Genomic DNA, 71,854 nt, shown 5'->3' with positions numbered 1-71,854 from the left:
TCCTCACCTGAACAAGTTCTTCCTACCATGACCCCAAGTGCTGGGGGTGAGGCAGTGCCAGGTCCCTGTGCCAGCCTAAGCTTTCCTACTCGGGGCAGTTCTGAGCCAGACTCTCAAGGTTTCTGGCCCAGCTCTCAGCCCTATCACCTAACACCCTGCTGGCAGAAACAGGTGGGCCATGTATGCTTGGACAGTGTCTGAATGGCTTCACGTTGCAATAGGCTGAAGTTGAGACCAGAATGATCTGCTAAAAGGACAAATGATGCTTTTGAATGGCTTTTCTTTCCCACCACGCTAGTGAGTCCAGGAGGAGATTAGGCTGGGTAGGGGTGTACTGCTCAATTCTGGTGCAAATGATGGGGTATCCCCTTCTCGGCACAACACAAACACTTCTGAATCCCACTCACTCCATGGAGCCACTTCATGCAGCCTGACACCAGGAGTAGACATGTCCTGGGCTCCAGCTCAACCCGACCAGGAGACATCAGGGACAACCCCAGCCTCTCATCCAAGAGCCACGGCTACACAGAGCTTCTTCAGGACACCATGCAGATTTCCATGCAGGGCTACAAATCCCATCATGCCCTGGAAAAGGATGCTTTGATAGTAACTCTCATTGCAACTTAAGCAACCGTCCCATCCAGTGGGAGGATGATCCCAGGGCAGAGATGAGTGCACAGGTTGGCAGGTACTGCATTCAAAACCAGTAAACTGCAGGGACTGGAAAGACAAAGATACCCCCAGTGACAGTGTCATGTCTTGTGAGAGCCTCGTGGTCCAAAACAGCATCCTGCTTGTGGACTTTGTGCTACTCAAAGATCTGAGAGAGAGAGAGATCTGGGGGAGACATTAATGGTAAAAAGTAGCTTGCAAGAGAATCCCTGAACTGTTGTAGCAAAGGCAGCCAACGGTCATCTTGTAATAATGAAGAGCTTGATGCAGATACACTTAGGGGCGCAGGGAAGGAGTTTGCACTTTCAGCTGCTTATGTACTACTAGGTGAAACCCAGTCACATCCGGAAATCCAGGTGGCCAACCTTATGGAGAAATAGCTAGGTTTCATGAGATATTGAAGGGAAAAGAAGTCCTCAAGAAATGACAGAGCTGGATTTGAACCATATTTTATGCAGAAAAGACAAGAGCTGTACAAAGGGGACCAGTCAGAGAAGCAGCACTGCCTTACTCGCATGACGAACTGAATCGTATTGTGAATGAGCAAAGAATTGCTAATCTGGCAAACATTTACCATGTATAGACATATGACTCCGATGCTTAAGTCATTGCTGTTAGTACTAGAGAAGAGGATTAACACATGGTCTGCAACAGGTCTCTCGTGCCGGAAAGGCGTATTTTGAGAAGTGACTGAAAGGAGAATGACCCAAAGAGTATTTGCATCCATTGACACTGTAAAGTCAAGGTGGATTTCCACAGGACAGTGCAGAGTGAATTAGGGGAGTAGTAATTAACTGGAAAAAACAAAACAATCAAATCAGTATACCTAGCCTGTGGAAGATCCTGAAACATTAGGAGGCTAACAGGATGGGAATTACTTTATTTCATCGAGAAAATGAACAGGATGAAGAGACTGGGGCTGAAAGGTGACTAGTAGAATATCACCTCTCTTGTTGAGAGACAGAGACGGGGTAGTAAATGCCAATGTTTCCACAACTGGAGAAGAGCGACTCAGTCGTAGCCACTCCTTGGAAGAGGTAAGGAAAACGTCAGTGCAGCCAGAATCAAGAGGACCACCAATACGAGTGATAACCAGCAGGTTTGGAGAAGGGGGCAAAAATCCTCTAACATTTTCAAGATAATTGCAGGAAGAAACCAAAGACCTCTTTGGCCTGTGCTTAGCTAGAAAAAGCACTTGCACACTTCCCTAAGGAAATCTCTGGAGGACACGGAGGGAAAAGAAAGCCCCAGGAAAGCAAACTGAGCCAGGAGAAGGTCGGTTCCTCAACCCTGCACACAAGACACAACAAGCTCCTCTATTACAGATATTCTGGAAATGAAACCTGGTTTTCACTACGCCCTGCACCAAGCCCAAGTCTTTCTATAATAGCGATGGGTGTGTGACACGCAGGTGCACTATAGGAGGAGGACAAGATGACTTGTGAGAATGGGAGAGTGGGTTTGAACAGCTGTTAGTGAATTTGTAGGCACAGTGAATTGGAGATGGTACGAACAGGCTGAGCAGTCAAAAGGAGATCCTTGGCCAAGAAAGTGCTGACTGTGACACCAGGAGCTCCAGGAATGGGGAAGACTCCAGGGAAAGCGGCTGGATCAGGGAAGGAGGAGATTTCAGCACGAAATGCCAGAGAGGTCCGCTCACTGACAGAGCAGTGCGGGGCGGGGAAGAGGATTCAAACCACCTGCCGAAAGTTCATGAGTACAAGACTGTTGAAAACCAGGGAGAAGACGACAGCAATTCAGAGCTCACCTGGCTGCGGGGAGAGGCAAGAGCCAGAGCTTTACCCAGGGAAATGAGAGCTTGGTAGTTCCTCAGTATCTGGTCCCAGTAAAGCCCCTTGTCTTCCTCTTCCAGCAGCTCCCACTCCTCCCGTGTGAAATACACTGCCACGTCCTCAAACACCTCCTGGAGCTGCAGGCACAAGCGTTACAGCATCAGTGTCTCCTGCCCCAGATGCCCCCAACCCCCACGGCCCTGTCTGCACTCACTCCACTACAAGTATTTGCAGCTTAGCCATGGATGCAGATGTGGACATAGGAGCTCGTGTGTCAGCCTCAGCCCAGCTCAACATGCTTCATTTCCTCGGCCCTTGGAGACAGCCCAAGCAGCACAGTTAGAGGCAGGGAACCAGCTCCAGGGACTCTGACCAGGCCTTCCCGTGCCAGCACCCCTGGCTCTCTGCACTCCGGAGCACGCTCCTGCTAATGCAACTGGGGGTGTCTGCAACTCTGTCACCACAGGCTGCTCACTCTTCAGGCCTCTCCGCTCCCCAAACTCTTGACAGCACCCCTGGCTCCTCCTGGGCTCTGCCCCAGCTGCACTCCCACCCCCACCCCCACCTGGAGCTGGTGCCCTGCTCACCTCCATGCTCTCCCCCTGCTTCGCAGGCCTGCCCTGCCCCTTCTGCAGCTGGCCTGGCCCCGGTGTCAGGGAGCCGCTCTGTCCCCATCTCCGTCTGGAGGGTCTCTGCAGCTCCAGACTTACAGGCCCTTCCTCGAGAGGCTGCCGATCCGCTCTGCTCAGGGTCCCAGCACCTGTGGGTGGGAAGAGAGTGCACAGGTTAGCCCTGGGGTGGTGGCACAGGGAAAACGCTGCTAGTCTCCTGGACTGGCCTGGGATGAAGGCAGCTGGAGGCTCCAGTGTTTGGAAGAGGGGCGAGAAGGGAAACTCATCATCCCACAGCTCTTGCTAACAGACTGCCACAGGCACCAGGCTGGAGATGAGCCCCAAGACCCGTCCCAGCGCTGGTGGTGATCACAGCACCGTGTCAGAGCCGGCAGGGACATCGCTCCTGGGAAAGAAGCTGGAGCGATGCTGGTGCTGTGCATCATCCACATTTTCAGGGGCAAAGAGGGGAAATGCACAGTACGGTCATGTGAAATGCTTCCAGGGGCACCAGGAGAACAATAAACCACCGACCCGTTGGCGCACGGACCCACTGACCTGTTCTCACAGGGATTTGTCCACTGAGGGAGGGGGCCTCTGGAAAGGGGAGACCTTCCGTTGGAAGTCACTGGGGGATCTCACTTCCCCATCACCTGCACCAGCCTCAGCTGACCCGCGACAAGCAGGCCTGCACCAGCCGCTTATTCATTGATATTATTATTAAAACACTGATCATTAGAGCAGCAATTAGATCACTGATGTTACCGTGGCAGCATGACAAGACACAACAGCCATAAAGCATCTTTCTTTGGGGACCTGACCTATACCCAGTAGCCAACAGTAAAAAGAGGGGGCTGGGGGTTACAGATGCTCTTTGGGTGTCGAGCCCATGTTAACCATATACATCAACAACGCTGGCAAGGACCTGTCTCCGAGTTGGGCGAGGGCTTCTCTTTGGCGACACGAGGCAGCTCGTCCTCGGGCCCTGGGGTTTCTCTCTCTCCTGCCTCCGCCAGAGGCCTGTCCCCACGACGGGCCTTTGGCTGCTGCCCAGGAACCACCAGGCTCCGGCAGGGCCCAGTGGGCTGCATCTTGTCTGAGGACACCTCCTTCACCTTCACACGCACGGTGACCTGGGGATGAGATAAATGTGTCACTGGGGAGCTGGATCTGGGAGGGAACAGCCCCCAGACACGTGGAGGTGCAGATGGCACCAAACAAGCGCTCTCACCTGGAGCTTCTCGTCCTCCGCCTGCGCCAGCTGAAACCCCTCCGCCAGGGCCACGGCCTGGGCGCAGGTCTCCACGCGGCACCCGCACACCCAGCTCTGCATCTCCTGGGGCAGGAGGGCCAGGAACTGCTCCAGCACCACCAGCTCTGGGAGCTGCTCCTTGCTGCGGCGCTGCAGCTCCAGCCAGTGCGGGCAGAGCTCCCGCAGGTGGCTGCAAATCCTCCGTGGGCCCTCGGCTTCCCGGAAGTGCAGGCCACGGAAGAGCTGGCGCCAGGGCTCTGGGGTGGGAGCTCATCCCGCGGTGCCAGCTATGGGGTCGCGGAGGGCAGCTCGGCCTCACAAGGGGGCTGCATGGCCTGCATCGCGTCCTGCCCCCAAAGCTCTTGGTGCTGGACCCGCTCCTCCTGCAGCTGCTGTTTTACTGGCTGTGGTGCCGACCACCTCAGGGACTCCTGCCCCCCAGTCCCGGTCAGCACGACATGAGGGACTGCTGCACCCTCAGCCCCTGCCTGCAGATCTACTGCCACGGGCTCCAGCGCAGCAGCCACGTCTCCCCAGGAGGGATCTCACCTAGACGGGGGCCTGGGCTCTCGCTGTCCCTGCACTCATGCACGGCTCCTGTTGGCAGCGTCTGGTGCGCGGGGCACCTGTGGGAAAGGTGACAGCACAAATCAGAGCATGGATCGGAGACCCGGGACTGGGACCCTGCCCCAGCCTGAGGTCTGCCCGGCCCCAACACTGCCGACTGCCCCCACTCCCAGCAGTCTCGGAGCCGTCCTCCCTTCCCCGCAGCCCTAGCACCGGCTCCCAGGACTGGACTAGCTGCAGAAAGGGTGCAAGCCCAGCTCCCTGCCCGTCCCTGCAGGACAGGTGACCACCCGTCCCTAACCAGGCAGGACACTCGCTGTGTGGGGACCTCAAGCCCTGTCCCAGGACGCACAAGCCCAGGGCAGCACGTCTCCCAGACTCACAATTCTAGAGGGGTCGGGGGCCTGCGGGTGGGCAGCGGCCAGGCTGGCAAGGGGGTGCCGCGGGTGAGATTCGGGGCCACCAGGGCACATGCAGGATGCTGGGACACCCGGAGAGCAGCTCCCTGCTGCAGGCAAGTGCACCCGACCTGCCCACGTGGCCGCGGCTTCCCAGGCGGGCAGGGCCTCCTGGCCCTTCCCAGGGTGCTTTGCAGTAGCGAAGGGGCAAGGTCATTCTTCTTCCCTGCCCTCCCCCACAGTCTCCAATGGCAGAGTGGCCCGCTTGTATCACATATGCATATGCAAATCTTGCCCGTGCGATGATTGGAGGAATGGGCAGAGCCCTGTGCCCGCCAGTGCCTGGGTCCCGGCTGGGCCTCCCTGGCTCCCACCTGCCCGCCGTGCAGCGCCGCTGCGATCCTCCCCATGACAGGGCCTTGAGTCTGCCCGCTCCTGCCGGCGGCGCCTCCCGCCGGGACCCTGCAGTCGGCTGGGCTCTGGGGAGCTGGTGCCGGCCACGGGGCACGGCTGCTTGTGGTGGGTGTGCATCCGTCTGCTGGGAGTAGCCCAGGCTCCAGAGGCTGGTCCTGCCGTGGCGTGGCGTGGGTCACTGCTCCCTGCACCAAGAAATCATGATGATACGAGTCCTTCTTGATGTTCACAAAGCCGTCGCTCCTCACAGGACCCATGTCACAGCCTCTCATGCACCCCTGCTTGCACTCAACCATTGTGCCTAGCGAGGAATGAACCCTTGAGAATAACGAGCCGGGTGCAGGAAGGAGCTCATCTGCTCTTTGGTTTTGGGTGGTGCAAAATCTCGCATAGCCTGGATTTTGTCTGCCAAAGGTTTGGTGGTGCCATGCCCTCCTAGGACTCCCAGGTACTTTGATTCCCGTCTTCCTCCTGCACCTTTTCTTGGCTTGGCCGCCAGCCCAAGCTCCCTCGGCTGTTTAAGTCCAGCCATTAACACTCTCAGATGCTGATCCCAAGTTCTGGTGCATCTGACAACATCCTCTATGTATGCCGATGCGTACCTTACACATAAGGCCAAAGCTCGGTTCATCGGTCTTTGGAAGGGGCGGCCGCCCCGTGCAGCCTGAAGGGCATTCTGTGAAATTCATATCAGCCCCAGGGGGTCCCAGAAGCAGTTTTGGCGTGCTCTTTTGTGGCCGTGGGTCATGGCCAGTACTCTTGGGACAGGTCAAGCGTCGTTACGTAGTGGGCCTGTCCTGTCCTTTCTAAAAGCTGGGATGTGGGGAAGGCATCGAAAGTGGCTCCAGCATTTACCCCTCTGAAACCTACACCGAGACGTAAGGGCCCGCCAGGCTTTGCCACACAGCCCAGGATGGGACTGTTAGCCCTCGTCCAAGCATCTTTCGGAGCTCCTGCTGCATGGGGCGTATAAATGGTTGGGGACAGGGCACCATGCTCTCGCACCACTCTTCTAGGCAGGGCGTGGAGCCGGTGCTTCACCCCGCCACCCACCCACATTCCTCTCGAAAGACACCGCGGAAGGCACATATAGCCCGAACCAAGTCTCTCCTCTCTGAGCAGCTGCCAGGCACTCTTCAATTTGTACTCTTTCCTACCCAGGGGTTTCCTTAACGCCCCTGCTTATTTCAGGTCCAGGTTCTGCACTTCCTAGTTCAGCCTCAGCCAACCACCCCTCCGCCTCCTTCCGGCTTTAACAAGTTTGCATGGAAAATCTGCCGCTCCCGTTGATGCCAGGTCGGAAGAGCTCGTGACCCACCAGCTCGGTGCGCTTTCTTATCTCCAAGGGGCCTGCCACTTCGTCAGCAGGTTACCGCCCACACTGGGGAACGGGACTGATATCCTGCGCTCGACCTGGAGCTCTCTCCTCAGCCGCTCCGTCACGAGGGCTCTTTGGTTTCTGTTGGATCTCCCTCAAATTTTCCAGGGCCACCTGCCTCGTGGGCAGCAAACAGGCCCTTAGAGCTTCACAATGAGCCTCAGCTCCTGTTGGGCACGACCGGGGTTCTTCCCACCCTTCCTTAAGACCTGCTCATAGCCCCTGCGCCTGCGGCCATAAACCAGCTGAGAGGGAGACCACGTCATGGATGCCCATGGGGTGGCCCTCCGGGCAAACAAGAACTGGGTGATCAACAAATCCTGCTTTCATGGCTCCTTCTGAGTGCGATTATGGAGCATCCCTTTCAGTGTCCCATGTAACCTCTCTACCAGACCATTTGTCCGGGGGTGGCAGACTCGTGTTGGCAACCATCGGATCCCTAGGACCCGACAGGGGTTCTGCACATGGACACACAAACACACTTTCCCTGCCATAGATTCATAGATTCATAGATGTTAGGGTCAGAAGGGACGTCAATAGATCATCGAGTCCGACCCCCTGCATAAGCAGGAAAGAGTGCTGGGTCTAGATGACCCCAGCTAGATACTCATCTAACCTCCTCTTGAAGACCCCCAGGGTAGGGGACAGCACCACCTCCCTTGGGAGCCCATTCCAGACCTTGGCCACTCGAACTGTGAAGAAGTTCTTCCTAATGTCCAGTCTAAATCTGCTCTCTGCTAGCTTGTGGCCATTGTTTCTTGTAACCCCCGTGGGCGCCTTGGTGAATAAATACTCACCAATTCCCATCCGTGCCACCCAGCAGGTCATTCCCTAGGCTGTAGGTGTGCTGGACATTTTTCCTCCCTAGGTGCAGCACTTTGCATTTCTCCTTGTTGAACTGCATCCTGTTGTTTTCTGCCCACTTGTCCAACCTATCCAGGTCTGCCTGCAGCTGTTCCCTGCCCTCTGGCATGTCCACTTCTCCCCATAGCTTTGTGTCATCCGCAAACTTGGACAGAGTACATTTGACTCCCTCGTCCAAGTCACTGATAAAGACATTAAAGAGTATCGGTCCAAGGACCGAGCCCTGCTGGACCCCACTGCCCACACCCTTCCAGGTCGAGACCGACCCATCCACCACGACTCTCTGGGTGCGACCCTCTAGCCAATTCGCCACCCACCGGACTGTGCAGTCATCCACGTCACAGCCTCTTAACTTGTTCACCAGTATGGGGTGGGATACCGTATCGAAGGCCTTCCTGAAGTCTAAGTATACGACATCCACCCCTCCTCCTGTGTCCAGGCGTTTCGTAACCTGGTCATAAAAAGAGACTAGATTGGTCAGGCACGATCTGCCCGCCACAAACCCATGCTGGTTTCCCCTCAGCATAATTTGCCCTGCCGGGCTCTCGCATATGTGAGCCTTGATAATTTTTTCAAAAACTTTACCAAGGATGGAGGTGAGACTGACCGGCCTATAGTTGCCCAGGGCCTCCTTCCTCCCCTTTTTGAAAATGGGGACCACGGTAGCCCTTTTCCAGTCCTCCGGGACTTGGCCCGTGCACCACGAGCGTTTGAATATTCCCGCCAGTGGCTCTGCAATGATGTCGGCCAGTGCCTTCAGCACCCTCGGATGGAGCCCATCTGGGCCTGCCGACTTAAAGGCATCCAGTTCTTCCAAGTGACTCTGCACCATCTCAGGGTCTACGCATGGCAGTCTGGCGCCTTGCTGCTGCCTCTCTACAACCCCAGTGAGAGACTTGTCGTGCCCCTCGCTTAGGAACACTGAGGCAAAGAACTCATTGAGTTCAGCCTTGTCCCCCCTGTCTGTCACCAATTGTTTCTGCCCATTTAGCAGGGGTCCTATTCCTCCCTGGGCCTTCCTTTTACTCCCTATATATCTAAAAAACAATTTCTTGTTGCCTTTTACTTGGGTTGCCATCCTCAGCTCCATGGTAGCTTTGGCCCGCCTAACTGCCTCCCTACAAGCACGAGCAGAGGAGGTATATTCATCTTTAGTGATCTCACCCTGTTTCCACTTTTTATGTGCTCCCCTTTTGGCCCTTAGGCTGGATTTCCAGGCCCTTTGCCCTGGATTTCTCTGGTCAGCCATGGAAGCCTCCTGGCCCCTTTCCCTCTTTTGCCTCGCTCGGGGATCGTCTTGCTTTGTGCCCGAAGGATCGTTTCCTTAAGGCACAGCCACCCTTCTTGGGCTCCCATCCCATCAAAACTCCTACTCTGCAGTGCGTCCTTGACTAATCGCCTGAGTACATTGAGATCAGCTTTCCTAAAGTCTAGCACTTTCACCCTACTAGTTACCATGAACCAGGGGCGACGTGTAGAGGATTCACACGGGTGCACGTGCACTCCCTAAGCGTGCTGGTGCACCCCTACAAAAAGGCACTGCCGACACTGCCGGCAGCGGCTGTGGGTGGTCACCGATCCTTGGTTGGCGCTTGCCACCTCTCCACCCCCTCCCACCACTGACAGCCACTGCGCTCCTGCCTCTCCTGCTACCGCCGTGCCCCCCAGCCACATGGGGCACGCGTCGTTCATGCCATGAACACAGATGCGTGCATGCACACACGTGAAGACACACATGCAGATGGCCGTGCACTCTATTCATTCTCTGCACGTGCACACAAAGACAAATACACTCAACCGGCCATAAACCCAGACACACGCATGGACACGCAGATGCACACATGCAGGCGTGCAGCTATTATGGGCCGGGCCCAAGCCACAGGCTCTTCACTTCCCCCATAACTATTGTCCATTGCCTCCCCCTCTTCAGGGTCCTCGGGCCTTTCCCTGGGGCCTTGGGGCAGCTGCTCTGCTCCACCTTTCATTACTAGTAAGCCCACAGTCTCAGGCAGTGGCTGGCAGAGGGGGCCAGGCGGGGTCGTGGGTGGGCGGCACTGCCCTCCGCACCAGGTCGGAGCACGGGGTCGTGGCCCGGGGGTGGGCAGGGGATGCGGGGGGTCTCCAGGCACGAGAGAAACCGCAGCCTGGCTGGAGGCTGGTGGGAAACTGAGGCAGGGCCGGGGCGGGGCTGGCGCTCCGCGGGGGGGTGGGACTGAGGCAGGGGCTTTGAAATAATGTGGGATGGGAGCGTGATGCTGAGGGCGCTCTTGAGGACTGGAGGAACGCATTCCCTGAAAGGACGATGATGCCTTTTCAGCTCTCTGCTATTCGTGCTCTGTGCAATCACAGTCACAATTACCCTCTTCTGTGTAAAGGCACTAAAACAAGTCGTTTGACGGGAAATGTGCTAGAGTCGTGTAAAGGAGAGCTCTGGGTGTAAATAACGCCCGTTCAGTCACCCATGGTGTCGTCTATGTTAAAACGAACAGCTGATTCCCTCCTTTCACGTTACATGACTCTCCAGACTGGTACCCGTGGCAGACATAGGACTGGACGCACAGGAACACATAGGATGGCAGCACCGGACTGTACTATGGTGCTGTTGTTCTTGCATGACATGTCATTCCCTGGACTGGCTGTACATGATGCTGTATACTCCTTAATTTCCACTATGATCCTCGTTACCACCCCTTGTACGGATACACCAGATACTTAGAGTTCTTCTTTACTTCAGACAGGCAGGTGGTAAGTCTCACCACATTTTAGTTACAGTACTTTTGTTCTGGCTGTATTATGATATATTTAACATATTTTAGTGATGCTCAATTTTATACATTTGTACAAGTCGACTGAACATTGAAATCCGTTATAGATTAAAATGGAAATTATCCTCCTCAGTCATTCATTTAAGAAATTAGGGAGGTTAGTTTCCTTCCTTTCCTAAGAGCTCACCTTACAGAAATGTTTCTCTGTTTCAGTTTACATGTAGCCTTCATTAAAATGATACCATCAACTGAATAATACTATTTTATATAATTGATATAATTATAATTTTTGCTAAAACTATATGATAAGACTATCTATTCTACCAGGTTGCACAAAATTAAAACAGAACGTAGCATATCCTGACAAAACACAGATAAAATGAAGCACTGGACAACGACTTACGACATGGAAATGCTATTTGATTGTGGCCCTTAGTCTTTGGGCAAGTAACCCAGAGGGCATAGGACAGGCTCTGGGTCTTAGAGCAAAGCCAAATAATGTTCTCTGCAGTAGTTTCGTATTTTCCACTAATGGAGAAATCCATTTTCCTCTTATTTCTTCAAAGAACGAGCAAGACCACAAATAGTGATTGAACATATTCCTAAGACTGAAAAGCAGTCTAGTAACAGCCTCTCAGGGCACATCCTGAGAAGCGCGGCTGTGCGGTCTGTGGCACTGCAAACACATCTGCAGCACCACACGCTGCACACTCAGGTGTCCTTGCTGCAAGGGTGCACTGCCCGTGCGTGAGCTGCTCTGCGCTTTTCACCCCTGCATATCCAGGGGTCAAAAAAAAATGTACAGCAGCACACATGTAGGCAGCACGCGCTGCTGAGAAGCAGAGCTCCAGGACCCCAGATAAGGCCCCAGTCTCCCCTACCCAACCCAGGTCACTTGTCACACGCCAAGCGCACGTGGCACAGGCCTGCCCCAGGGACAAGTAGCTGCTATACTAGATGCATCGCTGCTACTTGTCCCCGGGGATCCAAGTGTCTGCTCTCATCCAGACGCAGCCTCGTTGTTTGTGGCAGTGCTGTGGATGGAGAGGTTTCTAAGCCAGCGTGTTTTATTTATCTCAGAAGAGGAAAGTTCAAGGAAGTCTCACTGCCTGCTTATGAGTCTTTAATTCTTAAAACGGTCTTGTTTTAAATATAGGGAAACATGAGGTTACTGATTTTCAGTACATTTCCTAGGCTGTGTGTCTGGAGGAGAATGTAGATGTTATTTAATCATTTACAAACAAGATGGGTTTCTTGGACAAGGAGAGGCTTCTAAAATGAATTTCTCAAGGTGCCTGGTAGGCCTAGAAGATCTATATTTCTTCCAAAAGTTCAGAGTTCTTAATTGAGTTAAGCTGCTGATATTAATACAGCGTCGTGGGACTGAACCGTGGGCTCAGCATTTTATATATCTGCATTACAGGCTCCTCTTCCGTGGGTGGAGAGAGGAAAGGGCTTCCATGTTTGTGTTCCAGTTTCTGCTTCCTCCGTTCATTTATGAACTACTGACAGGGCTTTTACCAGGTTTTGAGCACCGGGATGTCATGTTGACAATGCTATGTCTGTGTCCAGCAGGCCAGGCAAATGCTCTCTGCACTAATGCTCGTAGTATGGGGTGTAAGCAGGAGGAACTGAGCCTCCTGATCACGAGTAAGAACCCAGACGTAGTAGGGCTCACAGAAACCTGGTGGGACCCTACCCGCGACTGGGCGGAGGCATTCGGGGGTGCACCCTGTATAGAAGAGACAGGACAGAGAGGAAAGGTGGGGGGTTGCACTCTATGTCAAAGAGCACCTCACATCATCAAGGATTAGCTTCGGGTTAGAAGAGGGTCGGGCAGAGACATTATGGGTCAAATTCAAGGCGGATGAGGCGAAAGGGACCTTACGGTGGGTGTCTACTACAGACCACCCAGCCAGGGGGAAGAGCTGGACCAGGACTTCTCCAGTCAGCTTATGGAGGCCGTTAGGTCAAGGGATGTTATTGTCATGGGTGACCTAAACTACCCAGACGTTTGCTGGGAGAAGCAGACAGCTAGGTCTGACCGCTCGCGTAGGTCCCTGGCTGTGTTACAGGACCTTCCCCTTATCCAGGAGGTGCACAGCCTCACTAGGGGGACCGTCTTGCTGGACCTGGTCCTGGCCACAGGGGATGACCTGGTGAGGGGACTGCAGGTCCTTGACCACCTGGACAACAGTGATCATCACCTCCTGGATTTCATTATCCAACACAGGGCGTCTAGGGCTCACACCAAGGCTAAAGCCCTTGACTTCAGAAGGGCCAACTTCAATGAGCTTCGGAGACTAGTAGGGGAGGCACTGAGGGCCCAGAAGGTGGAGGAGATGGGAGTCCACGAGGGATGGTCGTACCTTAAGGGGGCGATCCAGGCCCAAAGGGTAACAGTCCCTGAGAGAAGCAAGGGGGTAAGAGCGCTCAGAAACCCCCTTGGCTCAGCAAGGGCATTCAGCAATGCCTGAGGACTAAAAGGGGGGCGCACAACCAGTGCAAGGGAGGAGCTGTCACCAAAGAGGAGTACTCCTCTGCAGCCCGGGAGTGCAGGAGGGCTACTAGGAAGGCCAAGGCAGAGATGGCGCTCAGGCTAGCGTCCAGGATAAAGAACAACAAAAAGTCCTTTTTCAGGTACGTTGGGAGCAAGAAGAGGGCACAAGGCAATGTAGGGTCCCTGCAAGACGCAAATGGTAATCTTGTGGCCACGCCAGACAAGAAAGCTGATATTTTTAACAGTTTCTTTGCCTCTGTTTTCCTGAACAGGGACCGGGACATCCCACCTACCAGAGATAGGGACAATCTTGGGGATATCTCTATCAGGCCTTCAGTCAGCGCAGATGTAGTTAGGGGTCTTCTGGAAGGGCTAGACATTTTTAAATCTGCAGGTCCAGATGCCCTCCACCCAGGGGTGTTGAGGGAGCTGGCAGGGGCCATCACGGAGCCCTTGGCCCGCCTGTATGAGCATTCGTGGTCATCTGGCCAGGTGCCAGGGGATTGGAAACTGGCTCATGTAGTCCCTATTTTCAAGAAGGGGAGGAAGGAGGACCCAAGTAACTATAGGCCCGTAAGCCTCACCTCGGCGCTTGGGAAGATCTTGGAGAGGATCATCAAGGAGCACATTGGTGGGGGGCTGCAGGGGAGATCATGCTCAGGGGCAATCAGCATGGGTTCACCAAAGGCAGGTCCTGCCAGACCAACCTGATTGCCTTTTATGACCAAGTCACTAAATCCTTGGATGATGGTGTTGCTGTGCATGTAGTCTTTCTAGACTTCAGAAGGCCTTTGACACTGCCTCTCACCCCATCCTCATCAATAAATTAAGTGACTATGGCATTGATGCCTACACAGTTGGATGGGTAAAAAAATTGGCTGATGGGGTGCACCCAGAGAGTAGTGGTGGACAGGTTGAACTCAACCTGGAGAGATGAGAGCAGTGGGGTACCCCAGGGCTCGGTCCTCAGGCCCGCACTGTTTAACATCTTCATCAGCGACTTGAATGAGGGGTGGAAAGCACGCTGCCCAAGTTTGCTGATGACACTAAGATGAGGGGCGAGGTGGATACACATGAAGGGAGAGAGAGGCTGCAACTAGATTTAGACAGACTACAAAAGTGGGCAGATGAGAATAGGATGGGGTTCAACGTAGACAAATGCAGGGTGCTGCACCTTGGGAGAAGGCATCCACAGCATACATACAGGCCAGGGAGTTCCCTTCTTGAAAGCACAGAGGGAGAAAGGGATCTTGGAGTCATTACTGACTCCAAGATGAACATGAGCCGCCAATGCCAGACCACAGCCAGCAAGGCCAGCCATACCTTGTCATCCATCCAAAGGTGCATCTCAAGCCAGTCCAGAGAGGCGATCCTCCCCCTCTATGCAACTTTGGTCAGCCCGCAGTCATAGTACTGCATCCAGTACTGGGCGCCGCACTTCAAGAGGGATGTGGCCAGCCTGGAGAGGGTTCAGAGGAGCGCCACCAGCTTGGTGAGAGGTCAGCAGGACAGGCCCTATGAGGAGACTGAGGGACCTGAGCCTGTTCAGCCTCAGCAAGAGGAGGCTGAGGGGGGCCTGGTGGATGCCTACAAGCTCATCAGGGGGGATCAACAGCAAACAGGTAGAGCTCTTTTCTCCCCAGCACCACCTGGGGTGATGAGGAACAATGATAAGAAGCTGATGGAGAATAGGTTTAGGTTGGAGATCAGAAGGCAATGTTTTACAGCTAAGGTGGCCAAAATCTGGAACCAACTTCCCAGGGAAGTGGTCCTCGCCCCTACCTTGGGCAAATTCAAGAGGAGGTTGGACGATCACCTCTTCTGGGGTCTTGTGAACCCAGCATCCATTCCTGCCTGTGGCAGAGGATCAGGCGAGATGATCTGTTCAGGTCCCTCCTGACCCTAGCTACTATGAAACTATGAGCACTCAGGCCTCCGAATTCACAGGCCCTGCGATTCTAAGGTTTAATACCCAAGGACTGCTAGACCCGCAATTAGCAGCTACTTTAATCATTGGCAGAGGTTATCGCGGGGCCCCTGGCATGGCTTTACCAGCACTTGTGGTGCTCTGGCCAGGTGCCGGACGACTGGAAGAGGGCCAATGTGGTCCCCATCTTTAAAAAAGGGAAGAGGGAGGACCCAGACAACTATAGGCCCATTAGTCGTACTTCAGTCCTGGGGAAGCTCTTTGAGAAGATTATCCAGGAGCACATCTGTGCTGGGCCAGCAGCGGCGATGATGCTCAAGGGCAACCAGCATGGGTTCATTAGGGGCAGGTCCTGTCAGACCAACCTGAGAGCCTTCTACGATCAAGTCACAAAATCACTGGACACAGGTGGATGTCGTCTTTCTGGACTTCAGGAAGGCCTTTGACACTGTCTCCCACCCCATTCTCATTAAAAAGCTAGGTGACTGTGGCATTGATGCCTACACAGTCAGATGGATTGCAAATTGGATGAGGGGTCGTACCCTGAGAGTGGTGGTGGACGGGTCATATTCGACCAGGAGGGAAGTGGGCAGTGGGGTCCCGCAGGGCTCGGTCCTCAGGCCCGCACTGTTCAATTTCATTATGAGCGACTTGGACAACAGGGTGAAGAGCAGCCTGTTTAAATTTGCAGACAACACCAAGATTGGGGTGAGGTGGGCACGCTAGAAGGGAAGGACAGATTACAGTGGGACCTGGACAGCTTACAGGGGTGGGCAAATTAAACTAGGATGGGATTCAATACTGACAAGTGCAGGGTGCTGCACTGGGGCAGTAGGAACCAGCAGCATAGCTATAGGCCGAGGAACTCCCTTCTTGATAGCATGGTGGCAGAAAGAGATGTTGGAGTCATTACTGACCCCAAGGTGAACAAGGAGAAAGGAGAAAGGGATTTGGTGGTAGGGGTCTGCTACAGACCCCCACACCAAGGGGAAGAAATAGATGCGGGGCTCCTGAGGCAACTCTCGGAGACCATAAAAGCTAAAGAGGCGGTAGTCATGGGGGACCTAAACTACCCGGACATCTGCTGGGAGATGCAGACAGCAAGGACCCATCGCTCACGCAGGTTTCTAACCTGTGTACAGGACCTCCACCTGACACAGGAGGTGCATGGTCCCACTAGGGGGAATGCCATACTGGATCTGGTATTGGCAACGGGAGATGACATGATAGGGGACCTCCAGATCGGTAGCCATTTGGGAGACAGTGATCACCTTATAATAGAATTCAACATAAGATGGCGAGTGGGTAAGGTAACGAGTAGGGTGAAAGTGCTAGACTTTAGGAAAGCTGATCTCAATGCACTCAGGCGATTAGTCAAGGAACCACTGCAGAGTAGGAGTTTTGAAGGGATGGGACCCCAAGAAGGGTGGCTGTGCCTTAAGGAAACGATCCTTCGGGCACAAAGCAAGACGATCCCCAAGCGAGGCAAAAGAGGGAAAGGGGCCAGGAGGCTTCCATGGCTGACCAGAGAAATCCAGGGCAGCCTAAGGGCCAAAAGGGGAGCACATAAAAAGTGGAAACAGGGTGAGATCACTAAAGATGAATATGCCTCCTCTGCTCGTGCTTGTAGGGAGGCAGTTAGGCGGGCCAAAGCTACCATGGAGCTGAGGATGGCAACCCAAGTAAAGGACAACAAGAAATTGTTTTTTAGATATATTGGGAGTAAAAGGAAGGCCCAGGGAGGAATAGGACCCCTGCTAAATGGGCAGAAGCAATTGGTGACAGACAGGGGGGACAAGGCTGAACTCAATGAGTTCTTTGCCTCAGTGTTCCTAAGCGAGGGGCACGACAAGTCTCTCGCTGGGGTTGTAGAGAGGCAGCAGCAAGGCGCCAGACTTCCATGCGTAGACCCTGAGATGGTGCAGAGTCACTTGGAAGAACTGGATGCCTTTAAGTCGGCAGGCCCAGATGGGCTCCATCCGAGGGTGCTGAAGGCACTGGCCGACATCATGGCAGAGCCACTGGCGGGAATATTCGAACGCTCGTGGCGCACGGGCCAAGTCCCGGAGGACTGGAAAAGGGCTAACGTGGTCCCCATTTTCAAAAAGGGGAGGGAGGAAGACCCGGGCAACTATAGGCTGGTCAGTCTCACCTCCATCCTTGGTAAAGTCTTTGAAAAAATTATCAAGGCTCACGTTTGTGAGAGCCCAGCAGGGCAAATTATGCTGAGGGGAAACCAGCATGGGTTTGTAGCGGGCAGATCGTGCCTGACTAATCTAGTCTCTTTCTATGACCAGGTTACGAAACGCCTGGACACAGGAGGAGGGGTGGATGTCGTATACTTAGACTTCAGGAAGGCCTTCGATACGGTATCCCACCCCATACTGGTAAACAAGTTAAGAGGCTGTGATGTGGATGACTGCACAGTCCGGTGGGTGGTGAATTGGCTAGAAGGTCGCACCCAAAGAGTCGTGGTAGATGGGTTGGTCTCGACCTGGAAGAGTGTGGGCAGTGGGGTCCAGCAGGGCTCGGTCCTTGGACCGATACTCTTTAATGTCTTCATCAGCGACTTGGACGAGGGAGTGAAGTGTACTCTGTCCAAGTTTGCAGATGACACAAAGCTATGGGGAGAAGTGGACACGCCGGAGGGCAGGGAACAGCTGCAGGCAGACCTGGATAGGTTGCACAAGCGGGCAGAAAACAACAGGATGCAGTTCAACAAGGAGAAATGCAAGGGGCTGCAGCTAGGGAGGAAAAATGTCCAGCACACCTACAGCCTAGGGAATGACCTGCTGGGTGGCACAGAGGTGGAAAGGGATCTTGGAGTCCTAGTGGACTCCAAGATGAACATGAGCCGGCAGTGTGACGAAGCCATCAGAAAAGCCAATGGCACTTTATCGTGCATCAGCAGATGCATGACGAATAGGTACAGGGAGGTGATACTTCCCCTCTATCGGGCGTTGGTCAGACCGCAGTTGGAGTACTGCGTGCAATTCTGGGCGCCACACTTCAAGAAGGATGTGGATAACCTGGAGAGGGTCCAGAGAAGGGCAACTCACATGGTCAGGGGCCTGCAGACCAAGCCCTACGAGGAGAGACTAGAGAAACTGGATCTTTTCAGCCTCCGCAAGAGAAGGTTGCGAGGCGACCTTGTGGCTGCCTATAAGTTCATCACGGGGGCACAGAAGGGAATTGGTGAGGATTTATTCACCAAGGCGCCCCTGGGGGTTACAAGAAACAATGGCCACAAGCTAGCAGAGAGCAGATTCAGACTGGACATTAGGAAGAACTTCACAGTTCGAGTGGCCAAGGTCTGGAACGGGCTCCCAAGGGAGGTGGTGCTCTCCCCTACCCTGGGGGTCTTCAAGAGGAGGTTAGATGAGTATCTAGCTGGGGTCATCTAGACCCAGCACTCTTTCCTGCTTATGCAGGGGGTCGGACTTGATGATCTATTGAGGTCCCTTCCGACCCTAACATCTATGAATCTATGGACCGACAATGCGAGAACACGATCAGTATGGCAAATCGTACCTTGTCGTGCATCCACAGATGCATCACAAGCAGGGCCGAGGAGGTGATCCTCCCCCTCCTATGCGACACTGGTCAGGCTGCAGTTGGAGTACTGTGTCCAGTTCTGGGTGCCACACTTCAGGAAGGATGTGGACAGCATGGAGAGGGTCCAGAGGAGGGCCACCCACATGGTCTGGGGACAGCAGGGCAGACCCTATGAGGAGAGGCTACGGGACCTGAACCTGTTCAGCCTTTGCAAGACAAGGCTGAGGGGGGACCTTGTGGCCATCTATAAACTTACTACGGGGGACCAGTGGGGTTTCGGAGAGACCTTGCTCCCCCGAGCACCTCCCAGAGTAACAAGGAATAATGGCCATAAATTGCTAGAGAGTAGGTTCAGGCTGGACATACGAAGGCATCACTTTACTGTCAGGGCGGCTGGGATTTGGAACCAACTTGCAAGGGCAGTGGTGCTGGCTCCTACCCTGGGGGTCTTTAAGAGGAGGCTCGACGTTTACTTGGCTGGGGTCATTTGAGTTTCCTCTCCCGCCCAGGGCAGGGGGTCGGACTAGAAGATCTACAAGGTCCCTTCTGACCCTACATGTATGAATCTATGAATTGTAAAGTGGGATTGCTTTATGTGAATTCGATTTATGTGCTGTGCTCCGGGAATGCGTGTACAGCAGAAATCGAAGGAAACCTGTATTTACTGTCTCCTGATACAAGAATTTAGGGCCACCTCATTAAATGATGAGGCAGCAGGTTTGAAACAACCAAAAGGAAGCACTTTTTCACACCTCGCTAATTTGTGAAACACATCACCCCCGGATGTTGTGGAGGCCAGTACTATAACCAGGTTCAGTGAAAGATTGCAACTACCTTTTCTAACGGTGTCAATCTGGGGCTGTCAGTCGTAGGGTTTAGGAATGGCCACGTGCGTGGTGACTTAGCAAGCATCGTGACGGAGGATGCATCTCTCTATTCTCTTTCTTCTACTCGTCCTCCAAAACAACTGCTCCTTACCACTCATGAAGACAGTATTGTGGGACAGCCGGGCGTCTGCTCTGACCCAGATTGTAATTCTTACACTCCTATGTACCATATCTGTACAGAAGAATGGGAATTATACCTGCCTGTCTGTGGGAGAGCAAGGGGAGAGACTGGCAGACCTCAAATGTGTTGCAACAGCTTAGCTGAAGTTTACCCGCTCAAACAGGCATTTCTTGTGTGTGTGACACTAGGAGAGAAATACTGCAAAATGTGGCCCAAATGAAGCAAGAAAAAAAGAAAGCAAGAAAAGTAGAAAGCGAGAAAAGCCAGGCGATTTGTGTGTTGTGTAAAGGTGGTGTTTAGGGCAGGATGTTCGTGTTTTGCCTGAGTCTCCTCTACTTTGTTTGCCGTAATACTGGATCAAATTGAAGGATGCTGATATAGCTAAAAATAGTTATAATTGCCCTATATTTTACATCTTGAGGAAACAATTCAGTATTCATTCACTAGTTTTGATCAGTAACTAAGAGTGGTAAAACGTGTGTCAGTGAGATTAGACCGTGATTACGTAAAACAGCGCCCAGATCAGCATTCCTTGCTCACTCATAGCAGAAGGGATATATCCATCTTCTTGATACAAGTTTGAATGACAAGTATCACTGTTATAAGAACTGAATATGACCAGATTTTGTCAATGTATTTGTTTTCAGTCCAGTTGCCTTCTTCTTCAAACCACGGCTACACTTTGGTGCAGAAGATTTTAGAGAGCCCCCGAAGTACTTCACACAACAGCAGCTGATAGCACACCTTAAGAAAAACATGCCTGGCTCTGAAATTGAAACAGAGGCAAAATGCCTCCTCCATCAGTTTAAGAGAAGTAGAAAATTGTCAGGAGGTGATGTGACTCCACCAGATTGTTGTTTGAGACATTAAGTGACATGGCTACCTGTGAGTGACATTCGGTGATGCAGTGGCGGAGGAATGTGACCTTAATATGCACCATCATGCGGACAGTGCGTGATCGCTTATAGCCTAACCAATCAGAAGTGACCCCTAGAGCGTGGCTGGCTGGACCAGCATGCTGAGGCCTCCAGAGTCTTCCATCAAGGGGGGGACCCTGATTGGCTAGGGAGTCTATAAAGGCGACTGCGCGCCCCGGCGTGGGGTCCCCAGACGCTCCCAGACTCCGGTCCTTGGGATCAGAGCTAAAAGACAGCCTGATCACCTGTCTTGCCGTCTGGACAGACCCCTAGGCTTCTAGCTAGATTTCTAGCATAGGCTGCTACAGCTTATAGCTAGACCACACACAATCCGGAACGTCCTGTGTGTTGCCCAACCAGGCATCATACTTGTATTGTTATTACTTTCGGCTGCAGTCAGCCTTCACGACTACACCTTACTTGTCACTCGCCGCTACCCATCATTTGTTCGTTTTTTACCCGCACCATGTCGTCTGTGTCCACCTGCTACTGTAAATAGTCCTTGTAATTAGTTCCTGTATTCATCAAGTTACTTCAACTCGTTAATCATCTTGTTGGCTCGTAAGTAAACTTATAAATTTTCTTCACCTACCATTTGTCTCAGTATCGCGCCCTTTCTCTCTCTCTCTTACACCTGGCATCCCCGAGCGTGTCTGGGTTGGTGTCACTACCCAGTGCCCCACTCAACACGCAACTGTGGCTGTTTCCCAAGCACCATCCGGGAATCATGGCCCACAAAAATGAGAGCGAGTTATACATTTTTTCAAGATATCACTGCATCATCTCCCAAACTGCACTAAAGAATTGCATTTTGGGGGGTAAATGCTACCAACAGCTATATTGCCAGAGCCTAATCCTGATATCACTTACACAACAGGACCAGGCCCTGTAGACTTCTCGGTTTTTCTAGCTCTGTACCCTGTGAATCTCTCCTGGGAGAGCAGGTCAAGAGTGGGTTGAAATACAAATCTGCAGTGGGGAATCACAGGCCTGGTCGTGCGGGTTGGAAACTGGGCACTTGGCATTTCGGAGAATTTGCCAGCGCACAAGAGTCAGAGCAGCAGCCAAGAGGCAAACTGTTTTAAAGAAGCGCATTTAGAGTATTGTTCCTTGTATATATACTTATCGTGTTTTTGATGTTTACGGTATTTCTTAAACTAAAATTGGTGAGACATAAAATTGTGTTGTATAAATTAAGTATGAAATCATTGTGAAATCATGCAATTAGCTGAAAATTTCTCCAGCCAGTGCATCAAACGAATCAGTAAGTTGTGTGGGATCTTCTCTATTCCATAACCCACTAGACACAGGCTGCAAACAGCTTAAATGGCCCACTGGGTGAAAATCTGGCCCCTCATTGCATGTGGTGTGAGATAAAGATGTTTCAAAACATAGTGTCTTCTGTAATGTGTGTCTGCCTGCTGGGGCTCCCAGCCTGTGGGTATTTTCAGAATGGGAGAGGGGCAAGGGAGCAGGAGCTGAGTCTTAGGGTTTTTCAGCCCCCCTGTACAGGGTGGGCCCAGTGAATTACAGGGCCCCCAAGGTGGGGGGCTCCGATTCCCCCACTCCACCCCTCAACACCAGCTGCAGAGCCCCAAGAACGAGCTCCCTCCACTGCCTTTCCCCCCTCCCATGCTGAAACAGCCAACACTGCAGAGCCGGGCCCTTGCTTGCAGGCTCCCAGCGAGCAGTAACTCAGAAGACTGTGCAAAAATCATTCTGAGTTACAGCTGGGAGCCCCACTTCTCCCTGCACCCTTAGGGCACGTCCACACATGCAGGCATGTGTGCTTGCAGCAGCTCAAATAGGAGCGGCACGTATTTGAGCCAGGGATTTCTGCCTCAGCATGCATACCTAGACATGCCCTTTGGTGTGGGGCAAGTTGTGCCACTTGGGGCAAAATAACCCTGCCCAGCTCCTCCCAGATCTGCAGCCAGGGGGGGCTAGAGCCTGGGACCAGCAGCTGTTTGCAGGAGGCGGGTGGGACAGGGTGTGGGGATAGGTGTGGGGGTATCTCGCGAGGAGGTAGGTGTGGGTGGATTGTGGGGGGACTGCTGCTGAGTGGGGACTGTGTGAGGGGGCTGCTCAGGAAGGGTGGGTCCTCTGTCCCATAACAGGGCACAGCCCTCCCCACAGCACATGGACTGCTGCCCCCAGGACCACAGCCTTCCCCCCCTGCCAGGCCCAGATACCTGCCCACACATCCCACTGGGAACAGCAGTGAGCACTGGGGCACTTGGGACCTCCTGGCACATCCCCCGACGCGGCACGGAGCAGTGCGGCTCGGCACCGGCAGCTTCTCTGCCACGTCACCTGGGCCCACTCATGGAGACCGCCTGTCATGCCGGACCACGTCCAACGTGCACGGGCACCATGCAGCATTGGGCTGGGCCTGTTTCGTGTATGCAGGACCCATCCCAGCTCAACAAGCGGAGTGGCACAAGGTCCCGAGTGACAGCGCAAGTGACCCAGAGCCACCCGAAAGCGCACAGTGCCACACTCAGCTGGGCCAGGCCCATGCGATGGGCCAGACACACTGACAGGTGCCTGGCAGCCAAGGTCGAGTTGCACTGCCCCCCACCTGCATCCTGTGCTCCCCGCACCCGGGCTGGGCAACCGGCGGGTGATGCCCTGCTGCCACCTACCCAGCCGGGGCAGGGAGGCACGGGATGTGGGCATGGCAGCGCTGGGAGTGGGGTCTATGCCCTGCTACTGCTTGTCCCCTTCTGCCCGGACCAAGCTGCACTTGCATTGTGCCCCTGCCCCCCGCCAGTTCTGGCTGGGCAAGAGGCAGCAGGGCATATCCCCCACTCCCAGCATCCTGGGCCACCCTGCCCTCCTCCCCGTGTCCCAAGGCCCCCTCCCCAGCTGGGCAAGAGTCAGAGAAATCTGCAAACACAAAGGAGTACAGGACATGGAAGCCGAGTTTCCAATGGTTTTGAATATTAGTTTACTTTTCATATCACAAGAGAGCCCATTTCCTTGGGCGAAGAACCTTGCCCGATAGGTAAGAGCAGAGAAAGGTCAGTGGGCACGTCTGCTCCGCAGGAGCTCCCTCCTGAGCAAAGCGCATTGTGTGGTCGGTGTGGTACAGATACGGGGGGGGGGGGGGGGGGGTGATTGATTAACCCCTGGATCCGAGCAGGCCGGGGACGAAAGGGTTTGGAATCTCGTTTCCCTTTTCCTTTACTCTTCCCGCCCAAGCAGAACCCGAAGGCAATATAACAGATGAATACTTTACTCACACTACGGAAGTACAGGGACTCGCGCTGTCGATGTAGAGCGTAGGCACCTTCAGTAAGAGTTACACCGTGGAGCACACAAATGCTCTGTTCACAGTTCCGCGCCGGCAGTTCCCTTTTACAATAACTTCCAAAACACAAACCAAACCGTAGGGGACCCGAGAGCTCGTCTCGCATCCAAGAGATGCAGTTAACCGATATAGGGGCGTCCGGGGGGAAGGGAGCCGTGGACGCAGGACCTCGGTGAGGGTGATCAAGCCTCTCCGATGTTGTGTAGGTCCCCAACGCTGGGTCCAGAAATGTCTCCCCTTTTATAAGCTAGAGAGCCAATCAGAATGTGCCCTGTGTGTCAGCTGACTTTCAGTCAGGACACTGTGACTGCCGGCCGCGCAGCCACACGCCTCATTAACACCGTGATCGCAACTCCCTCACACTTTTTACATCAGACTGGTGTTTGGTCATTTTTTTATCTACCATGCTGGCGTTTGGTCGCCCTTTCTTTATCACAGTCGGGAGTGCAGCTGTTTCTTTCAGCAGGCAAGGTTCTTTGGGTAAAAGTGCTGTCTTTTATTAGACCTACTAAATACCCATTTCAAACGGCAAAAATCGATATCTTTCATGTTTCAGGGGTGTTAATTGTAGATGGAATACTAAATATGAATACTTCATTGCAAATACCAAACCAAGTTACTCCTGTAGGTAGGACACCACCACTAACAACATTCAAGAACCAGGCATAGACCCGAAATACCTGCTTCTGGTTCTGCTCTTTCCTCCCTACTGCTTCCACCATGTTTGTGACTTTTTCCCTTCATTTATTTTTCATTAGCTACCTCTCTGAATGCTCCTCCTCTTGTTCCTCTGCACCTTCCACGGACACACCATCACCTCCTCCTTCCTCCACCTCTGATCCCAAGATTGATAAGTGCACCATGACACCCACTTGGTCTGCACCTCACTCCCAGAACAACGGAGACGCCCGTATCATCCGGAGCAGAGGGAACAACAACAAAGGCGCCGTGTACAAAAGTATCCTGCTAAGTGATGTGGAAGAGCTGTGCAGATTTATTACTGGATGCGTTTTCACTCTGGATGACAATTTCAATGTAAATTCTCCGCTGCTCCAATACACAACCAAGACAAAGCTTTTAAATATTAGAGGGCACATCATGCCCTTGATTCTTAGGTGGATCGACATTGGCATAGTAGTAGTCAAAGTACATTCCACCTCCCAACCTCTTCCCTGGGTTTTCAGCTGGATAATATCCACCACTTGCCCTCAATCATTGACTAAGGTACCAAGAAAACGTGCACTCCACTTGTACAAATGGGCGTGTGTGCACAGGTAGGCAGACAGATACACTGAGGAACAGCTTGGAGGCAAGTCACTGAAAGATGCTGTATAGCAATAGATAGTACGTAGTTATACAAAGATCCCAAAGGGCATACACTTCTAAATATCATGGTGTATTATCCTTCATTTTCTCTCATCGAAAAGTAGAGCCTGAAGGGACCTCAGGAGGCCATCTAATCTAACCCCCTGCTGACGGCAGGATGATTCCTGACGAAACCTTTCCATTCAAGCTATGTCTGACCTATTCTTAATCCTGCACGAACCAACCTCCCACACAACTACTATTCCCAATGCCCCAAACACCAAGGATACCCGTAACCCACTACAGTTAAAGCAAGGAGGCAAAGGCCCCATCCGAAACGTGGTGCTTGGTAGGACCCCGAGCATAGAAGCAAAACCCAGGAACTTGTAGGTTTTTTTCATTCTAGCAAGAACATCAGTGCACCCGAGTCCAAATCCCCAGCCCTAGCTGCAGCCAACAGACAGCGCTTCCAATGCATTAGCTGTCCTTCCTTGTCCTGTGTTGTCTGCAGCTTTGCTCAGGAAGACCTTTGCTTGTGGCTGTTGAGCCAGTTGCCTATCTGCTTTGGAGTCATTCTCTTTTCCCCATGTTTCTCCCAGTTGTTTGTGAGAAGGTTGTGTGGGAAACCGTTAAGAGAGAAACCCTGGGACTTTGCAGTGAAAGGGAAAGGGTTTAGAGGGAAACCCTGGGCCAGATGCATAGTGATGCAGCTGCTGCTTGTGCCATCTCACTGGCACAAGGTAGAGTTAGGCGAAAAAAGCCTTGATGGCATAGGACCACCCCAGTGGCTTCTGGGACACCTGCTACATGTGGGTGATCACACGGGAATGAAAGATTTCTGAGAGAGAGGCAAAATAAAAGGACATTCATAGTGGTCTTTTTTACACCAGGGACAAACCAAATCTAGAGACGCAGCTTGGTAGAGTAAAATACACACAGAAACCGTCACCCTTTGCTAGGATATGCTGTGCACGAGGCTATTTCCATCTCTGTAATTTCTGTTCGTGCACTGTCTGCACCTCACCCATGAGACACCAAACCAACATGCCAGATAGATACATTGAAAACAAATGTCAAGAAACAAGGAATTAAAATCATTAACTGGAAAAAGCATTTTGCAATGAACCGGCCAAGACACAACTACAGATGATATCTCAAAAATCATGAGAAAGTACCAACTGGACGTGGAGGAAGTAGAAAACTACCAGTTTGTGCAGGTCATTTCAGAGCACAAAGGTAAGAGAGCAAAACTTTTTGCCGGTTCAAATATCCTCCTCATGTTTGCAGAAGAACATGCCTATGAATCCATTTTAGAAATAGTGCATTGTTTCATCTCAAAGCCAGGTGGAGGAGACCTCCCTCTGGATTACCTGGTAGGAGTCAGCACACCTCTACTCCCCTTTGGGATGGCATGGGTGCAGCTGGGGAAGACTGACAATTAGAGATCCAGTGCTGACATGTGTCCAGCTGTCTGAAGTCAGGGCGAAATGAAACAGAAGAACGAACTGGGAGCATCACCCATACACTGACTGGTGCCCAGAAAGCCACAGGGACGACACAGTCCAGATCCACTCCCTGAAATCCATCCTGCTTGAAAATCTATGATCTCTGCACCAGGAATTTGTGATGACTTGTGTAAACTCAGCATCACAGTATTAATTCTGGTGCAGCACAGTACAGCCTCCCTCTCCTCCAGTTAGTTAAGTATTGGCTGAAGCCGTTTTTTGTCCTGATACGTCCAATCCCCTTGTGAGTGATGACATCCTTGCCTTCAACAAATTCCTGGAGAAAACTGAAGTTTACTAGATGTTTGAAATGGGCACAGCTCCTTTCTTGCCCATGCAGGTGAACGGAGTCACAGGGCTATACCCCTCTTCACGTTGTGTGCCTGAACAGCATGGCCACAGCCACAGTGCTGCAGTTTTGGGTGGGGTTGTGCTCCAGCTTGGCATGTTTGGAGCCATGAACAGGTCAGGTACACCCATTAGGCCGTACTATAAGTCATGACATGTTGGCTGGGCAAAAACTCATTGGAGAGGTGGGAGGAGAATGAGGGCCCTCCCATAATGTATAGTTTAAGATAACGGGAAGGCTACTCATGCAGGGAGCAGGAGACCCACTGCCCAGCCCCATCTTCCTGACAATCTCTCTCAGCAATCTGTTTCATGACTTCACCACCTGAGAGTTAGGAAGTATTTCCTCATTTCCATCTTAAATGCCCCCTGTTGCAATGTAAGCCCGTTACTATATCTGCTATAATCACAGACAACTAGAGATCCTCTTTACAAGTAGCAACCCTTTTTGAAGATTTCTAGCACGGCCTCCATTTTCTCAGGATTACAGAATCCAGGTCTTCCAACTTTTCCAGTCTAGGAAAATATTAGACCTTTCCTCGTTGTTGCTCTTCTCTGGACTCTTTCCAATTTATCTTTGTCATGAAGCATGATGCCTCGAATTGGCCACAGTTCTCCAGCTAAGGCCTCCCCGATGCTGAATATCATTGAAAAATGGTTCCCTTACTTTGTATACAACATGCGTATTAATACAGCCCTACATGCTTTTGTTCTTTTTCGGTTTTTGTAACAATATTACAGGGATGACTTCAGATTTAGCTTGTGCTCTACTCCTGTAACTACTATATTATTCTTTCATTAATTTAAGACCATTTAACAATGGGTCAAGGTCATTGAGAATCCTCAACCTATCTTCCAGATCATCTGCTGTCCTACCTCACTTGGCATCATCTGCAGATTTCCTAAGTGTATGCTCAATTCCTTGAGACCTCTAGGACACATTTTATGCAGACTGAGATAAGAAGTCATTAAACACATGACCTTTTCCATATTGAACAATTCTAATTCCCTTTCCCCAATCAGTAATGGCCCTACACTTCCTTTGGTCCTTGACATCTGACGTCACAGGATGCTTAGGTGTCCAGTACTAGCTGTATTGCAGTGGCTTGGCCTGCCTGGATTTTTCCTTTATTGCCATCTGTAGTATTCTAGCTACGTTTCTACATTTTGACAGATTCATTTTTAAGTTTCAAGTCACAAAAGCATTTGCGGTTTAGCCAAGCCAGCCCATTGATGTGATTCTTAATCTTCCTTACACAGGGATGGCATATCCCAGTGCCCTTAATATTCCCTCAAAGGGACAACCAATTTCCCCAATGCATTTTTCCTTTACACTTATTTTCCATGGGATCCTGGCCACCAGTAGTTTGAGGTTTTGCATGCCCATGCTAATCTTTACTATGTATTTGTACTCTTGTCATGCCAAAAGCCGTACTTATGGTCAAAGACCCTACTAGGGAAAGCACTGTATAAATCCAGAGCATTACCCACTGAACAGCTTCACCTTCACAGAGGGCTACTGGATTGTAGGCATTGCACTTGCAGTGTTTGGCAAGCCCTAAGCCTGCTGGGTATCTTCAGTGGCAGAAGGAGAGTCGACCATCAATCCCTGACCATTGCAAGGTCAAACTACCATCACCATGAAATCAGCAGCGGTATCAGGCCCTGCCCTGGGTTTACCAGCCCTCTTTCAGAGCCAGTGAAGACAGGGAAGATGCAAAGGGAGGGGAGAAAGCCAGGCTGAGCAGGCTTCTTTCTGCTCACCTCTGGCACCCAGCAACCCAATGCCCCAGTGTGCCCCCACCCCAAACAAGCACCTCCCTGGAAAACAGCTGTCTCCCATTGCTAGCAGACAGGTACCTGTGAACTCAGGGAGCAGCAATCTCCTCTGCTGCCAAAAGGCACAGTACAACCTCTGCTCTTGGTGCATGAGGAGGTAAAGGGGTTGTCTCAGCTGAATGGAAAAGAATTTGTCTTGCCCTAGTTGTTGAATAAAGAACCCAACACATGCAAGCTGTACACAACCACACATGGAAACGATGCATTAAGGAAGCAAATCAAATGGTTGCCTTTCAACCTAAATGTACAGCCCTGTGTGTATACATCGTGCTACTGTCTGTAGTCAGTGATCTCCGATCCAGAAAAGTGTTTCATGTAGTGCACAGGTAAGTTTGGTGTTCTCAGACTTCCAGAAGCATGACTTTGGATGGTCCAACATCTTCTCATACTTTTGCTGCTGGTGGGAAAGGAGGTGTTATAACTAGTAAAAACCCAATTAAAGAACCTCATTTAGACTTCCAAGTGGCACGTGCCCAGCCAGAATGCACCTCTGAATGCTCCCCAATTTTGCTTGTAGTGCTACTATCCAGAGTAAATCACTTGACGCTTCTTTGCGTTTCTCTTTCTGCAGAGCTAGCCTTCCTGGAGAGAGCAAATATCTTTTATGGTATGAGCAGCAAATGCCGTGCAGCCCTCTTACTCAGAAAAAAGCCACATTTCAATTTGAACCGTGGCCTGCTGAACACACAAAAAAGAGGCAGCATCTACATAGATGATTCACAAGAGTCAGAATCTGACTAAGAACTGGCGTAAATCAGACTGTCAGGCTGGGGGACACTGGGACCCTGCGGGGGGTTGGGGTGCAGGCATGGGAGGGATGGGAAATGGGAGGGAGGTTTGTTTCAAGAGGGGGACGGGGGTAGGGCTTGCAATTGCAAAAAAGCAGACACCCGGGTGGGGGAAGGGGTATATACCCTTCCCCCTGCCCCCCCAGCCCTGCCGCTGACCCTCACTCCCAACCCACAGCCCCTTTCCCACACACCCCCATACCTCCTGGTGCTCCTCCCTTATCCTACGGAGAATGAAAGAAGCCGTCAATCCCTTCTTCAATTGCCCTGATCCCCCTCAGCCTGCCCACCTCTGCCTGGAGCCCCCTCTCCTGCCCCTCCAGGGCCTCAATCCGGGCACAGGTGGCACAGGCAAGAAACTCCCGGCCCCCACGCTACCCCCCCAGGCCTCAGAGGTCCCGCCAGGCAACCCCCGCAGACAGGGCTCAGGGCACTGCCGACCCACCCCAGGGGCCTGTCTGGGTGGAGGCCTCACTGCTCCCCTGTTGGCAGTCCCTGTTCGCTGGCTGCCTGGTCACAGCCTGGTCCCCAACAGTTTGTGATGCACAAACATTCTTGGGAGACGAGGTTAGTTATATGCTCAAGACCTTTCCCAGCTTTCATTGGCATGCATGGTTTTCAAACTTTTTTAGGAAAGCTTCTGGATCATTTCCGTGTTTGTTGTGAGGGAAGACTGGGGTGTTCAGCCTGAGGAGAGCAGCTGGGGCTCCCTACGCGCCTGCAACTCTAGGGCTTGACTGCATCCTGAGTACTGCGAGATGGTGTTTCCACTTGAACCTGGCCTCTTGGGCACCATGCTAATGCTGGCGCTGGACCTCTTTGTGCTGGCGCTGGGCCTCCTTCTCCACCATCTCCATTCGCTTCAGCTCTAGCTCATGCTTGAGCTTGCACTCCTCAGCTTCCAACTGCAGCTGGTAGTTGCACAAGTCCCACTCAGAGGATGGCCCCTCGGGTTCTGCATGCACGTGCGGAGGTGATTTTGCAGCCTGGTCATCATCATACAGGATCTGAATCAGGTCTTCTCTCTTCTGCTCCCTCCTCTCTCTTTCATCACCTCTTTCAAGTTGACCGCAGTCATGTGGTCATACTCGTCAGCCACCCCAGCTATCTACACTGACCACTTGACCCAATGCCAAATGAGAGACTGTTTGCTCAAGGGTTTCCAGTGACTCTGTTTCCTTCCCCAAATGATGCCTTCAAGACACAGGTTGTCGGATCCCACAGCTACCATGACACGTGGTGGGCCAGTAGCTAGTGCTCCTGCGTTGAGCCACCCACCTCACTGAGCCTGACCACCTTCCAGGCTCTAAGTGCCCTCCTGGAGGGACCTCACATCCAGGCACCCCCACTCCTGGACCATGCCTGCAAGGCTCGGGGAAATGAAGCCACCATTCTCGATCTGGACTGATCTTGGCCCTATGTCCCATGGGAAACAAAGGCCTAGTAATCTTTGAGGGTATTTGATCCACTGCAAGAACTTGGGGTGCCTCCCTGTCTGAAGCAGAAAGAGTGGTCTCCCTTACTCAGCCAAACCAAGGGGATCCCAAGGCATAAACTACACCCTCCCCCAACAAGTCTCCCATGCTAGGTACACAGGAGAAATGTATTGGTTACAAGGAGTAGGTCTGGAATATGGCACAGGATAGAGCAATATCAGAGAAATCTCTTCGAGCATATGGTGGCATGGTAGCCTTTGATCACGCATCTGAGTTAATGCAGGCTATCTATTTAGTTAGTGGGGCTGTGCAAGATTTTGCCGTCTGCTGGATGAATTCAAACAAAGATGTGTGGATTTCAGGGAACACAGCTATGAGCTGAAGCTGTTTGCAGATCCATTTGGAGCGGATGCCACCCATGCTCCTGACACGTTCCAAATGGCACTAATTGACATCCCAAATAACGGTGCCTTGAAGAGAGCATTTGCAGAACGTGACCTAGTGACATTTTCTACTCAATATGTTCCATGGCACTCTTTCCCAAATCTCTTGAATCATGCACTTCGGTTCACTGCACTGTTTGGCAACACGTATTGCTGTGAGCAGCTTTTCTCAAGAATGTAAATACATGAAATGCATAGGTAATTGCATGCTAATGAAGTAAACAGAAGCGGAGCTTGAGATAGGAGGAGATATGGGTGGAACAAAGGAGGAACCAAGGTGGAGTAAATGTTAACAGGCATGAACCAAGGTGTATAAAATGTAAAAAAACCCTACTGTTCAGTGCAGGATCCCAGTTTGTTGTGTGTGGGGACGGACTGCTAGGTTTTCATGCCATCACGGGGTATGATACCACGAGCTAGCTTGCAGGAATGTCTAAAAAGTTTGCTTGGAAGATCTGTAAACTCCCCATCTCCTGTCTCAATTTGAAGTACCTCACACACCACAAGCCCAAGTACTGGCCATTAGACTCAAGGCCTCCCATGGAGAATGCCAGCGATTAATTTTCGCTCATTTTTTGACATAAGGAAGAATAATTTTTCTGTTGCGAAGAGCTCAAAAAGATCAATTGCCACAGATAGGGCAGAGCTGTTTTTAATACTACAGATCCCCATTTGAAACCTCTAGTTTTTTCTTGTGAATTGGGTTTGCTGCGGCCCCCGATTGAGAATCAAGTTCTAGACCAGCGGTTCTGAACCAGGTTACATGTACCCCCGAGGGGTACATGAAGCCTCATCGGGGGTACGTGAGATATATTTCATACACCGTCTAACACAGGTCGAAGGGCCTAAAAAATGTCCTGACAATTTGAAATTGCTGGGGCTTTAGTGTCGTTAAAATGCACATGCGCATGGAAACCAGATATCCTATTCCTGCTCCATGCCTCAACCTTGCACCAGAAACGTTGCTCCAAACACCCATCACTCAGTCGTGTACAGTTAAGTCTGTGAACATAGTTGTGCATTTGAAGTTGTTGTGTTCACATTTGAGTTTTTTACGTCATTTTTTTTATGCACGCGGCAGTTCCACACAAGTAACAGTATGCATCTGCTTTTTCCTTTCATTTTGGTAAGTACCTTTGTTCAATTTTAAATTGTTACCAACCTATGATGTATATTTTAAGGGTTTTACTTTGCACTAGTTTTCAAGGACTGAATTCTTGCTTCGTTTATCATGTCAAAGAAGTGTTATTACTAGGATCTGCATGTGCAGTTCGGCTTTACGTTTATGCTTGATACAGATGATTTTCAGAAGCCACAATGCTTCCTTCGCTCAAGAGGTACTTTGCAATGGATATATGAAGCCATCTGAACTTAAAGAGCACCTTCAGACTGTTCACTCCGAAAATACTAAAGACCCAGAAGCTTTATTAAAAATCAAGCGATCACAACTTGAAACGAGCACACTCTCCGATCATGGATTTACTCCTCAGAAGCCAGCGCTGGAGGCAAGTTATCGCGTGGCATTAAGGATGGCCACAGAAAAAAAAGCTGTATACCATCGCAGAGACCCTGGTGAAACCGTGCCATGGAAATGGCCACGCTGATGTCTGGTAAAGATGCACATCTAAAAATAGCACAGATACAACACCATTCACGACTGAATCAAGGACATGTCAGAAGACATATGCAAACAAGTAGTGGAGCAAGTCAAGAAAAGTCTGGTAAAACTGGCTTGCAGTTGGATGAATCAACTGTCTCACACAACTTCTCATTTTTGCTCGATATGCACATGAGAATCATGTCAAAGAAGAATTTCTCTTTTGTGAACTGCTGAAAGAAACAACCAAGGCAGCAGACATTATGGCTATGATGAATTAATTTTTTTCCTTTTTTCCAGCCTTTCCTAGGACCTTGTAGGAGCTATTTGTATTGATGGTGCTCCTGCTATTCTGGGGAAATATTCAGAGTTCACCGCTCTCGTCAAAAAGGTGAATCCAAATGTGATCTCTAGTCATTGCATTCTCCTCCCTCTTACTTGAAAGTCGTGTTGGAAGTTGTCATCCAGGCCGTCAACTTGATCAGAGCAAGGGCATTGAAACACTGCATGTTCAAAGCGCTGTGCCAAGGAAGAGATTGGGTCTGAACATACCGTACTTCTGCTTCACGCAGAAGTACACTGGTTATCCACACAAAACGTTCTGACAAGAGCTTTTGAACTTTGTGATTTAATTGAAATGTTTCTGCATGAAAATGGATCAATTCTGCTTCAGCGTTTCATAGGTCCCAACTTTGTGGGTTGTTTGGCGTACCTTGCAGATGTGTTCACAATTCTAAACTCATTGAACATTTCAGTCCAAACTCGTTGAACATTTCAGTCCAAGGTGGAGAAGTGACTATCTTGGAGGACAAAAAAGTTAAATGCTTCCAAGAGAAGTTGGCTCTCTGGGGAAGAAGAGGGATTCCAGTAACTTGGCCAATTTTCCTCTTCGATGAAATCACTTTAGATCCAGTGCATCCAGGGGAACCAACAGTTTGTGAGAGTATTATTAGGCAGACACGGTTCTTTGGGTGAATCTGATCTTCTGTTAGACCAAGTTAAATAGATGGAAAAAAAATTTTAAGTCAGCTTTTGGGTTCAAAAACCATTTGTCGGTTTGAGGACGTTTCAGCAATTGGTGTGTGCTCTTCCTGGATGGAATGAAGGAAGACCAACACGAATACAACCTATACCCCGAGAGTATTGTTATGCATCTTGAAAATCTGAAAGTCATCACAGAAGGAATTATCACAACTACTCCGGTAGCTGACATTTGGGTAAGGAGCCTCTTTGCTGCTTCTCTTGAATAAATCAGTGATGCCGACCTGGCAAAAGATGAGCTACTTGATTTGCGCAATAATCAGAAACTTCATGTCGATTTTGAATCAACGAAATTGGATCCATTCTGGTGCAGACTTGGGGAGGCATATCCCACTTGGACCAAGTGAGCTTACCAAGTTCTAGCTCCGTTTGTCAGAACGCATCTCTGCGAGTCGGGATTTTAAGTGCTTTTTGCAAAAACCAAAGCGAGGAACAAACTGAAAGCTGAACATGACATGCATGTGGCTGTCTCGAAAATGTCACCTAGAATTAAAATGTTGGTTGATAGTAAGCAGCAGCACTGTTTGCACTAATAAGTTTGGGCACGTTTTGGCATTTGACACCAAGTGGTGTTTTTTTGCACAACTTTTTATGTGCATTGAATAAATGAACCTTGTTTAAAATGAAGAAGTCTTTGTATGAGTATCTTGCTGTTTTTATAATACACGAGTACATGTAGTTTGACGTAAAAATTAATTTCCCATAGAAAGGGGGTACGTGAAGTCTCACTCGGAGACCAAGGGGTACGTCAACTGAAAAAGGTTCAGAACCGCCGTTCTAGACCCTTGTATCACATCATGGCAAAACCTGCTGCCTTCTTTGGAGTAATCACTAAAACCTTTTATTTTACTTTGATACCCACATTATTGACTGCTGTCTAGGTCTTCATGGCCCAATACCTACTGCAGCCTCCTCATTTCTGGCATTCAAGCTTTGTTGCTTGGGTAACCCTGACCATATTCTCTCTCCCTAGAGGCTTTGCGCTGCTTCACCGTTACACCCGATACACGCTTGCAGTCATTACCTCAAAGGCATTTATCATCTAGGTTCTCTGATCGTCCTAGTCCCTGGCACTACCAGGAATGCCACTCTCCATTGCCCGTGTGGGGAAAACAGGACGTTCTGGCCCGTCTGGTTTAGATAAAACTTCCAATCCACGTTTTGAAAAGAAATGCTTAAAAATAGTAAATAAATTAATAAAAATCAACCCTCTCAGAGCGTCAGGTACTATCTGTGATTTGCCTCATGGCATGGCTTCAAGTTCCTCATTAATAGCAACGCCTTGTGTTAGAGGTCGTACGCTGAAGCCATGGCTCCTTCCCTTAAAAGCAGCTTTCCCCTGAGCAACGCACAAGCAAAACAGCCCCTGTACGGCGGGGGTACACTGTAGCTCAAGGGCAGCCCCTCTTTGGGGCTCACGGGAAGCCCCCCTCAGAAAACACTGGTTTCACTTGAACTTTTGACAAGGAAAAGAATGTTTTTCCTGCGGCGAAGAAACCCCGACAGCTCAGACCGATTTGAACTCTCTGAGCTCCTACGCGACAGCCCAGCTCACGAATCACACGTGCAGAGCTGACACCGCCACTGTCGTCTGCCCCCTCGCCCCGGGCCGCAGCATCTAACGGGAGTAAAGAGTTTAATCCACGAATGAACCGCAGCGGTGACTAAGGAAAGCGCCCTCCGCACAGCCGCGCCACCGCAGCAGGGCTGGGGGACGCTCAAGTCACTTGGCCACTGCTCCTGGAGCCCAGTGCCCCGGAGCCGCCGGTGCACAGCCCTAACCACCTCCCTCAACAAGCTTCCCCGACCGCGTGGCGCGTTATGGCGGATACAGTCGTATTTAAAAGCTCTCAGCCCAGACGGGCGTCCATCGCACCCACTCGGCTGCCGGCCCGCGCAGCGCCTCCCAGCCAATGAACGCCGGCAAGGAAAGATTAAATGCCCGCCCCTTCGCTGGTCCCGCCCCCTCCCTGCCGGCCCGGGGGGGGCGTGGCCTGGGCGAAGGCGCGCCTGCGCCGTGCGCGGGACACGCAGTGCAGGAGCGGCCGCGGAGGAGCGCGGAGCTCCGTCCCAGGGGGCGTGGCCTAGGCGGGGTGGGCGGGACCCGCTGTGCGGGCGCGGAGGAGCGCGGCGCTCCGGCCGGGGGCAGCGGCGGGGGGAGGCGCAGCGCAGCTCCGGGCTCGGGCAGGGGCTCGAGATGCGCCCGGGGAGGCAGCGCGGAGCCCCGGGGCCGCCTTCTCCTTCCCTCCGGACCCTAGTCCCAAGACGGCCGGGGACCCCGGTCCTCTGCGCCTCCGGGTGCTTAGTGTTACCTTTTACACGTGGCTATTCACTAATTATCGTACGTTTACATACTGCTAATTAACGTTCATGTTGCTTACTGTTCTAGTTATTTCTCATTCTAGCGGTGCATGATCATCATGACGTTAATAAGATGATTTTTAACATTATTATCATGACGTTAATGAAATGATTTTTAAAATCTGTTGGGCGTGCAAAATGCGCTCTGCACATCCAGCTTCTAAAACAGTTGCATGGGCGCTAGAAACCCTGGGCTGGGCATCAGCTAATCGCTATTATCGCGGTACTGCTATATCATAATTATTCTTTATATAGTATTGTAATTATTGTGACTGGCTATGTAGCATTCCTGTTTTTGAAAGCTGGTGTGTTTTCTGCACTCGATGGAGGTGAACAACTTCTTTTCTTTTCCCCTCCCCTTCAGTTATCTCTGAGTCTGGGTCACCCGCTGCAATTTGCCCTCCATGCATTTCTTGGTTGTGTTGGGGGTGAGATTTTGGGGAGGTAAAAATCCTTTTAAAAATAAATAAATCTCAGGCTGCTTTTTTGGGGGCTGGGGATGCATAGTGAAGGTTCAGGGGTGCTCATCAGGGAGAAGCCCAAAGCTCATACATGCAAAGCATGCGCTCTACCACTGAGCTACATCCCCTTGCTTTCCTGCCACTGAAGACATGGTTTGGCTGTGCCAGGCCCTGAACTGGCAGCCCCCACAAATACTGTCCTAAGTATATGGGCTTGAATAAGGAACTGGGTTTTGGGCTGGGCTGATGACGGGAAAGCCTCTTTGGGCCACCCCACACCATGCCTCTGGCACTGGATACTATCCCACACCCCCCAACCAGAGTCTCACCTGGCCCAAAGTGCAGTTTTTGCGTGCCAAGCTGCCAACTGACAGCCCCCCATGCCCACTGTACTCAGTACATGGACCCAAATAAGGACCTGGTTTTGGACTGGGGTTACGGCTGCAAATACTGTTTGGGCCAGTTCCCCCATCCCCACTGTACCAAGTAGACAGGCTCAAGGAAGGAATTTCTTGTGGGCTGGGATTAGAGATGGAAATCCTTCTCGGGCCACCCCACCCCATGCCTCTGTGGCACCAGGGGACTCTCCCGGACACCACTGACCAGTCTGGCCCGGACCAGAGCGTGGTTTCTTCCTGCCAGGCTGCCAACTAACAGCCCCCCATTCCCATGGTACTAAGTATACACTCTTGACTAAGGACCCGGCATTTGGGCTGAGATTACAGACTGAATTGATGACCAGTGTCTTGCCTGGCCCTGATGGTGTGGGGTGGCCCAAAATAGATTTCCAGCCATGATCCCAGCTGTTACCAGATTTGCCTGTCACTTTGATGAGGTGTGTGTGTAAGTGGAGGGGGTGGAAATAGAAAAAGTCCTTTGTAAATCCAGCAAGCTGGGTGCCAGGGCTCCCTCAGGACCACAGAGCTGGCAGGTAACACAGCCCCAAAGCCAATTCCTTATTCAAGCCCAGATACATAGTACAGTGCCTGGGGGGCTGTCAGATGGATGCCTGGCATGAACAAACTTACTTCAGGATGTGTAATTCATTCATAAGAAGCTTTTATTGGGTCTAGATTAGCTTTGAAAAGGGGACCGAGACTAAGGAATAAGGAACTGGGAATAAGCAGCCAACTTCAGCCTCATTCCCGTGTTGGCATGGCTGGCATGATGGGTCTTCATTTATTTTTAACTTTGGTTGTAAACAAGTCGTAGTGGCACCAAATCTAGCTTTAAATTTAAAAAAAAGCATAATCTGGGTAGCTGACTTTGATTTCCTCCAGCCGGTGGTCAGAAAGAATAAAAACCCTCATTTGTCAAAATTTGCCTCTTTATTAGCTGGAGTTTGGGGCTGTTTATTCTGGATTTGATCTTTTATTATTCTGATTATTATTCTGATGATTAGTGGTATTATTAGTATTATCCTTTTCTTTCTCCTCCCCACCAGCCCAGAGTTATTTCAGCTGTGCCCAGAGAGCACATGATGGGGCAATGGCCCCCTCCCCTCCTTCCCTTGCAACCACATAACCGGCCTTCCTAATGGCTAGAGGCAAGAAGGGGATTGCTGCTGGGTCCTGCTCAGTCATCAGAGACAAGATTGGCTCGTGGCTGGTCTGTCTGTCCCCTGGACCTCCTGCCGCCCGAGAGCAGAGGAGGGCTCTTCTCCCTGCCCTCCATGCAGCTACAGCCAGGTAGCTCTTTCCCTCTGTGAACTGGGTGCTGGGAGTGGTGCTCCAGTGGTGCAGAAAATGCCATCCCCTGCCTTTGTAGCATGACTTGAAACCAAAAGTCCCATGGAAGCCAGTGACGGCGAACCTTTATGGGGTTTTATTTTCTTTTTTCCAATCCTCTTCCTTTTACAACAAGGTGTCTGTGAAACGGCATCTTGACATTTTCTCTTAACTTTTTAATCCTGAGCCATTTTGGTTGTGGCCAGCTTCAAGGCACTCATGCTTACAAAATCAAATGGAGATGCGCAGAACTGAGACCGGTTTTCCTGTAGATTGTCTGAAGAGGCTTCATCTTTTGTTAAGTGCACTGACGGCGTCTGTCTTGGGGCAGTGGATTGTTCTTGGTGCTGTGTATTGAGCTGGTCCCTGAGGGAATCATGATTAATTGGTTACTGGTAACAGCCAGGCCTGCAGTGATCCCAGGTCCCATGCCTCAAAACAGCCACAGTTGCACAAGCACCCATGTCACAAGTTTTGCCTGTCAGCAGCCAGAGGTGCAGGCCCCCGTGCCCAGAAGCCCTGCACCGATCTCCTCGACAGCTGGCAGGCTTCGTGGCCGCAGCGGGGGCCACCATCGCTGCAGTTTTCAGCCCGCTGCACCTTAACACACACACTGTCACCCATGGCATGAGTTTTGCCTGTCAGCAGCTCGAGGTGCAGTTCCCCCCGAAACCCTGCACCAATTGTCTTGAAATGTGGCAGGCTTCATGGCCTCAGCAAGGCTACCAGCCCTGCAGTTTTCACCCCGCTGTGGCATAACACATACACGTGACATGAGTTTTGCTTCCAAGAATGTGGGGTGCAGTTCCCCTGAGCCCCTGCACCGATCTTCTTGAAACGTGGCAGGCTTCATGCTCTCAACAGGGGCTACCACCACTGCAAGTTTCACCCAAATCAGACAAAAAACAACAAAGCTGTCGATATTTCATTGATTCCCCATTATACCCTATGGCCGGATCTCCGAGGTGGCTCCAAAGCTTCCTCCTCACCCAGGCCGACTCGTGACTACAATGGACTGCAGAACCCAGATCTACTCTAAGCAGGATTACCTCTAACGTCACATCCACAGCTGCCCCATTCAGGCCATGGAAAGCTGTCTGTGCACCAGGCAAGGCAGGACTGGTGCTGGGACAGTTGGCTGTGCCGACCTCAGAGAATGGGAGAGCTTTGCATCTCCCTGGGTGATTATAGGATCGTATTTCTGAAGACACATGTACTTTTGGGGCATCCAGAAGCAAAGACACACATTTTAATGGGATGGAAAGTGGGTCAAACCTGTTTCAAAGGAAGTGTAGAGAGAGTGTCTGATCTTATGGGGAAGGGATGTTGACTGTCAGCACGAAGACTTCTTACATGAGCTCTGTACAATGGGAAACAGCAACAGAGAAGAGGTGGTGGGAGGTAGCCAGCAATATCAGTGACATTTAGGAGGCAGCAGTGCAGTACTTGGAGGTACCAAGTAGTTATTTCATCTCGGTGAGCAATTTTAATTCATTTTCAGCAAAATCTTAAAAACTTGAAGACCTGGACTTCTTCAGCTGTGCCATCACAAACCTGAAGGATTACAGGGAAAGGATTTTTGAGCTGCTTCAGGAGATCACCTACCTAGATTGATTTGATCAGGAAGGTAATGAGGCCCCCAACTCAAAAGATGAAGATGATGAGGGTGACTTCTCTAAACATGCAGTCATTAGTTATGTCATTCAGTCAGTATCTAAATATCAAATGAAGACTAAAGTGACTGTGGAAGTGCTGGAGCACAAATCAGCTACATGTGTCAGGTGAAGGCCAGTATCACATACTGCTCCTATTGGGTAGTGTGGGGGGGCGAGCAATGCACTTGCAAAGAGAGTAGTCATGGATGCTGTGCACAGCTAAAGGAGAGCTGCACTTAGGAAAACATGAGTACACGTCTCTACACTGAGATATAACTATATAAAAGCAGTTATTTTATTACTGGTATCAAAAGCTGCTTTTTTTTTTGTACCCATCAACTCATATTCGATGCTGTGGCACATTCAGTTCTGTGTTTTCTCTTCCTATAGAAAGAGGAAAAAGTGGGATGTTACTTCTAGTCCTGTCTTTTTTTAAAGATTTCTGGAGAAGGTTTTGTAGCTGAATTGAGTCAGATTTCAGAAGCTCATTTAAGATGAGTTTACAAACAAGCCTTTGAGGTTTAAACAAAGCTGTAAGGAATTAATTTACCTGCCTTTCAGAAGGGGATGAGGAGGATGAAGCAGATGAAGATGAAGCTGGTCCACCAGGAGAGTACAAAGAAGATGAAGATGAAGATGATGGAGGTTCAGATTTGGGGGAGGGTGAAGAGGAAGAAGAAGCTGGCCTTTCATACCTGATGATGGACAAGATCCAGGTAGGACTTACCCTATTCTACTGTAAGGCTCAGGATTTTCTTGATACTATCTAGCTATAAACGTGTAATATTTTAAAAGTGTATAAGCAGAATCATGTAAATCCACTATCATATTTGAGCAATAGAGTACTTTAGAGAGAGACCTTTTACTATCAAAAAAGTGCGTTACAGTAGGGGAACCGCCGCTCTTTGGTATTCTCCGTTATCTTGCTCAACATGAAATGCTGCAAGATTCATTACTTCACGGCCTTGTAGAATTAGTGTCATTCTGCACCAGATCACCAAGTCAGATTTTGAGGAAAACGTGCCCGAAACAAATCCACCTGCCCTACCAGGATGCTCACAAGTGCCTGGGGCGCTTCAGCCTTGAGAGCCATGCCCTCACCATGCAGATGTGCAGGCTGTCAGGTGTGGGGCTGGGGCTTCCAGGCAGGGGGGAGAGGGTGAGTATGGAGGAGCTAGGGCCTGAGGGTGCAGGGGGCTGATCAGGATGTGAGGGCTGAGGCAAAGGGGAGACAGGCTGGGAATCCAGGAGTGAGGGCTGGCCACTGAGGAAGAAGTCAGGGAGAGGCTGGAGCTGTGGCCCTGGGAGCGCTGTGGGTTCGGCCATGCAGGGGAGAGCTGGGGCGGGGAGCGCAGACTTGCCCTGGGTGGGAGCACATTGCCCTTGCCCTGGGTAGGAGCACAGGACCTTGAGCTGCTGTTAGTGGAGGGAGGTGGGTGGGGAGTTGGATCCTGGCATTTTGGGGAAGGAGGAGGGATTGGACGCTCCTTTCACCCCACTTATCTCAGGGCCCTTTTCTTTCCTAGCCAGGGGGGCAGAAAACCCATGTGATGTTTGCTGAGCTGACCTGCAGGGAGCCTGATGGACCCAGGGGATGGGAATGGGGCTGTGTCGGGTTCGCTGCTCTGGGAAGGAAGCGCGTTAGAGCAGAGCAGGCGTGAGGACCAGGACTTGCAGGTTGTGCCCTGCTCTGGCTCTTCGAAAGGAGTGCTGTCCAGCATGCCATAGTGAGGGGCATGGTTTGGGAGGACTCCTGGGTCCTGTTTCTAGCTGAGGGAAGTGGGGTGTGGAAGGGGTGGGAGGAAGGCTCTGTGGCTCAGGACTCCTGGCTTCTTTTTGGGATCTGTCACTTCCCCAGATTGAACCCACAAATCATCTGTGCATTGAGTCAATTGATACCTTGGGTGATGCTGTCAGCACGTACATGGAGGTGAGTGGAAGCAGCGCGGTGGGAGGTGTCCACTGCCGTGATCAGAGGAGGCCGGGGTTGGGGGAATACTGGGCCCGTGGATCGGATTGAAGGGTGGATGGCGATACTGGGCTGGGGTGGCCTCATGGGTCCCATCTGTCAGGCAGAGGAAGGTAGTAATAGGTGCATGGGTCAGATCCAGGCTGGCATGGATGGGATTCCTGTCAAGGGGCTGCAGGGAAGCAGAAGGGTTACTTGGCTGGGGGTGGGCCCGTGGGTCCCACGGGAGGGTTTGTATACTACAAGCAGTGCCCTCCTGCCAGGGTCCCCGTTGGGTCCCAGTCGTGCCCTTCACTGCCCAGCCCTGTCCTGACAGTGGCTGATGGGGAAAACGTGGGGTCTTTCCATTCTCCTTCAGCATGGAAATGGCCTCTGCTTTGCCTCCCACTCCACTCATGCTTTGCCTCCTGTCTCCTCTTCACAGCGGTGATCAACGTGAGCCATGATGCACGACTGATCACGCAGACCAGCTGCCAGCTCTGGGTGGTGGAGGAGCAGTCCATCAGCCACATCAACGGCGACTTCGACTGCAAGTGGGAGGTGCTGGAGGCCTCGGGCCAGGTCAGCATTAACTGGTCTCGAGAGTGACCTTGCTCTGGGGAGGCTCCTCGAGGACCTGCTCATCTCCTCTCAGAGACCTGCCTGCACAGCTTCACGAGCACCCACACCCAAAGGCCTCCGTGTAGAGGGGGCAGGGCCGCAGGCATGGTTGTGGGTTGAACTTTGAAGATGTGTTTTGGGGGCCTAATGCAAGACCTGTTTATTTTTAGAGCTGTTCTTCTACATCTGCTGCTTTCCCAGGAGAGAGAGACTTAATTTATATGAATGGGAGGGAGGGGGTTGTACTGGAATGGTCTATTTTAGGCAGGAGTGAGGACTATCCTTGTCCCATTGCTGGGTTCCCTGTCCCCCAGTCTGGAGAATGGCTTGAGCCTTGTTTTGCTTCCACCTAAGTGGATTATATTAAAATTTAATAAAGGAAAAGTGGCTCGTGATGGTTTTTATTCTGAAGCGATAGGAGTGGGGCTTTCACAGTACTGGCAGGAGGGACACCCCTGAGATTGCAGTGGACAGACAGACTGGGCTGAGGCATGGGGATGGAAAGAGCTTCCCTGTAAGACACATGGCTTGTCCCATCATAGACAATGATGGCTGAAAGGGACCTCAAGAGGTCACCTGGTCTAGTCCAACCTTCTGCTTAGAACAGGCCCACCCACAACTATATCATTTAAGGGACGAGTACTGGCCGGGAAGACCCCCTTGAGCCGGGGACAGGCCAAGCACCAGTGCTGTTGTAGTAGCTCTCTCTGTACCCCTATGCCCAGGAGATCCGTCTGGGCCCTTGCAGTTGAGCCATCTGGGACAAGGATGGTGCCTGGGATCCACAGGTGCAAGGTGATAAATGGCGTCTAATGGCCAGGGAGGGATTAGCATCCCCTGGGCCCTGCAGAGCACACCCCTGCAGGGGGAAGGCATTTCCGGTCCAGGCTGGGCCTGGCACACACGTATTCATTAGAGCTGTCACGGCAGGGGGCTGATGGTCTCTGACTTCCCCCGGCAGGTCCCCAGGCAGCCCTTGTCCTGGTAACATCTGAATTCCTCTGTGCTTGCACTTCCTGACCTCTTGAATACCCTCGTTCCTCCTGCCAAGCTCAGCCGGGAGCCGCTGGCCCCTGTGGGCAGGGAGCAGGGGCAGAGTTGCGTGAAGGGGCTGATCTCAGCTCTGGGGGGTTCAGAGAGACTCCGCGGGTCCGAGCCAGAGACCTGTTTGCCTGGGGAAGCCGAGCTAGTCTGGATTCCCACCGTGGCCTGGGCACCGCTCCTCCTCGTGCTGCTCACACGCTGCTCGGGTACCCCGAAGGGGAGGGTCAGCCACATCCTGGGCTTTATGAATCCCTGGCTCTCTTCCCACAGGTGTTTCTTTTTGGTTTCTTGCCCTTTGGTCCTGCCCTGTCTGCCACAAAACCAGAGGCTCAGTGAGGATATGAGATTAATTCCTGTCATTCTCCCAGGTTCCCTCTCGCAGCCCCCACTGACTCAGGCGCCCGCAAAGTCCGTGACTCTGGGCAGCACTGCCAGTCTCTCTCGGACACTGAGCGGTGAGCACAGGCACTGCTGCGTCCACTGGGACCAACAAAACCAGGGCCAGGCCCCACAATTTCTCTGGCACAGCGAGGGGATCGAAGGGAATGGAGTCCCAGACCGATTCACCGTTTCCAACTCCAGCGCCATACGCTGTTTAACCACCACCAATGTCCCTGGGGAAGATGAGGCCATTTCCAGGTGTGGTGCAGGTTACAAGATTGGAGGTAGTTATGGGTATGTCAGCGTGACACAGTCAGATGAGGACCTGAGACAAAAACCTCCCTTGGGCTCGACGGGGCTCTGTGTGGCTTGGATCTGTGCTCCATGACGAGTTTGCATGTCAGCAAGCTCTGCTAGCCCCTCGAGTAGCTACTCGCAGTCTAACAGGCCCTTCCTTGTCCTGCTCTGTCCTCGTACTCTTGGACAGGCACAGCAGCTTTTCACTGTTTCCCCGCCTAGCAGCTCTCTGCCCTTGACTGTCAAACATATATTCCTCCTCTTCTCTTTTCGTAGAAAGGACTAAAGGTTCAGAGACACCTTTCCACACCCACTATTAGCAAATGAAGGACGGGAATGCGTGATACACAAACCCAGCACAGATTCAGGAAAAATGTGTGGTTGCAGCCTTCTCCCCTCTGATTGCTTGACAGATGTGTGGTGCCCCCTTCAGTGGGAATCCCTTTATTTAAACAAAGAGCTAAACCCACACACCCATTGATGAGGAAGGGCAATCCCAGTTTCGGATTAAGGACTATGCAGTGTCATCCCTAATCACACATAATCCCATTTGTATCCAGCCTTTGTCCCACATCCCTGCTCAGAGGTTCATAAAAGAGAAAGGAATTCTCGTTTGGGAAGAAACGAGTGACCTCTCCTCTTCTACTGTCCTCCTCGTGCTGTCTGCCGGGTCCCATCTTGTCCTGCTCTGTCATTACATCCTTTGCCAAGGGGCAAAACAACTTGTCAGTGCTTCCCCTTAGCAGTTCTCTGCTGTACGTGGTGGAGACTCATTCATCCCCTCCTCTGTTGCCTGCCAAGGTCTGTATGCTTGGGAGCCCCTCTGCTCACACAGCGTTCAGAAGCTCAGGGTGGCATCTCGGGTAAAGGACCAATCTCCATCAGGTGTCATTTCAACTCAAAACTGATTTCTCTTGAGACCCCTTGGGTGCATGTGCCCTTCTTTGCAGGGTGAGAGCTTTCTGTAGACAAAGCATTGGACCCCATGGACGTCCTGATGAGGATGGGAAATCAGAACAATGACTACATAGCGATGTGGAGCGTCATCTTGGGTCACGGGTGCTTCCATCCTGACACTCGGTGAGCAAATTCTGTCTTCCAGGTTCAGTCAGAGGGAAGGAAAATCAGTGGATGATGGCACTGCAGGGTGCTGGACTCTCAGATAGTTTCTAAACTAAACAAAAGTTGAAGTACCCCCCGGTGCCCTGGGAAATACACCTTTGTGAGATGTTTGTCATGGGGGACAGTGGGCTTCGGCCAAATCTGGGGGCTTGTTTGTGGGTTCTCTACAAAGGCACGAGAGAGAGGCAGATAGCAGAAGCAGACACACACTGTGGGTAAATGTGATTCCACCTGACTACCTGGTGTTTCACATAACCTACATCACCGTGCTACATTCACAACTACGTGGGCTCATTTTGTGATGTTTCTAGTAAGTGGGGGAGGTCGAGGCAGCAGCAGCCAGGGAGCAGGGAGCAGATTTGCGTGAAGGAACAGATCTCAGGTCCGGGAGTCAGAGAGAGACTTGGAGGGTCCCAGCGAGAAACTTCCTCGGCTCAGGAAGCCGACCTAGTCTGGATTCCCACCATAACCCCTCTCCTCCTTGTGCTGCTCACGTGCTGCTCGGGTAACTCATCAAAGGCCGCGTGCTGCAGATTACTTTTGCAGACCTTCCTGGGATGAACAGAGAAATGGGGAGCCCGCTGTACGAGAGGAGAGTAAAGGAACTGCCTTGTCCTACCTCATGAGAAGCAGACCGAGAGTGGAGATGACTGCTCTCTGCAATTACATCCGAGAGAGCCAAGAGCCACGCAAAAGAAAAGAACAGTGCCAGCTCCAGAAAAAGTGAGTAAATAGGAGTCCCACATAGAAACAGGCTGAAGCTGAGAAGAAGGGTTGTAATCATCAGAGCAGGAGGCTCTGGAGCAGGTTCCCCGTGGGAGGGAACAACTCATTTGAAGAAGCAGATTGACAGATTTCAGCATGGGCTGATATGTGGGATTGCCTGTACTGGGAAGGGTGTGGGCACGAGCCAGGAGGTCCTGTCCAGGCCCATGTTGCCCTGTCTGCTCCAGTCCATCTTCAGAGAAAGATGACCAACCCGTTGCACACGGAAGAGGCCACGAGAGGTCATTGCTGTCACACAAATCCCTTCCCTGCCCAGAGTGCAGCTGCCTGCTCTGTGCCCGTGTGTCACACAGGAGGAAACTGGTCCGGGGGGCAGTGCTGGAGGCGCTAGGGTGCGGGCAATGTGCTGTTCAGCTGGGAAGGGGCGGGGAGACGGGGGTGGGCATCGCAGGGAGCACAGAGAAGGCAGGATGCTGCCAGGTCTGTTCTGGGGGGCTGCTCCAGCGTTTTGGCTGAGGCCACTCAATCTCTTCCAAAAAGATTTCTGGAGGCAGGAGCATGAGTATTTTGATGGGAAAGGGTCCTGCTGGCTCCCTCAAAGACAGCAAGAATCACTAGAAAATTGTCCTTTTCTGCAAGCCTTCGGAATCAAAGTCCCTTTGTCAAGCTCTGGGAAAAGTATAGGTGGTACAAGATGGTAAGAAGTCCCACTAGGTAGGAAATCAACTTCATTTTTGCACAGAGGGAGCTGGAGATGGAAGACTGTCCCTCTGGGTCCATGAGAGTGTCTTTGTGAGCTGTGCCAAGTAGCTCTTTGCTGTGTTGGTCAGGTAGGACTCCTTCCCTAGAGGTGTCAGATGGGAAGCAGGGAAGTAACAAAAACTTCCTTGTTGTTCTGCAATGAAGTTTAAAACCCCAAAAAGAAAGCTACGTACACATTTCAATTGATCTAGCAGCTACAGGGAAGAAAAGGCTAAATATGCATCTCAAGAGAAACTTGTAAAAGATACAGAAACATGTCCTGTACGTGACAAACACTTCTCCCAACAAACGTCCTAAGGGGTAGGGTGTTGCAAATGTCTGAACCATTCGATTTATGTCTGGAGTTTGAAAAACAAACCATCACCTGTACAAGCTACTGCAAATGTGCCCAGTTGATATACAGATACCCCAAGACAGGTCTGGTGACACCTCTAAGTATCCTGTCCAACTGCTCAGACCTACAATTATAGGGTCTGCAGAGATGCACAAGTTTTACACCTAGACAATGCAAGAACAGGAGCCAGGCAGTTACTAGTTGTGATATGATGATCAACAACCTTTTCTCCCTGTTTGTCTGGACTCTAAGTGCCCAACTATCAAGAAAAATGCTTTGAAGTTATACAATGAAACAGTATAAGAACTAACAGAATTTGCCAGCAAAGTGTGCGCTGCAGGAGAAGCAGAGAGAGATCACTGCTACATCGCAACCAGCTTAACCAGCAACGGATCCTGCGTGGTGAAAGCTGCGAAACTGGACCAGCTTCCTTCACCGGCATTGGTGAGAGAACACTATTGCTGCTGAATATGTACTAGGACTTTGTGGAGTATCTCCTTTTATTTTGGGAAGAAGTCTTTTTCTGTCATTTGGTTTGATAAGCTTGCTTGTGGTCTTGTTATTGAAGCCTTTCTGCTATTGAACAACCGGGTGTTGTGTCAATTCTTGGGGCACTAGGTTTAAAAACCTGCTTTCCAAATGCAACAGTAGTAATTCTCTCTTCACCCGTGGTGCGCAGGTACCCATCTGGTTCCCGGAGATCAAGCCATCTGGGACACGTATGGTGCCTGGGAGCCCACAGGGCACCTCTCTCTATGTGCAAGGGGATTGATGGCTTCTGAAATGGAGCCTGCTGCAGCGTTCAAATGAGAGCAGCCCAGCAGCCTTGGCATCACATGTCTGTAGTGTCCCCATGTTTCAAAATGGTTGTGGGAGCCCTTTCACTAAAACTCCTTCAACAAGGTTTAGTTAAAGAGCCCCTGTTTCCATTTCAAAGCCCAGCATGCTGAATACATGAGACATTGCTGGTGATTTATTTAGAGTGGCTCTTGAGAGCCTCTCTAATTCAAATCCTTTCTCCCCCACCACTCCATCATCCCAGGGCAAATATAAAGATGCCCAGGAGTCATCACATATGCACTCAGGTCTGAGAGAATTGGTAGACTCCAGGGCCGTGAAGTCTGAAATGGAAAACCAAAGCCAGTTCATCCCAAAGACAAGAGCAAATAACACTCCTGTTGGCCCAATTTGGATGAGCCATCTCAAGTCCTCTTCCTTCAAAGATGGCATTTCCTAGATTCCTTCTTGCACCAGCATGTCTCCCTTGCTCTCCCCACTGCGAAGGGCTGGGGCACATTCCCATTCTGGGATCATGATGGGGTCCATGCTGGAGCTTTGCCTCTGGGATTTTTTCCTACCAGAAATAGGTGTGAGTTTGGCCACTTGTTTATTATGTTGTATTTATTAATGTATTCGATTTAAATGGTGCCTCTCCCAAAAAGGACTTCAGGCAACTTACATAAGGAGGAAAAATCCTCCCGTGCTCCACAGGACAGCGCAGGGCTGGGACCAGCGCTCTATGCAATGCAGTTTTGCAAGTCAACAAAGCAATGGCTCTTGTCTGGTCTTGCTCTGGCAGTACATCCTTTGCTGAGAGGCAATGCAGCTGCTTCCCTTTATCAGTTCTCTGCTCTCCATCGTGGACACTTGTTCATTCCCTCCTTGCTTGCTTGCCAAGGGCTGTAGGTTGGGAGCCCCTCAGCTCTCCCAGCATTCACACCCCCAGGATGGCTTGGAGACACAAGTGTCTCCTAGGTGAAGGAATCATCTCCATTAGACGCTGTGCCAAACCAATCCTTGCTTCCACTCAGATCCCCACAGATGCATGTACCCTTCTCTGCAGAGCGAGAGAGCTTTCTATAAGCAAATCCCTGGAGCCCATTAATGAGGACATAACATCAAAGCAACAGCTCCATGGGGAGGCATGAAGTTTCATGTCAGATCAGACATGCTTCTGTTCTGACTCCCTCTCTGAACCACTTCTTTGCCCACAGTTGGTTTAAAGGGAGGTAAAATGGGTGGGCATGGGGTGCTGCATGGCACTGGAATGGCAAATTGTTTCTAAGCCAAGAAAAAAACAGTTAAAACACGCAGTGGTGCCCTGAGCTGTACACCTGTATTTTATACATACCTCGAGGTACCAGCACGGCTCGTGATCGCTGTGATGGAGCGTCCCACAGGAGTGCGTCCCCCCGCCCCCCACATGCTCGGTGGTGAACCCGGAAGCGGACCAGAAGTACTTTCAGTCTATTTCTGGGTCTGCTGGGGAGCGCATCAGAGCCCCCCATCCCCCCGGCTCTGCAATCAGCCTCAGGGGGGACCCTGCATGTCCCCCCAGACCCAGGAGGCACCGGTCACCAAGCTGGGGGGATGCAGGAGGGCCCAGGTGCACTACCCAGCGGACCCAGAAGTGGACCGGAAGTGCTTCTGGTCCACTTCTGGGTCTGCTGCCGAGTGTGCTGGGGGGCGCCCCCATGCTCCTGTGGGACGCTCCATGAGCCCCAGCATCGCAGTGTTCACGAGCCATCTCCTACCTAGACTTATGTAGAAAAAACATTTAAAGCTGTGTCTGTGTCTGAATCGCAGACTCTTTCCGAATCTCTGTGAATCAATTCAGAGGTTCTGATTCGATTTGGAGAGATTAAAAGGTCCTCTGATTCAGTTCATATTCAGAGATCCAGCCACCAAATTGAACTGAATCTCCGCCAAATCGAAGCTTCACACAGTCCCACTTCTCAGCCTTCCAGACGGGCGACGGTTACATCTCCTCCCCCGGTGCAGCGGGGAGTGTGGAGGTCTCTGTCCATCCCATGAATAATATTGGCATCCCCTGCACCCCACTGATCCCTCTCCACCTTCTGACGCTGCCTCAGTTTCCATGTCCAGCCACTGGGGGAACTTAAACGAAAAAAGGTTGAAAACCCCTGGAGGAGTAGTTTGGAGTACCAGGAAAGCATGAGCAGATCCTCCTGCCTTGACATCCGCCCAGGCCCCTCATAGGTGGAACAAGCACTGGACCTGACTGCTTACAGACTCCTTCTCCTGGTCCATGCACACAGTGATGTGCAAAGCTTCGGGACAGAACAAGGGTAGTATTTTATGTTCCCTCTCAGCTGTCGCTGTGAAGAGCAACAGCATCACCTTGCCTGTTAGCTGAGAACCAGAAAGTTTCCTTTCTGCACTCAATTGCCTCTCCGACTCATCTGCTAGGATGAGATCAGCCCAGGCAGGCGGGTCAGAAAGCCTGGGCTTAGACGTTGCACCAGCTAACTCCAGGGGCTGCACCAGAAACCTCACAGACAGCAGTGTCATCACATCTGCAGCACAAGGGAGAAGAGCTTAGGTGTGATCATGGCAAAGCTCTGTCCCCGTGGGATTGTTACAGCACACTAAAGCTTCCTAACAAGCAACCTCACACAGCACTGTGAGGGCAGCAGCTTCTTGGACCTTAGCCTCACAAGGCCTGCACCCCTTTAATCCAATGGGCAATGGGATAATTTCTACTGAAGGATCTGGTTCTGGCCCTGGAATAAGAGAATTAGGGATCTTCTAGGGAAACAGGGCCTGAGCCAAGCATGTGGGTCCTAAAGGGGACTGATGTGCCTCACTCCTTTTTATGGACAGAGAATACTGTTCTCCATCAGGTCCAAACTCAAAGTGACAGGGAAGTGTGAAATCACAGCACGTCCAAGCACCACCCATGAGTCCAAGTGGAGACCAACACAACGAGTCAAAGACACAACTGGATATGCACTTAAATAAATATTTATTATTTATTAATTAAACTAAATTATCTTAATTACAGAACTATAGCATTATGGAGGATGGCCCAGGGCATGGAGGCGGAGGGCAGACCCGCCACAGCAGGAGAAGTCAATGCACCGGCCAGCAAAGTGGCTACATGAGCTATTCCTGGAGGACGAGCAGGAGACAGCGAATGTCCTGGTGTCTGACCACAAATACAGGATCGCCTCATTTCAGAGAAAGCCGCAGCAGTGCTGGAGACACACTGGATCCCCCCGTTTCAGGGAAGGAGCAGCAGCGCTGTGCAGACACTGGATCTTCCTGCTCCTGAGGACAAGCAGCGGTGCTGTGGAGTCACTGATCTCCTGGATGAGGAAGAGGAGGAGATGACACGGGATCCCCCGAGTTGTCCTCCTCCCCTGTGCTGCCAGCACCTCTGTTCGGTTGCTGCAGAGTCAAGATGGAAGAAGCCTTCTGGGACAGCCGCAGTGATGGCCTCCCACGATGCATTCTGCCTGCCACCATTTGCAACAGCTTCCACTTCTGTTTTGTCTCGAACAGCCTCTTGCCATGAGCGGACAAGCTCCTGACGGCCACCAAGCCCCAGCAGTGGGAGCACGCCGTGTCTGGGAGCAGCTTCCCACTCGGGTCACTAGCCAGAGCTTCAGCTGGCCCTATTTATAGAGGAGCTGCTGACTGCAGCTGACCAATCACATAGGCTCTATCCATATATGGCCATCAAACTGTCCTATAGCCATCCAAACGTCCATATATGGCCATAAGGTATGGTGACCATGGATTGTGCATATTTGGACAACTCCTCCCCAATTGATGCAGGTGAGAAAATGGGGAAAGCCCAGGTGCATCCCACACCCGTCTTTCACCCCCACTCCTCCTTGGCAGCACGGTTCTGCCACAACCACAGGCCTCCAGGAGCTGGGGCTTGAAAGGAAACACCCACTCCCAGGAGAGTCACGCTAAAATCCCACTTGGCCGTATTCATTTCATCCTCCCCCTCAGCTTGTGGGGACATCCCTTCCCTCCGGGATCGTGCCTGGGCCCACGAGCTCTTCTTTCCCTAAACCACCTCCTCTCTGGGCACAAACCGACTTGGGACTGAGCACGAAGCTCCAACTCTTTGGTCTCTCTCAAGTCAAGGGGAGAGCTGGCACTGAGCCGTCACTGCCTCCCTCCTCTTCCTGCCCCTATATGTCAGTGGTATGTGAGCTGTTTTACTGAGACTTATACTTGAAAGTAGTTACGAGAGTCCGGAGGAAATCAGTCCGTCCGTCAGACCTTAGTGAGACACCTCACAAGTTCGTCTGTTATGAGATCACCCTGGCGGTTTCCTCACAAAGGCCTCGGCTAGGCTCTGACATCAGACCCCTAAGTCAAGACACAGGGCCAGTGACTGCATAGACACTTGGGTCTTCGGGCCAGCTGAGTACAACAGAGGAGCTCACTTATGTACATCACAAAGCATCCCAGCTCAGTAAAGCAACCTCACGCAGCCCTCTGCAGTGACCTCCCTCGAGGCTTTTCCCTCACAACCCCTTTTAGCATTTGTTCTTCCAAGAGACACTTGGCCAAATTCTCAAGTCAGATTTGGGGATCAGGCTGAGCCCTGGGAAGAGCTCAACATGGCATGTCTAGGGAAACAGGGACATTTCGGTTCTTTTGTGACGGGGATCATTGAAGAGACAGCAGGCTTCTTGCCCGTGAGAAGTCAGCACTGGCCATGGCCACAGAAAGCGTCTGGATTTGCTGAGATCAGAAGGGAGAGGAGCGATGTCTGAACAGAAGAGGACATCTCAGGGGATCCACTGACTCCCCCGCTTCTCCAAATCAGGAGGCTGAATGCAGTACTCCTCCAGTGAAAGGAGGGGATCTGATATTTCTCCAGAGCACCAGACCCACTGTCTCCACTGCTCCCATGTCCTAGTCCCAGGCATCCACACTGTTTTTGGCCATCTTTGGCCATATAAGAAAACACACATACATGGCCAAACATGGCCATAAAACCCACTCAGAAGTCCCGTGCCCATGTAAGGGCAATGCCCACAGTCATAATAGCTGTGTTCCCCTATATGGGCGCTTGGACTGGATGGGGACCCATCTGATGGCCATATATGGACAAGCCGAGTCTGGTTGGCCCCCGGTGAGTGATGACGTGGGACCGGGCTGGCCAGCAGCTCCCTTATAAAAGGGCCCAAGCGCTGAGCCCCTCTCTGAAGCCAAGCACTTCCCTTCAAAGCGAGAAGCTCCTCGACAGTAGCGTTGTCACGAGAGAAACCACATGCGAATGGCTCGGGGGAAACGAGGCAGAAGGACCGGTGCAGAGAGGGGCCGCCACAGCTGCGGAGGGCAGAGCATAGGCTTGGAGAGAAGAAATGGCGAAGAAGGATCTGGCTGGAGAAGAGGCCAAGGCAGGCACTCCTAAAGGAGGAGGTGGTGGAAGAGAGGCCGGACCACTGTGTTTGGGACATAGATGAGGGGGCCTGTGGAGACAACGAAGCTCCTGCTTGGGCAGAAGATGAATATCCTAACGAGGTACACCCCTGAATAATGACCTGGAGGATACTGCAGCTATGAGAGTCTATCAGATGGACTGTGTGTGCTGCGGGAGGAGAAGAGGAGGAGACATTGCCTTTAGACTCAGGGTCCATGGAAAATAGGAAAACACTAGAAAAAAAGAAGCCTCTGCATGCTCAGGGCAGGGAGCCAAACAGCAACACATCCTGCTGAGACGGGGGAATCAGGAACGGACCCAAGAGCTTGGAAAAGTCACTGGCACTAAATCTAACAGCAGACACCCTCTTCCTGCTACCACGCAGCCAGAAGGAGAATGGCCCAAGACCAAGGCAGCACACCCAGGCTGCGTTTCCCGAGGCAAAGTGGTCTTTGGTGGAAACTCAGAGTCTCCTAGACCTCCAAAGAGAAGATCAGATCCTTCTTGCAAATGTGATCCCTGTCTGATCCTGCCAGCAGTTCCTGGTCCTTTCTGACCGACATCCCCAGAGCCTTTTCGTTTCATTAAATAAAGATCATTTTCTCAGGATTGTGATCTTCTTCTTATCTTGTGTGATCATTCCTTGTTTTAATAAAAGAAATACAGATCAATAGATGAACTGTTCAGTTCCACTGTTTGGAGCAAGTCTGGATAAGAGAGTGTCCTCCCGTGTGTCAGGCAAAACTCGTGACATGGGTGCTTGTGCAATCGTGTCTGTCCTGTGGCTCGGGGTGGGGGGATACTGCAGTCCTGGCTGCTAACCTACTGCCTTACCAGTTACCAATCAATCATGATTCACTCAGGGACCAGCTCAATACACAGGACCTAGCTACTATTAGCTACTAGATAATTAGTCAGTTAGCAACCATTAACACCTAAAAACCTGCAGACTAAGCAGAGGGAATAATCAACACACTCACCTGCCCCAAGACAGAGACAGTCAGTCCCACAAGCACCCACGGCATGAGTTTTGCCTGTCCGCAGCCGGGGGTGCAGGGCCCCAGAAGCCCCTGCCCCTACCTCCTCCACAGCTGGCAGACATGGCCGCAGCAGGGGCTCGCAGGCCTGCAGCTATCGCCCTGCTGCGCCTTCACACACACACTGTCACCACGGCATGAGTTTGGCTTGTTTGCAGCTCGAGGTGCAGTTCCCCCAAACCCCTGCACCGATCTTCTTGAAACTTGGCAGGCTTTGTGCCCTCCCCAGGGGCCACCACCCCCGCACTTTTCACTGCCCTGTGGTGCAACACATACACATGACAGGAGTTTGCTTTCATGAATTTGGGGTGCAGTTCCCCTCAAACCCCTGCACCTACCTCCTTGAAACGTAGCAAGCTTTATGTTCCTAGCAGAGGCTACTGTCCCTGCACATTACATTAAAATCAGACAAAAAACAACAGCGTTACAGATATTTCATTGATTCCCCATGATACCCTATGGCCGGATCTCCGAAGCTCTTCCGAAGCGCTTTGGAAAGCCTAACGAAGCCAGCGCTTCGATCCGGACATGCTGCTTCGGATGCCGAAGTGTCCAAAGCTTCTCCAGATCGGAAGCACAGTCCGAAGCCTCGCACAGCCCTAAGCCAACCTGTAACACAAGTGTCCCACTTGGAGGCAAGGCCCTACGAGGAGAGCCGGAGAGACTGAATCTCGTCAGCCGGCACCAGAGCAGGCTGAGAGGTGATCTTGTGGCTGCCTATCATTTCATCAGGGAAGCGCAGCAGGGACTAGGAGATGCTCTATTCACTAGGGCACCCCCTCCAGTAACTAGGAACAACGGCCACAAATCGATGGAGAGCAGGTTTAGGTTGGACATTAGAAAGAGCTTCTTCATGGTGAGGGTTGCCAGAATCTGGAAAGGGCTCCCAAGGGAGGTGTTGCTCTCCCCTACCCTGGGGGGCTTCAAGCGGAGACAGGACCAGACTGGATATGTGCAGTGAAATCCTCTGCAAGGCCCTGGGGATCCCTCCACTCCTGTGACATGATTTCGTCTGCTCCAGCGTATTCCAGGCTCAGCCCATACCTGAAAGGTCTTCCCTTGGCAATAAAATCCTCAGTAAGGGCCTGGGGTGGTTTTTAGAAGCCATTTACCAAGTTGCACATAAGAGAAGATGTTCCCGGCAGGATCCCAGGTACCATCCCTGTCCCACATGACGTGATGTCCAGGAATCAGAGGGATCTTCAGGCCCCAAGGCTGCAGCAAGAATGATTATAACAAACCTGGCGGCTGCCCTGTCCTCAGCACAAAGAGGACTTCCAGCCCCAGCCCCTTTCCCTCAGGGCACCTGGAAAGAGCTCCACATTTAAGGCCTGTGGAGGGGCATGTTTAACTCCATGGCTGTCTCTGGAGCAGCCAGCAGGGCCCTTTCTCATCATAAGTCACTTTACTGCCTCCAGAAATCTTCTTGTGGCAGATCGAGTGACTTCAGCCACAATCCTGGAACAGACACCCCCAAAACAGACCGAGTAGCATCCTCCCTTCTCTGTGCTCTCCCCCCGTGAGGACCACCCAGCTGAGCAGCGCAGCACCCCCATGCCTACAGCAATGCCCAGGAGGGTTTATTTAACAGACAGCAGCTGCACTCTGGGCAGAGAAGAAATCTGTATGATGCCAATGATATCTACTGGCCTCGGTTGGGTGTAAATGGTGTGTTGACCCCGTGGCTTTCTCAGACCATGGACTGGGGAGGACAAGGACACATGGGACTGGAAGGGACCTCTTCATTCATGGCTACACCCTTGCCAGTGCAGGCAATCTCACCATATGATCCCCTGCTCAAATCCATCAATCGGTATTTTAAAACTAATTGTGCCCTCTCAAGGGGAACCTGCTCCAGAGCCTCCTGCTCTGATGGTTACAATCCTTCTTCTGAGCTTCAGCCTATTTGTATGTGTGACCTCTATTTCCCCACTTCTCCTGGGGCTGGCGTTGTCTTTCCTCTTGTGTGGCTCTTCTCCCTCTCAGCAGTATTTCCAGAGAGCGGTCAGCTCCCTTCTCAGCCTGCCTCTCCCTAGGATGAACAAGCCGCTTCATCCCAGGAAGTCTCTGCTGCTCTTGTTCCACTTCTGGCACGTGGGGGCTCCGATCGCACACGGCCTACTTCCTTCCACAAACGGATGTCTCACATCTGCCTGCACTGCTGCCTCTGCTTTTGTGCGCCTGCTTTTCAGCTGTACATTCCCAGTGCTGGGGACTCAGGCCTATGCTGTGTGTGAAGGGGAGCTATCACATCACTTGCATGTATACGTACCATGTACATACAGCAGGTACATCTACCTAGCACATCACTTGCAGCACATATAGCAATACCTCTTCTCCCCTGGTTCCAGGGTGTCCTGGATCTGGCAATGGGGGTTTCCAAGAGACTGGAGGCAAAGCAGATAGGAGACCGCTCACAGACACCAGCTCCGATCTCTCCCTCAGCTACTGAGGAGGTTGCGTGGAGCCACAGCCCCTAGAAGACCAGGGTGGCAGAGCCACGCTGACAGCCTGCTCTGCCTCTCCCCCCACTCCCTGCATCGGGCAGAGCTGGAGGTCGCTGCATCCCACAATTGCATCCTGGTCCAGAGAGCAAGTCACTGCAGGGAGACCGAGCGACTTCAAACTCTCCAGCTGGGAGGCACAACAGGGCTCATACCTCTGTTCACTTCAGAAACAGCCTGGTTTTGAAGTGTACACGTGTACAGGGAAATGCTTCAAATGCTACTTCTGCCTGCACCCACACCGTGATGGCTAGAGAGCAGTGTCTATGAGACAAAGCTAGGACAGCAAGAAACTCTTCATGAATGACAGTCAGCATTGACTTTGGCAGCACAGGACATCTCTGTCTGCACTACCAGTCCCTTCCATTTTACGCCACCGCCACGTCCCACCACCACAGCACTGAGCCCAGTGGCATTGCCCTTTCACTTGCGTGGCTCTTTCCCTCTCGGACGGATTGACAGAGAGCGGTCAGCTCCCTTCTCAGCCTGCCTCTCACTAGGATGAACAAGCCAGTACCTTCACTCTCTTCCGTTCAGCAAGCTCCACATTTCCCTCATCAGCCCAGGAAGTCTTGTCTGGACTCGTTCCATTTCTGTCACATTTAGTGATGCCTCCTGTCCCCTGGTCCCATGGTCTCCTAGATCTGGCAATGGGGGTTTCCCAAGACAGTGGAGGCAAAGAGGATAGGAGACTGCTCACAGACATCAGCTCTATGATCCCCCTCAGCCACTGAGGAGGCTGCACAGAGCCACTGTCCCCAGGACACCAGCGGTGGCAGAGCCAGAACGACAGGCCACTCTGCTTCTCCCCCCGTTCCCTGCATTGGACAGAGCTGGAGGTCGCTCCATCCCATGGCTGCATCCCAGTGCAGACAGCAAGCCGCTGCAGGGCCCTGAGACATTTTAAAGCACGATAGGGGTTCTGCCTCTGTTCCCAGCAGAAACACCCCCTTTTTTAGAGTATTTTAGACTGCAGCTACACAGTGAAATGCTTCAAATATTACATCTATCTCCACCCCTATGTGATGGATAGAGAGCACCATAGATAAAAGCCAGTGCCAGGACTGCAGGGAAGTCTTCATTAGAGACAGTCAGCATTGACTTCAGCAGCACGGGACATCTCTGCCCAAACCACCAGTCCCTTCAGCGGTACCTCACCTAGTGTGGAAGCAAGATGGAGTTTAATGGTGTTTCCCAGGGACAGAGGCTCTGAGGGCGCCTGTGTCAGGGTGGGATGCGAGAAGGAACCTGGAAGGATGACAGCCATTCATCTATTATCATAATTACACCTCTATTATGCAGCACATTACAAGAGAATAAAGGCATGAAACAATGAAAATTAATTAAGCAAAGCAATGCAGAAATTTGCAGAAGTGTTTTATGGGTTACCCGAGCAGTACATGAGCAGCACGAGTAGGAGCGGGGCCCAGGCCATGGCAGGAATCCAGACTAGCTCGGCTTCCCCAGCCAAGCGGGTTTGTGGCTGGGACCCTCTTTTCACCTGTTCAATCCCCACCGCTGAGATCAGCCCCTTCGTGCAAATCTGCCCCTGCTCACTGGTTGCTGCTGCCAGTCCTTCCCCCCTCTTACTCCTAAAACTACCACCAATGCCTCCATGTTACTGTAAAAATAGGAAAAAACTTTGGTATTATGGCAGTGTAGGACATAGAATGCAAGAGCTGGTTAGCCAGATGCATGCATTATCCAGAGGCGATCCTCTCCCCAAAGACTACCCATAGAGTAAGATCTACCTGCTTCTTTCCTGCGCCTTTGCACTGAATTCAAGCCCAGGCTCCCAAAACCTTGGCCAACCAAAGCCCATTCTCCATCAGGACAAGCTCTCACAGAGGTGTGCTGCACAGGTGTACAGCTCAGGGCACCACTGCGTGTTTTAACTGGTTTTTTCTTGGCTTAGAAACAATTTGCCATTCCAGCGCCGTGGAGCACCCCATGCCCACCCATTTTACCTCCCTTTAAACCAACTGTGGGCAGAGAAGTGGTTCAGAGAGGGAGTCAGAACAGAAGCATGTCCGATCTGACATGCAACTTCATGCCTCCCCACGGATCTGTTGCTCTGATGTTATGTCCTCATTAATGGGCTCCAGGGATTTGCTTATAGAAAGCTCTCTCACTCTGCAGAGAAGGCTACATGCATCTGTGGGGATCTGAGTGGAAGCAAGGCTTGGTTTGGCACAGCGTCTAATGGAGATGATTCCTTCACCTGGGAGACACTTGTGTATGACTCCAAGCCATCCTGGGGGTGTGAATGCTGGGAGAGCTGAGGGGCTCCCAACCTACAGCCCTTGGCAAGCAAGCGAGGAGGGAATGAACAAGTGTCCACGATGGAGAGCAGAGAACTGATAAAGGGAAGCAGCTGCATTGCCTCTCAGCAAAGGATGTACTGCCAGAGCAAGGCGAGACAAGAGCCATTGCTTTGTTGACTCGCAAAACTGCATTGCATAGAGCGCTGGTCCCAGCCCTGTGCTGTCCTGTGGAGCACGGGAGGATTTTTCCTCTTTAAGTAAGTTGCCTGAAGTCCTTTTTGGGAGAGGCGCCATTTAAATCTAATACATTAATAAATAGAAAATAATGAACAAGTGGCCAAACTCACACCTATTCCTGGTAGGAAAAAATCCCAGAGGCAAAGCTCCAGCATGGACCCTAACATGATACCAGAAAGGGGATGTGCCCCAGCCCTTTGCAGTGCTGAAAGCAAGGGAGACATGCTGGTGCAAGAAGGAATTTAGGAAATGCCATCTTTGAAGGAAGAGGACTTGAGACGGCTCATTCAAATTGGGCCAACAGGGGCGTTATTTGCTCTGGTCTTTGGGATGAACTGGCTTTGGTTTTCCATTTCAGACTTCACGGCCCTGGAGTCTACCAATTCTCTCAGACCTGAGTGCATATGTGATGACACCTGGGCATCTTTATATGTGCCCTGGGATGATGGAGTGGTGGGGGAGGAAGGATTTGAATTAGAGCGGCTCTCAAGAGCCACTCTAAATAAAACACCAGCAATGTCTCATGCATTCAGCATCCTGGGCTTTGAAACAGGGGCTCTTTAAGTAAACCTTGTTGAAGGAGTTTTAGTGAAAGGGCTCCCACAACCATTTTGAAATGTGGGGACACTACATACATGTGATGCCAAGGCTGCTGGGCTGCTCTCATTTGAATGCGGCAGCAGGCTCCATTTCAGAAACCATCGATCCCCTTGCATATAGAGAGAGGCGCCCTGTGGGATCCCAGGCACCATACGTGTCCCAGATGGCTTGATCTCTGGGAACCAGATGGGTACCTGCGCACCACAGGTACAGAGAGAATTACTACTGTTGCATTTAGAAAGCAGGTTTTTAAACCTAGTGACCCAAGAATTGACACAACACCCGGTTGTTCAATAGCAGAAAGGCTTTAATAACAATACCACAAGCAAACTTATCAAACCAAATGACAGGAAAAGACTCCTTCCCAAAATAAAATGAGCTACTGCACAAAGTCCTAGTACATATTCAGCAGCAACAGCGTTCTCTCACCAATGCCAGCGAAGGAAGCTGGTCCAGTTTTGCAGCTTTCACCACGCAGGATCCGTTGCTGGTTAAGCTGGTTGCGATGTAGCAGTGATCTCTCTCTGCTTCTCCTGGAGCGCACACTTTGCTGGCAAATTCTGTTAGTTCTTATACTGTTTCATTGTATAACTTCAAAGCATTTTTTCTTGATAGTTGGCCACTTAGAGTCCAAACCAACAGGTAGAAAAGGGTGTTGATCATCATATCACAACTAGTAATTGCCTGGCTCCTGTTCTTGCATTGTCTAGGGGTAAAACTTGTGCATCTCTGCAGACCCTATAATTGTAGGTCTGAGCAGTTGGACAGGATACTTAGAGGTGTCACCAAACCTGTCTTGGGGTATCTGTATATCAACTGGGCACATTTGCAGTAGCTTGTACAGGTGATGGTTTGTTTTTCAAACTCCAGACCTGCACTGAATGATTCAGACATTTTGAACACCCTACTCCTTAGGATGTTTGTTGCGAGAAGTGTTTGTCACATACAGGACATGTTTTCTGTATCTTTTACAAGTTTCTGTTGAGATGCATATTTAGCCTTTTGTTCCCTGTAGCTGCTATGTCAATTGAAATGCGTATGTAGCTTTCTTTTTGGGGTTTTAAACTTCATTGCAGAATAAGAAGGAAGTTTTTGTTACTTCCCCGCTTGCCATCTGACACCTCCAGGGCAGGAGTCCTACCTGATCAACACAGCAAAGAGCTACTTGGCACAGCTCACAAAGACACTCTCACGGCCCCAGAGGGACAGTCTTCCATCTCCAGCTCCCTCTGTGCAAAAATGAAGTTTATTTCCTACCTATAGGGACTTCTTACCATCTATACTTTTCCCAGAGCTTGACAAAGGGACTGTGATCCCGAAAGCTTGCAGAAAAGGACAATTTTCTTGTGATTCTCCAGTTGGTGTAATGAAAGGTATCATTTTGGGACCAAGAGCTCTAGTTTTTTGTACGTCTATGTAGCTTTCTTACCCACAGTATATGTCTGCTTCTGCTATCTGCCTCTCTCTCGTGCCTTTGTAGAGAACCCCCAAACAAGTCCCCAGATTTGGCCAAAGCCCACTGTCCCCCATGACAAACATCTCACAAAGGTGTATTTCCCAGGGCACCGGGGGGTACTTCTACTTTTGTTTAGTTTAGAAACTATCTGAGAGTCCAGCACCCTGCAGTGCCATCATTCACTGATTTTCCTTCCCTCCGACTGAACCTGGAAGACAGAATTTGCTCACTGAGTGTCAGGATGGAAGCACCCGTGATCCGAGATGACGCTCCACATCGCTATGTAGTCATTGTTCTGATTTCCCATCCTCATCAGGACGTCCATGGGGTCCAATGCTTTGTCCACAGAAAACTCTCACCCTGCAAAGAAGGGCACATGCGCCCAAGGGGTCTCAATAGAAATAAGTTTTGAGTTGAAATGACACCTGATGGAGATAGGTCCTTTACCCGAGATGCCACCCTGAGCTTCTGAACTCTGTGTGAGCAGAGGGGCTCCCAATGGTACAGAGCTTGGCAAGCAACAGAGGAGGGGATGAATGAGTCTCCACCACGTACAGCAGAGAACTGCTAAGGGGAAGCACTGACAAGTTGTTTTGCCCCTTGGCAAAGGATGTAGTGACAGAGCAGGGCAAGATGAGACCCAGCAGACAGCACGAGGAGGACAGTAAAAGAGGAGAGGTCACTCATTTCTTTCCAAACAAGAATTCCTTTCCCTTTTATGAACCTCTGAGCAGAGATGTGGGCCAAAGGCTGGATACAAATGGGATTATGCGTGATTAGGGATGACACTCTGCATAATGCTTATTTAGTCTGCAGAAGAGAAGTCTGAGCGGGGATTTAATAGCAGCCTTCAACTCCCTGCAGGGGGGTGCAAAGAGGACGGAGCTGCACTGTTCTCAGTGGTGGCTGATGGCTGAACAAGGAGCAATGGGTAAAGTTGCAGCAAGGGAAATTTAGCTTAGATATTAGGAAAAACTCTCACATGGAGAGTAGTAAAACACTAGAGTAGGTTAACCAGAGAGGCTGTGGGATCTACATCCTTGGAGGTTAAGGCCTCGGTAGAGAAAGCTTTGGCTGGGGTGATATAGTTGTGGGTGGGCCTGTTCTAAGAAGGGGGTTGGACTAGACCAGGTGACCTCTTGAGGTCCCTTTCAGCCACCATTGTCTATGATGGGACAAGCCATGTGTTTTACAGGGAAGCTCTTTCCATCCCCATGCCTCAGCCCAGTCTGTCTGTCCACTGCAATCTCAGGGGTGTCCCTCCTGCCGGTACTGTGACGCCCCACTCCTACCCCTTCAGAATAAAAACCATCACGAGCCACTTTCCCTTTATTATATTTTAATATAATCCTCTTGGGTGGAAGCAAAACAAGGCTCAAGCCATTCTCCAGACTGGGGGGCAGGGAACCCAGCAATGGGACAAGGACAGCCCTCACTCCTGCCTAAAATAGACCATTCCAGTACAACCCCCTCCCTCCCATTCATATAAAATAAGTCTCTCTCTCCTGGGAAAGCAGCAGATGTAGAAGAACAGCTCTAAAAATATAACATGTCTTGCATTAGGTCCCCAAAACACATCTTCAAAGTTCAACCCGCAACCATACCTGCGGTCCTGCCCCCTCTACACGGAGGCCTTTGGGTGTGGGTGCACGTGAAGCTGTGCAGGCAGGTCTCTGAGAGGGGATGGGCAGGTCCTCAAGGAGCCTCCCCAGAGCAAGATCACTCCCGGGGCCAGTTAATGCTGACCTGGCCCGAGGCCTCCAGCACCTCCTGTTTGCAGTCGAAGTCGCCGTTGATGTGGCTGATGGACTGCTCCTCCACCACCCAGAGCTGGCAGCTGGTCTGCGTGATCAGTCGCGCATCATGGCTCACGTTGATCACCGCTGTGAAGAGACAGGAGGCAAAGCATGAGCGGGGTGGGAGGCAAAGCAGAGGCCATTTCCATACTTAAGGAGACTGGAAAGACCCCACGTTTTCCCCATCAGCCACTGTCAGGACAGGGCTGGGCAGTGAAGGGCACGACTGGGACCCAACGGGGACCCTGGCAGGAGGGCACTGCTTGTAGTATACAAACCCTCCCGTGGGACCCACGGGCCCACCCCCAGCCAAGTAACCCTTCTGCTTCCCTGCAGCCCCTTGACGGGAACCCCATCCATGCCAGCCTGGATCTGACCCATGCACCTATTACTACCTTCCTCTGCCTGACAGATGGGACCCATGAGGCCACCCCAGCCCAGTATCGCCATCCACCCTTCAATCCGATCCATGGGCCCAGTATTCCCCCAACCCCGTCCTCCTCTGACCAGGCAGTGGACACCTCCCACCGCACTGCTTCCACTTACCTCCATGTACGTGCTGACAGCATCACCCAAGGGATCAATTGACTCAATGCACAGATGATTTGTGGGTTCATTCTGGGGAAGTGACAGATCCCCAAAAGAAGCCAAGAGTCCTGAACCACAGAGCCTTCCTCCCACCCCTTCCACCCCCCACTTCCCTCAGCTAGAAACAGGACCCAGGAGTCCTCCCAAACCATGCCCCTCACCTTGGCATGCTGGACAGCACTCCTTTCGAAGAGCCAGAGCAGGGCACAACCTGCAAGTCCTGGTCCTCACGCCTGCTCTGCTCTAACGCGCTTCCTTCCCAGAGCAGCGAACCCGACACAGCCCCGTTCCCATCCCCTGGGTCCATCAGGCTCCCTGCAGGTCAGCTCAGCAAACATCACACGGGCTTTCTGCCCCCCTGGCTAGGAAAGAAAAGGGCCCTGAGATAAGTGGGGTGAAAGGAGCGTCCAATCCCTTCTCCTTCCCCAAAATGCCAGGATCCAACTCCCCACCCACCTCCCTCCACTAACAGCAGCTCAAGGTCCTGTGCTCCCACCCAGGGCAAGGGCAATGTGCTCCTACCCAGGGCAAGTCTGCGCTCCCCACCCCAGCTCTCCCCTGCATGGCCGAACCCACAGCGCTCCCAGGGCCACAGCTCCAGCCTCTCCCTGACTTCTTCCTCAGTGGCCAGCCCTCACTCCTGGATTCCCAGCCTGTCTCCCCTTTGCCTCAGCCCTCACATCCTGATCAGCCCCCTGCACCCTCAGGCCCTAGCTCCTCCATACTCACCCTCTCCCCCCTGCCTGGAAGCCCCAGCCCCACACCTGACAGCCTGCAGATCTGCATGGTGAGGGCATGGCTCTCAAGGCTGAAGCGGCCCAGGCACTTGTGAGCATCCTGGTAGGGCAGGTGGATTTGTTTTGGCCACGTTCTCCTCCAAATCGGACTTGGTGATCTGGTGCAGAATGACACTAATTCTACAAGGCCGTGAAGTAATGAATCTTGAAGCGTTTCATTTTGAGCAAGATAACGGAGAATACCAAAGAGCGGCGATTCCCCTACTGTAACGCACTTTTTTGATAGTAAAAGGTCTCTCTCTAAAGTACTCTATTGCTCATATATGATAGTGGATTTACATGATTCTGCTTATACACGTTTGAGTTATTACACATTTATAGCTAGACAGTGTCAAGAAAATCCTGAGCCTTACAGTAGAATAGCCTAAGTCCTGCCTGGATCTTGTCCATCACCAGGTATGAAAGGCCAGCTTCTTCCTCCTCTTCACCCTCCCCCAAATCTGAGCCTCCCTCATCTTCATCTTCTTTGTACTCTCCTAGTGGACCATCTTCCTCTTCATCTGCTTCATCCTCCTCATCCCCTTCTGAAAGGCAGGTAAATTAATTCCTTACAGCTTTGCTTAAACCTCAAAGGCTTGTTTGTAAACTCATCTTAAATGAGCTTCTGAAATCTGACTCAATTCAGCTACAAAACCTTCTCCAGAAATCTTTAAAAAAAGACAGGACTAGAAGTAACATCCCTCTTTTTCCTCTTTCTATAGGAAGAGAAAACACAGAACTGAATGTGCCACAGCATCGAATATGAGATGATGGGTATGGGAAAAAAAAAAAGCTTTTGGTATTAGCAAAAACTGCTTTTATATAGTTATATCTCAGTGTAAAGAGATGTACTCACATTTTCCTAAGTGCAGCTCTCCTTTAACCGTGCACAGCATCCATGACTACTCTCTTTGCAAGTGCATTGCCTGCCCCCCCGCACTACCCAATAGGAGCAGTATGTGATACTGGCCTTCACCTGACACACGTAGCTGATTTGTACTACCGCAGTTCCACAGACAAGGTTCCTTGGGTGAATTTGATATCTTTTATTAGACCAACCCAAATGGTTGGAGAATAGTTAGTAATCAAGCTTTCGGGTTCAAAAACCCTTCATCAGGCTAAGGAAGCTGCAGCAGTTGGTGTGTGCTCTTCCTGGACAGCCACTTTAGTCTGAATTTTATATTTAGATACTGACTGAATGGCATAACTAATGACTGCATGTTTAGAGAAGTCACCCTCATCATCTTCATCTTCTGAGTTGGGGGCCTCATTACCTTCCTGATCAAATCAATCTAGGTAGGTGATCTCCTGAAGCAGCTCAAAAATCCTTTCCCTGTAATCCTTCAGGTTTGTGATGTCACAGCTGAAGAAGTCCAGGTCTTCAAGTTTTTAAGATTTTGCTGAAAATGAATTAAAATTGCTCACCGAGATGAAATAACTACTTGGCACGTCCAAGTACTGCACTGCTGCCTCCTAAATGTCACTGATATTGCTGGCTACCTCCCACCACCTCTTCTCCGTTGCTGTTTCCCGTTGTACAGAGTTCATTTAAGAAGTTTTCGTGCTGACAGTCAACATCCCTTCCCCATAAGATCACACACTCTCTCTACACTTCCTTTGAAACATGTTTGACCCACTTTCCATCCCATTGAAATGTGTGTCTTTGCTTCTGGATGCCCCAAAAATACATCTGTCTTCAGAAATATGATCTTATAATCACCCAGGGAGATGCAAAGCTCTCCCATTCTCTGACGGCAGCACAGCCAACTGTCCCAGCGCCGATCCTGCCATGCCTGGTGCACAGACAGCTTTCCATGGCCTGAATGGGGCAGCTGTGGATGTGACGATAGAGGTAATCCTGCTTAGAGTGGATCTGGTGTCCGTAGTCCATTATAGTCACTAGTCAGCCTGTGTGAGTAGGAAGCTTCGGAGCCGCCTCGGAGATCCGGCCATAGGGTATAATGGAGAAGGAATGAGATAGCTACGGCTTTGTTGTTTTTTGTCTGATTTGGATGACACTTGCAGGGGTGGTAGCCCCTGTTGAGAGCATCAAGCCTGCCAAGTTTCAAGATCGGTGCAGGGGCTCGGGGGAACTGCATCTCAAGCTGCTGACAGGCAAAACTCGTGCCATGGGTGACAGTGTGTGTTCAGGCGCAGCAGGGGTGACAGCTGAAGGGCAGCACATGGGCCAACCCCCATGTGAGGGACAACAGGAGTAAGTTGCCCAGCGAGGGGTTAGAGGCTGAGCTCTACCCAGGGCAGGGCATAAGGTCAGTGCCTCGTAGAATAGGGATCGCTTGAGCGACCCAAAAGTGCTGCCTGTGCACTGGCCAGCGTGGGAGTAGGTAAGCCTGATGGCCCAGGGGCGTTGCTTAGGAGCAGGGCGAGTTGAGAGTGGCCCAGTGAGGAGCAGTATGTAGGAGGCCCTGTGAGACGGGGCGGAGTGAATGAGGTCTTGTGAGCGGGGAGGAGCGCGCGAATAGAACGTGAGAGGCCCAGCAAGGGGCCGAGTTGGCTCAGCCTCGAGCCGGAGTTATGATCGACTTATGATGCCATCTGCGAGGCGTGGGACACCGTGTAGGAGTGGTATGGAACTGTGTACGATGCCCCCTGGCCTCAGGGCATTCAAATGAGCAGCGTCCCACATTTTACACCAGTTTATAAAACAGCAAGTCGTGGCAGGGAAGATTGGGTGGACTGTCCCACATAGACAAGGGGGTGGGCCCATGTTGAGACCTGGCCTTAAGCAGGCCCCCTGTCACACTCAGTTACAGGATTATAAATCTGGGGGTAACTCCAAAAAAGATCAATGTAGCTACCCTGGAATTACATCAGGGCAAATGAAAGCAAAGTACGGCCTTTGCACTGGAACAAATCAGCCTGATTCTTGTAATACGACTCTGCCTTTTACCAGTTCAATACTGACTATCCTGCCTAGCATTAGGGTTCACAAAATGCAAACTGGCCCTTGGCCCTTAGGAATCAAAGTCCATAGCATTAACATACTACATTGTCTTGCTTTGTCCAGTATGCATTACCCTCTGCTTGTCAAATAATAATAATTCCACTTTAAGCTGTATCTCCGACAGCTCTCTACGATGGCTTGATGTACACTTTCTCATTAAACAAGATAAATATGATTTGTGAACTATTTAATCAATGACAGATAATCATCTTGCAAATGTGAGAGATAAATATAGAACACTGACATTAATTATTAATTAATAATTAATAAATAATAAATTAATAATAAATAATTAAGTGTGTGTGTATATATTTAAAAACAATTTTTTTTTTTACCTACAATTTTCTTTTAACTAGAATAACAAAAAATCTGTGCAGATGATGTATCAGCAAGGTAGATTTAAAATGGCCCACATACAAGAGATCAACGCTCAAATTCTTGAACTCCCTTATAATAAAAAATCACTGAGTATGATCATACTGCTACCAGATGACATCACCGATAGAGATAAGGGCCTGAAAAAGGTAGAGACATTATCCTGTGGAATAATACATAAGTGCCTAGATCCTGCCTTTCATTTTTGTCTGAATTCAATTTGGATGAAGAGCTAAAATTTTAATAATCTCTCATTCCTCTATAGTTTATTTTGATCTCTCTTTTTCATTCCTGTAGATTGAAAGGACAATGACTGCTGAGAAATTAGCACTTTGGACCTCCTCAGAAAGCCTGATGGAGAGAAAAGTGGAGGTGTATCTTCCAAGGTTCAAACTTGAGGACATGTTTAATCTCAAATCATCTTTAAAAGAAATGGGGATGACTGACGTCTTTGCTGAGTTAAAAGCCGATCTTTCTGCAATATCAGAAATAAAATCTCTAAATATGTCAGAGGCTGTTCACAAGGCCTATGTGGAGGTTAACGAGGAGGGCACTGAGGCAGCAGCAGCCACAGGAGCAGTCATTAACCAAAGATCCTTGCCATCTAGTGAACTATTTATGGCTGATCACCCTTTCTTCTTCTTTATCCGGCACAATCCCACCAGTACCATACTCTTCTTGGCAAACTGTGCTCTCCTTAAAATCAAAGTACATTTTTTGTTTTTTACCACAGCCAGGGACAGATGGAACAATATTGAACTGCAGCCTGACATGAAATATTAAGGGAAAAGTTTATTTTCTCAATACTTTTCTAATCCCTTGACATTCAAACTAGAAATGCTGATGATAGCTCCTTCAATCCCTTTCACAGGGGCCATAGACTTAGGGTCCATTCTGCTTCCACATTCCAGAATTCTTACTGTAATGTCATGTAGGCCAGCAGTTCACAAATGTTAAGAGCTCTCTGAAAGTCAAAAAAGGTACATGGTATACCACCCAAATGCTTATATTCACTACATTTGTAGCTTAGTCTTACTACTTTGGTTAGGGGCAGATCCAGGATTTCCCAAAGCAGGGATCAGAATCAGTACCCCACACTGCAGGGGTATCTGTAGTCTCCCACTCCAAACCTCCTCCTCTCCTCTGGTACCAGTGCTGCAGAAACCTCTGGAGTCTTTTTTGAAGTCCCTAAAAGAAATGAAAATTCCCCTCTCTCTTACCCTTCATGCTCAGAGGCACATCCCCTCCCTTTCCCTTCCTCCCAGGGGTGTGCAAAGTGTACCCTATTTGATTCGGATTCGGCCCAAATCGGGGACAGTGATTCGATTCGTTGATTCGGATCACTGTCCCTGATTCGATTCAGCCGAATCCAAAACTGAAGATTTGATGCTGATTCAGAGAATCAGCACTTCAGACATACACACAGCTTTAAATGTGTTTTTCTACGTACCTCAGGGTACTATGCGCAGCTTGTGAACACTGCAATGCTGGGGTGGATGAAGTGTCCCACAGGAGCGTGGGGGCCTTCCACGTGCTTGGCAGAGTACTTCTGGTCCATTTCCGGGTCTGCCAGGGGGCATGCAGGGGGGCACACCCGCACCCCCCTGGCTCAGCAATCAGCCACAGGGGGACCCCAGGTGCCCCCTCAGATCTAGGAGGCACCAGTCGCCGAGCCGAGCACCCCCCAGCGCACTCCCCGGCAGACCCAGAAGTACTTCTGGTCCACTTCCCAGTGTGCTGCCAAGCTTGCTGGGGAACCCCCTCACACTCCTGTGGGACGCTCCATGTGCCCCAGCTTTGCCGCATTCATGAGCCACCTGCTACCTAGAGGTATGTAGAAAAAACATTTAAAGTTGTGTCTATGTCTGAATCACAATCTTTCCGAATCGATTCAGAGAGATTAAAGGGTCCTCTGATTCGATTTGGATTTGGAGATTCGGCCCCCGAAGTTTCGCACAGCCCTACGTCCTCCCTCTCCTACCTGCTGCTGCTGCTTTCCCTGCTGCCCTAGGAGAAGGAGGACCCTGTGTCTGCCCCAGTCAGGCTGCACCAGGGACTGGACTCAGCTGGGTTGGGGATTGGACAGTAAGAGCAGGAATGGGCAGAGGTAGCTCCCTTTCCCGCTGCACTGTTGCCCCTGTCACCATCCCCATTTGAGCCCAGCTGGGCTGGGCTGGGCTAGGCTGGGCAAAAGTGACTCTGAAGCTCCCCCTGTCCCCAAGACAGAAAAGAAAGGAGCAATGGGCGGGGCGGGGCGGGGAGGGAAGGAGAGGGGATATGCCTGTGAACACCGGGGGGAGGAGAGGGGGTTCACTTGCTTTAGGGTCTTAATGAAGTTTTCAGAGGCTCCCACCTTGCACTCCAGTCCAAAATGGGGAGGGGTGCAGCAGCACCATTGCATTCCCTCAGGATCTGCCCAACTCTGGTATTACACGTCTAATCAACCCGTATAGCACCCAGTGGCAGCCACTGTACCTTCAGAGATACATATCCGTATTTGAGCAAATGGACAAAACAAAGCAAATAAGTGGCTTCCTTGAGCCAGATCGTCAACATCATGGGCCAGAATGTTAATTCCAACTCAGCTGTCTGAAGAGACTGGCTGAAGACTGCCAGGTATCTGGCTTTCAGCTACTTGCTCCCTCCTACCTCCACATGGTCGCTGAAGTAAGTTGACTTTGGAGCAGTCCTTTGAGTGCTTCTTTTGGGCTCTTTTGACACCTGACCAGCCTAATATCATGGAGCAGAAAGGTGATTTAGAGCCCTTCACAGCACATTCTTCAGCCCTGCCAAATCCCAGCTTGGCATTGAGTCGTGTCTGGCCCTATCAGTTCTCTGTTTCCTGCAGCAGCCTTTGTATTCGAAGCAGGAAACATTTCCCATTTGATGAATCTTGCTGTGCTTTACCTTGTTGTGCTCACTTGATCTGTCTTTGTGCTATTTTGCATTATATTAAACCAATTGCTGCACGTGAAGATTTTTGTGATTTGGACATAAACCTATAGCATTTGAGTCTGCCAAACTCCAAACTGGATGAGTGATGTAATGTGATGTATTATTCATGTGACACCTGAATTTTGTCACATAGGGAGATCATTATTATTATTTTGTATCTCAGTAACCTGAAGGGGCCCCACCCAGGCAAGCTGACCCTGAGGGCCCCCTCCTAGCTGGGACTACTCGGACCCAGCTCAATGTGCTGCAGTCTGGGCACACATGTAAACTGCACGCCCAGGAGCTTTCCAGGAGCAATAAGCTGTGGAGCAATAAGCTCCGCCATTTATTGCTGCACGCTAGTGGCACATGTAGATGAGCCCAGAAGTTACTATCCTCATTTCACCGACGGGGCAATGAGACAGAAAGATGAAATGAGTTGCCCATGGTTGTA

The 71,854-nt window shown here is 51.1% G+C and overlaps 1 long non-coding RNA gene across 1 annotated transcript; it reads left to right on the top strand.

Moving 5' to 3' along the window:
• Nucleotides 1–36,293: 36,293 nt before the first annotated feature.
• LOC132248619 (uncharacterized) lies at nt 36,294–46,972 on the top strand. Its single transcript, XR_009459927.1, has 6 exons — nt 36,294–36,577; nt 38,503–40,412; nt 41,002–41,156; nt 42,299–42,370; nt 42,834–45,811; nt 46,387–46,972. It is a non-coding gene; the product is annotated as an uncharacterized LOC132248619 (long non-coding RNA).
• Nucleotides 46,973–71,854: the final 24,882 nt, after the last annotated feature.

Source organism: Alligator mississippiensis, chromosome 1 (genome assembly GCF_030867095.1).
Source record: "Alligator mississippiensis isolate rAllMis1 chromosome 1, rAllMis1, whole genome shotgun sequence".
In the NCBI taxonomy this organism is placed as follows: Eukaryota; Metazoa; Chordata; order Crocodylia; family Alligatoridae; genus Alligator; species Alligator mississippiensis.
The sequence above is the reverse complement of the archived record's forward strand: the minus strand, read 5'-3'. Positions and strand labels throughout refer to the sequence as shown.